General features: G+C 32.6%; 4 protein-coding genes across 7 annotated transcripts in view; 3 read left to right on the top strand and 1 right to left on the bottom strand.

Annotated features, from left to right (window-relative positions):
* Positions 1-3,460, top strand: part of LOC139512120 (uncharacterized) — a 5,677-nt gene extending 2,217 nt beyond the window's left edge. For both annotated transcript variants that reach the window (XM_071299512.1, XM_071299511.1), the window contains 3 exons: positions 611-730; positions 1,877-2,065; positions 2,668-3,460. In XM_071299512.1, coding sequence (XP_071155613.1) covers positions 611-730; positions 1,877-2,065; positions 2,668-3,326 — 968 coding nt within the window. In that variant the 3' untranslated portion in view covers positions 3,327-3,460. The remainder of the gene's footprint in view (positions 1-610; positions 731-1,876; positions 2,066-2,667) is intronic.
* A 10,736-nt stretch (positions 3,461-14,196) lies between these two features.
* LOC139512134 (uncharacterized) lies at positions 14,197-55,970 on the top strand. Of its 3 annotated transcripts, none has more exons than XM_071299534.1 (5): positions 14,197-14,272; positions 28,759-28,853; positions 51,038-51,919; positions 53,886-54,062; positions 54,876-55,970. In XM_071299534.1, exons 2-5 carry the CDS (start codon positions 28,808-28,810, stop codon positions 55,556-55,558), a joined length of 1,788 nt encoding a protein of 595 aa, XP_071155635.1. In that variant the 5' UTR covers positions 14,197-14,272; positions 28,759-28,807; the 3' UTR covers positions 55,559-55,970. The 3 variants fall into 3 exon arrangements, with proteins under 3 accessions (XP_071155635.1, XP_071155637.1, XP_071155636.1); XM_071299536.1 differs by having other exon boundaries at positions 51,038-51,319; positions 54,876-55,748; XM_071299535.1 differs by having other exon boundaries at positions 51,080-51,919; positions 54,876-55,748.
* LOC139512121 (uncharacterized) lies at positions 41,107-45,031 on the top strand. The gene is made up of 4 exons (XM_071299514.1): positions 41,107-41,652; positions 41,983-42,056; positions 42,789-42,910; positions 43,451-45,031. The coding sequence occupies exons 1-4, from the start codon at positions 41,291-41,293 to the stop codon at positions 44,549-44,551; spliced, it is 1,659 nt and encodes a 552-aa protein (XP_071155615.1). The 5' UTR covers positions 41,107-41,290; the 3' UTR covers positions 44,552-45,031.
* On the bottom strand, positions 44,965-47,472 carry LOC139512122 (uncharacterized). The gene is made up of 2 exons (XM_071299515.1): positions 46,856-47,472; positions 44,965-46,235 (listed from the first exon to the last, which is right to left on the bottom strand). Exons 1-2 carry the CDS (start codon positions 47,374-47,376, stop codon positions 45,104-45,106), a joined length of 1,653 nt encoding a protein of 550 aa, XP_071155616.1. The 5' UTR covers positions 47,377-47,472; the 3' UTR covers positions 44,965-45,103.
* Positions 55,971-72,089: the final 16,119 nt, after the last annotated feature.

Genomic DNA, 72,089 nt, shown 5'->3' on the forward strand with positions numbered 1-72,089 from the left:
TATTTAAAAAGATTTTATTTATATATATCAAACATATTTGACGACTGTAGAAAAAGAGTAGACCATTTAATTTTTTTTTGTTTGTCATGTATAACATGTTTGTTTGTAAGAGCCATGTCTTTAATGCATTTGCTATTATTAAAATCTAATTCTATTAATAATTTCAAAAAATGCACCAAATCCTTTTATGGTAAAAATGAAAGTTTTAAATTAACAAATAACAAGATAAGAGATGTCTCGAAAACATGATATATTTAGATATTTTTTTCCCCTCTATACACCATATTTATTCACTAACTTTCTGGCAGACGTATATTTCAGCTCTTATTTTTACCATGTTTCATAAAATATATTTTAAATTAGAAGTACTTCCTGATCAAATGTAAAGCCGTGACCTCTAGATATATACGGAATTTAAAAGGAAAAAGTGGGGGCTTAATATTATATTCAAGTCTAGGCAAAAAATTTAAATTCCATTTAAATAAATTGAGTGAAAAGAAATATCCTTGCGTATCTTCTGTGGAAAATTTAAATCACTTAGTTTTTAAATTCTCTTATTCAAGTTAACCATAAAAAAAAACCACTTAATTGTTCATGTCTTTTTTTGTAGGAAGTGCAATATCTATTTCTGCCCAAAACATGATCAAAGGAAAAAGAAACCGAATTGAAAAAGGACCACCTTCTAGCACACATAACGTTTCAGCAGTCAATTCAAAACCAAGATGCAGTCGTAAGTTCATAATTTTTTATAAAAAATAGAATTATGTTTTCAAGTCTACAATACTCAGATCTATGAAATTATTAATACATAGTTTTATCATAACACATTAAAAAATGTTGACTGCTGTACCCCTATTTTTGACATTTTTACCTATTATTCTGTTGGTTTTGTTCACACAACGTTGTATATAATGGAATTTAATGCGACTGTCATACCAGTAAAACGTTTGGCTAGCTATAAAACTAGTTCTATCCACTATTTTCTGCATTAGGAAAATGAAGTACCAAGACAGGAATATGACACTTGTATCCAATCGTTTGATCTATGTGAACCATTTGATTACGGACATTCCGTTTTGAATTTTCCTCGGAGTTCGGTATTTTTGTTATTTTACTTCCGTTATCTATATGCAAACCACGTTGCATGACAGATGACAACTGTTAGCAGGAGATGATTATTCTGTTAATTACACGATTTTTCTTTGTTGGAGTTATGGAAATTGAATAACGGTTATTTATTTTCCTTTTTAAAGTAGTTTATCTTTCAAAAAAGGAATCATCCGCATTTAGTAGTTTCTAGGTAAATGTGAGGCTTCTATCACAGTATGACATCTTATTAATGCTAAATAGTCCTTTAATCTGACACTTTACAGATCATGTCATATTCCCAAGTGTGGCATTTTGACTGAGCTTTATTACCATCGCTAGAGGTGTCTACATAGAAGGAGCTGTTTATCCTGTTGATGCAACCCTGAACTCGCTCTTGTGGTTAAAGTGATTTCCTCCGTTATGGTTTTGATACCTTGATTTGTATCTTTTTCATCGACTTATGAAATTTACACATCGATAGGCTACAATTACAAACTTTTTCGACCTAGCTTGATATCTCTTTTTAGTAATTGATAAAAATACTTTTCGTTCGTCAAAAGACCTTTTCTGTAATTACAGCAACGGTCAACCCCCCAAAAAAACCGCCAAAGCCAAGGACATAAAAGTACCATTTAGTGACACAAGGAACCGAAAAATAAATAGCAAATCCACCCATGATGATTGAGGGAGTTGGAACCCTTTTTTCTATTAATTTCGAAATTCATCAAGGAACGAATTTTAGAAAGTAAACGACTTTTTTTTGTATTAACAATGTTTATCATTACAGCCACTTCTACATCATCGTCTGATTTTTTGAAAACTATTGACGACAAGGATTTCATCAGAAACAGAAGAATTGTCTCAAAAGCGTCACATTCTGTCGGTATGATAAGGGGACCAGGTGGAGGTGGAACTGGATTTAGAGTTGGAGAGAATTATGTCATGACCGCTCGACACGTTGTTATTGATAACATAAGTAAGTTATAGATCATAAAAAATCTTTAGTTTATGAAAATTAACATCAATCTCATATGTTCATACATCAATTTCAAAGATCAAATTTATTCGTTCAGTGTATACAATAAAATTGAGAATGGAAATGGGGGATATGTCCAAGAGACAACAACCCGACCAAAAGAGCAGACAACGTACAGCCGAAGGCTACCAATAAGTCTTCAGTGCAGCGGTAAAATTCCGCAGCCGTAGGTGGGCCTCAGCTGGCCTCAATAAAAGTGGTACTATTTCAGTAAAAATGGACGCCATACTAACCTCCAAAACATATAAATGAACAAAAATTAAAAGAGGCTCATGACTTGGAACAGTTGCAAAGTTGCTTAACTTGTTTTTGTATATAAGTCTTATTGATTGATATTTTATAGTGTGTTACACTACTATTTCAGTATGGGGTAAACGTGTAGATCCGCTGCATATATTTTTTGCACCTGTAAGATAATCTAGGTCCAATCTTAATTCCAGTAATAAAATTAATTCCAGTAATCTGTTCACATCAACATGTGTTTAAAACAAATATATCTTCTTATATCTGAATAGTTACATTTTCTTGCATTGCTTTTTTAGAAGTGTGCAATGAAATCAAATACTTGCGGTTAAAGAACAAAAATTTCTTCATTGAATTTGAGTACTTAAAGCACCACCAAAAACAGAACGATGAGCAAATATTCTACTTCAAAGACATGGTGTATCAAAATGAAGAACAAGATACAGCAATACTAGAACTTGAAGCTGACAGTAATAGACCTTTTCCACCACCCATTAACATTTTTGAAAGTGTAGATGTTGATAGGCCAATATATTTGATAGGACACCCGAATGGAGATCCCCTTACAGACGATCCAAAGATAGAATTATATCAGTACTGTAAAGAAGAGGTTGATAGATCCATTCAATGGGCGTGTAGAATTTCCCAAGACTATAGAAGTCATTATGATGGTATCGATGATAAAAGAAAATGTCTGTTTCACTGTTCATCACAACACGGAGCATCAGGGGCATTAGGGGTCATGGTTATTCCCCATTTTGATGAACCAGTTGGGGTTTTAATGTTATTACGCGGATTTCCGGGTTTTTATTATTCCAAAAAACTATCATTTACAGACGACGAGAAAACGAACTTTTTAGTTGTCGAACAGGGTGTACTTTTAAAGTCCATTGAAAACGACATGATATTGAATGGAAGGCCTAATTTAAAAAACGAAATATTTAGTAATGTAATATGACTTCTTATGTACTAAGTATATAGTAAAAAAAATTTACATTTAATTATTGTCTTTTAATTTTATGTGTTATATGTTGTTTTGAATTATCGTTCTTCATAAACGAATGAACGCAAGAATAAAGTTGACTATATTCACTTTGTTGACTATATTCACTTTTGTTTTTGTTTGATGTTTTATTTGTATCTATTTGATAAGTTTAAGCCTTTTTTTAAATTATTTTTATAGTCTGTTCTTATATTGATCTGTAACTGTTACACCAAAAAGGTTTACAAAAACATGTACCAAATTAAGTCAGCATATAAAACTGGCTTTGAACTAGGTCTCGGTAACTGTGAGTGCTCACAGATCTGTACTTTTTTGTTATAAGAATGAAAACCATGCGGATGGTGCTCCATGTAAGGTTGTTTGATTTTGACGAAACTTTGCTTAAATGATCAGGTTGACTTCATATAAAAGTCCCACAAGTTTGATGCTGTTACATCAATGGTAATCATGGTAACAGTAGGAATTTGTTATTTTCTCTTGTTCATATGTAGATGCTCCTAATGAAATACAGAGACTTCATAGATTTCTCTAATAGTAAAAAAGACTATAATACTTCTGAGTGTTTAAATACTTTTATAGCATATATAGCATGTGTAAGAAGTATAAATCACATAATTTCATTAAACATAATGATAAATATAGAAATATATTTTTTATATCATAAAATGATTGAAAATATGACCTTTTCACTGAGTTGCACTAAAACAGACACTACAGCCCAAAAGACGCTTTAATTAGTCCTAATTTTTTTAAGAGCATTACATTCTCTTTGGTTAAATATATCTTAAAGGGAATTCGGTTGCAAATTAATTTTATGGATTAAATTGGTCGTTCAGAGAGCCCCCCCCCCCCCCCCTTTTTTTTGTATTTTAGCAATAAGATATGGAAAATCTCATATTTTCATGAAATAAAGCATTATAAAATAAGGAGTTGAATTATATAGATTATTACATGCCATTTAGTAAAAGTAACAAGAACAAAAGTTTAGGTTACAACAGCAAGCGATAGACTGAAATTGATACAAACTAAATCCGAATTGATAATATTTTATGAACCGCTGTTATGTTGGTATGCTCATGTAAAAATGAACGAGCATATATACGGATTACTTGCGGGTTTGCCTCATTTATCTTTAAAGAATATTACAAATTATGCCGGTGACTTCCAGCACCATAGGTTGATGTCCTGAAACTGTACTATAAGGAATTTTCCGTTCTGTATTTTCCTCGGAGTTCAGTATTTTTGTGGTTTTACTTTTTTTCCTTCAAATACGTTGGGTTCATACTAGTAGTAAAATTCGATCATACTATGAAACATTTTTTTATTAGTTCAAGTTTTTCCCATCATTTTATGTAGACTTTTATAATTATTTTAGAAGATAAAAATGTTCAGTGGTTTAGAATCATTGTTTGATAATATATTTAAACTATGTGGTGCTGCTATACCTCAAACAGATCTTAAAGAGTGAAAAGGTTTACGTTGATTTTAAACGGTTTTTTATGGATACCTATCTTTTGTTAAGGAGTGTATTTTGAGGTATCACGTTGATGTTTCAATGGATTGCAATATGTCTCTCATAGACGTATCGTACTTTACGGTATACCTTGTGAGATGCGACATGAAAGAAGGATGGCAAGCATATACCCAAATAATATTTATATATTTATTTATCATCGTTTTGAGGTTGTTATATGTATTCTACATCTTCAAATTTTACCGGAAATACCTAATTTAATCTCAATTTCCACATATTGAATAGAAAAAGTTAATTATTGATCAAGCCTTCCCAATAAAATTGTCTCAATTTCTCCGATAGTTTTGGTGTACATGTATTAATTAAGCAACCTGATTTGAAATAGTGTCACCGCATTGCATGCTGTTCTTGTAACAGTACTAAGCTATTTGTTTAAGGTAAAACCAGAAATATCTTCGCACCCAATTTATAGTGTTTTTCTTTAACTGAGAGAAATACGAACGTATTTTATATTAGGAACAGTAGAAAATAAACAATAAAAAAAACCCTTGTACAATGCCTTGGACATACATTTAAAGAATGTCAAGGCTAAAAACAACAGCGAAACATCGAGGTATTGCTTCGAATTTTAAATCATCAAATTCATATCAATCCCAATGTATAACAGATGAAAATACTAGACAACAACCGCATACTTATAAAGATTTGTTAGTCTTGCACACTCCTTACTATGAAAATATTGTGGTAAATGTACAGCACATGGTACATGTATCTAACTTCCAGAATAAATCATACTATAATCATTGATACGCCAAAAAAGCTGTTTGTTTTACTTTGTTCTGTATGCGTACTTGTGCTTATTTTTAAATTCTTTACTTTTGATATAAAGACCCAAAAATTTCAAATTCTTAATCATAACTAATCAAATAATATAAACATGTGTTAAAATCCAAAACGTTATGGGTATGTCGTCGATTCCTGGTTTTTATAGTCTCCACTTCTGTAGATGTATTTAAAAGTGTATTCGGTTTAAAGTGGTAATCATTGGTATGAAGTGAACTCGAATATTAAGCGTACACATCAACATATTTAAGAAAATAAATATAACCCCACCTTCTTGATTAAATTATATTGAAATGATACAGCACACCATGAAGATGTCCATGACAAATATTATTCTTACTTAAAGATTAAGAGCCGTTAGATACCGTTTAGGAAAACACATGCTATATAAGTTAAACTTATTTGAGAGATTTGATGTGTATGTTTTATAGAACACATGTTGAAGTTGGAGTTGAAGCAGTTTCTTCTTCGGAAGAAGATAATTCAAAAGGGATGAATAAAAAGAAGAAAAATGATTGTTTCTAAATAAAGGCAACTGTATCATACCGGTGTTCGATAGTTTTAAATCGATTAAGCAAAACCAAATCCGTGTTACGAACTAAAACCTAGGGAAAAGCTTCAATTATAAGAGGAAAACAACAGAACCACAGAAACACGGAACTCCTACAAAAACAAACGCCACTATACATAGAAACAGACTACTTGATAACAAGTATCATATTACTGCCTCGATTAGGTACAAGACATGATAAGAAAACATTGGGATGGGTGTGTGTGTGTGTGGAGGGGTAGGGGCTGTTGTACCTGGTTTTAGGGTTAGCCAAACACTCAGAACAGAGAAAGACATAAGTTAGAAATTAAATAAACATTTATTAACATTTCAACGATTGATCATCGTGTTAAAAAGTTGATTGCTTTGATATGTTTATGCTATACCATAAAGATAATTATGAATAACTAATCAGGTAAATTCCAGATTGATCTTCCTAACAAATTTACAATTAAGTATCGGAAAACAAATTAAAACCAGTTTTGTATGATGAGCCTTTAGCCGGAAGTGAGCTTGATAACAGAGACAAAACCTCTAAACTATTTCATGCACATTTTGTTTTTTAACCTTTTTTAATTTTTTTGTGCGGGACAGTTGGTGCAGATAAATTATTCGATATTGTCTTATGTCGAAAAGAAATGGTGTTATGTTTTTATTGACTGCACCACTCCTAAAGATTTTGAAGACATATGAAAGTCAAATGAGTCTAAACGCTGTCAAAGAAATAAGATCGTACATCAAAAGACTTATTCAATAAACGTGTAAAAGCATTGTTCAGGTATAGAGCAACCAAAAGGGAATATAGAGAACTTGATTTACAATATACACGGTACTCTTATCTTCTTCAGAAAGTATTATCAATCTCATTACTAGAATCTCAACACGGTTAAGGCAGTTCAAATTATGAGAGGTCGATCCTAGCATTATATTGTATAAACCTCCATACATTACATTATTCAAACCAGGCAAAATCGTAAAAAAAAACAATCTTCTGGCTGCTGCCAAATTTAATAGTACTGATTCTGAAGCTGACTTAAAAAACTCTTTATAGATACAAGGATTACAATCACATACGTCAAACGCGTTTTTGTCGATAAAAGACTTATTATTGATGCTCGAATCAAAAACGTTAACCAGGCAAAATATCATCGTTAATCTTTAGATGCATGTAAACTACCTAGCTGCGACACGTCTTCGATATCTGTTGAAAAAAGTGCGTTTAACTTCAAACATAAATACATATAATCTGCAACACTAAGCGAGCAAAATAAGATATGAATTTGAAATCAAACTGAATGTAATGAATGAAATTAAATATCCATTCGCATCTCTCATTAGACCTCTTCTGTCTTTTAAATAAATCATCATTTGTAAATGGTGCATTTCGCATTAAAAGTGGTTGACGATTGAAATCTTTTTATAAATTAGATTAACATATAATTTCCATTTTAAACGATATCCTTTTGAGAGCTTCTCATTTTAAGACAAGATGAAGAGTTTTGATTAGTCAGCTATATATGGAGATTCCATAATCAATTTTTAGACAGAAAGAGGATCAATACTATTTGTAATCAATAAGTTATTTTCGATCTCTTCGATTTTATATGATCATCGTACTTTTAGTGAATGCAATCTACAGGACGTAAATGTTTCCAGGTAATTGTTGCATTTTTTTAGTTGTTATTGTATTTCAAACATCAACGTAAATTCATGATGCTGTATGATGGAGAATCGATATTCAGATTCCGCCATTTTTAATTATTTATGTAAACAGATATGCGTCTTCTATGTATTTTCTCGAATATACAACAGTTTCGTCGACAATTAACAGTTCAGTAGAAACAATAAGTAAATAATTTAGTTGAGGTTTAACTATTGTATGGAAGGAATAGCTGCAGTTTGTTTTAGCCAATTGCATTACTCCATGATGTAACCATGGTAACGTCTTCATTCAAGTGTATCATCCTTCTGTTTTAGGAGCACGACAAACACAGAGATTGGTTTGAGTCGTAACCGATATTTCTTCGGAATTTCATTTGTGTACTAGTTTTTGACTTGACAATGACGCCTAATGCATTAATTAATGGGTCAAGTTATGTTTCACGACTTAAATAAGCTTTTAATGATGAATTGAGATGTGATTTTAATCTAATGCAGTGTTTAGTATTTTGTTTTGGTAAACGAGGTGGCATTTTGAATGACATGGCCAATAAAGCAGATTTAAAGACGTGAGTTAATTAACAATTTTCGCCCAAGTACTATGATGATACAACTAGGTGGGAACGTTATTTGCACCCCAGAGCTACAGCCAGAGTCTTTCACATGTAGTGTTGTTGACTGGATGAATGACCTTTGTCAAGAATTTAATTTTGTTCAAGTGGGATTCTTTTGTGATTTTTTTGCAAGAACAAAGCCAAGATTTACAACACCAGAAGTTTATGCTGAACGAAGATGTTGTTGCATATCATCTTTCCGTGTGGCACATGCGACGCCATTCTAGGCCATGAGTTTATGTTACATAATGGTATGTGACAATTTTATTGTTATTGTTAATTAAGAACATTTGTAACTTATCTTTTATATGTTGTAAATAGTTAAAGTTATGTAATACTTTACGTCATACGTTATGTTTGACAATTTTACTTTGAAAAGTAAAAATTCACAATATCATATTATGTGTTTGTTATACTTTACTTATATTACTTAAATCCTTATAACCTAAGAGAGTTTAGGTTAACATTTGTTGTGGATTGAAGGAGGAGGACATAAAGACATTTAGCTTTTATCGATGTTTGAGTGGATGTATTGTCCACTTCAAAGTTTAAAAATGTGGTGTCCTATATCTTATATAATGAATGTATAAATCAAAATATGGGGGAAACGCAGAAAAACAATTAAGGATTTCATTCAAGTTTATTATGTCTCTCAGTAAAAGTATATGTGTAATGTTTAACATGACATTATAATCCCAGCAACCTTTCAATTAACGTCCGATTTAGTGAAAATTAATCATAAATGAAAGGAACGATTTTATCGGGAACAAAAAAAATAGCAGCATAAGCTTTACATTCTGTTGCCATCGGTCAGAGTTGAAAACAATTATATCACGACTACGTTGTTGTTAAAATATATTTGCCTTCAGAGAAAAATATAACCTTTAACGGTTGACAATGCTGGACCTTAACCTTTCCTTAAGGGTATACGATAAAGTTACAGGGAAGGTAATGACGTTGCTAACGTAAATTGTTATTTTCGCGACGTCAAACTATGACTTATCGGGAAACGATTCAGTTTTCCACCTTTTTGTATCATTCAAACTTATTTGATTTGAAAACGAGTTCATGGACCCCTATGTTTTAAAATGCCATTTGGTTTGATTACGTAAGAAGAACATGTGTGCCAATTATCATGAAAACGTAAATAGTGCAATTTTATTAATTTTAATAAATATGGAGCAAAAAATTATGTTATTTTCTACATTCATGAACATTTGATAAATATGAGTTATTTCTGAATAAAAATGTTTTTATGATACTTATAAAATATAGAAATTACAAATTATTTATCAAAAAATAATTTGTGTTTATCTTTTAAAACAAAAAAGTTATGTCTTTCTTTCGAAAAGGAAAATACGGCCACAAATCCGAATTTTGAGCAACTATACAAAATTTCGACCTCATTTTACTCAAAAAGTACCACATGAAGGTATATTTTGTATTACATATTTGATTTAATCAGATAAAAATAGTCTATGTGGTATTTTTTTTTTTTTTATTAAAATGTAAATATTGGATCAAAACTGTATCGTATGCATACCCATATAGAGAAAACTATTAATTTTTTTTTTGAAAATTTCGACTCATGTGTACTTCCAACTTCTAAAACATTTTAATGCAATTCATGCAATTTCTGGTAATTAAAATCCTGACCAATTAAAGTCTAGTTTTAACAGGTTTTACTGTACAAGGCGAGTCCTCAGATACATGGCATCGTATGAAATATACAACTAGTCATTGGTTAACTTATATATAGTTATGAAATAACAGACTATAGGCAAGTGACTTTAACCATAAAATTAAATTTTTAATGCACCTACCTAACACACGGCTAAATTATATATCATTTGAAAGCTACACATCTGTACTATCTGTTTTGCCCGGTCGTAAAAAAATCGTACGGTGCAATTTCCGTCAAATCAAGATCAAAGGCCAAGGACGAATAAGTGCTTATTTTCTAAGATTTCAGCCTGATTGCATAATATGACTTTTATATACTAAATTCACATATGCAAACAATTTAAACTTTTCGCAGAGAGATTAACAGTCATTATTCAAATGCATTTTTTAATATTTAAAGCGTGTTTTTCACAGAGAGCACATGTTTCCTGAAATTCGAGTAAAAGTTAACAAAATGTGTGAAAACCCAAATTTTTCTTTCTGCTAACTGTTAATCAATTAAAACTGAGTAAAACCCTGTAATGACTATCAAAGGAGTTTTTGACATCATAAAATTTCCTAAAATTATGCTTACTTCTAATCAAACAGCAAATCATAACAACTCATACAGTTGCCCAAAATACCGCCATCTGCGAAAAAACAGCTTTTAAGCATTTCTTCCTATCTAAACATTGTATGTGGTCAATATAAGATTTAATAAACAAATTCTTAAGAATCTGAAAAATTTAGAGTACAAAATATGTGCGCGAATTATCTTATTGCTTGAAATACAGGGGGTGAAACTAAGAGATTGCAATCTGCATTGTAACTACCAGACTGAAATAAACATATTTCGACTTTTCTAATTGTTTGATTTGTAGCTTCATTATAAATATTGATGTAGTGAAAAGACCTTTTATTTATTTAATGTGAATTGAAAATTTAGACCAAAATAAATAGAAAATAAATTGATGAAAATTGAAATTTCAAAGAATTTCAAAAACTAGTAAACACATTTTAAAACTTGACTCCTTGATTGCTTAAATTGCGTTGTTTATTGTTTACATGCATTAATTTATCAAATAAGAAGACTTTTGAAGAAAAAATATCCATTAATACGCAACGATTCTAGTTACAACTACACTTCCTGAATAGCTTGAATGACTAGTTCACTTTTCATACGAGGATGACTTCATGCAAGAGTTTCTGATGACGACTGACAAGAAGCTATCATTATCGTGAAACTTCACATCCCATTATATATATGATGTCATCTCACTGAATAGTGCAAAATTTGTGAAAATGTTGGACTCGTATTTTCAATTGGAATTGAAGATAAAAGACTCAAGAGATATAGTTTACTCTATCACGTATCTTGGAATTGATGATGAGGGTTGGTTGAGAACAAGTTTTACGACAAAAGAGATGAGCATAAAACAACCTATAAAAACACCCTTTCTACCTTACTACTATAAACTTTTCATTTCTATGTAACAACATTATAGCAACGCCTGCATATCTATACTACTAAAGGAGGAGACCGATTTCATTGAGCCTCAACTCCTATGAAATAAAGGCAATTATAGTATACCGCTATTACTAGTAACTGAAATAAATCCGGGTCACAAAGCAAAAACTAGGAAAACTATAAGAGGAACACAACAATATAACAGAAACACAGAACTGCTACAAAAACAAACGCCAACATACAAAGAAACAGATCATTCGATACCAACTGCCATATGCCTGACTTGGTACAAGACATTTGAAGAAAAATGGTGGTTTAAACATGAGTTCAAATGCAAAGTTGAAATCATCCCTTTGAAAATTTCATGGCGCCACTACAAGTTGGTTGACAATTATGAGATATCTGTTTCGCCAGATGACGACGTAACCAAATTGCCGTCATTTCTGCCGTGAATGTAATCAATCGAATAAGGCTTGCCACCGAGTTAGGAAATACATGAGCCACAAGACGGGTAAAAGAGAGCCGTGGTGTAGTGGTTAGTTCATCGGACTACTTACACAAAGGTTCCTGGTTCGATTCCCGTTCCGTGATGAAAATTTCAGGGACTGAATTTTCGGCTCTTTCTTGACACTATTTGTGAGTATGGTCTTGAGGAAACGATGAAAGTCCGTCGGAAGGGGACGATAAATGGCTGACCCGTGTTAAGAGAGAGCCATATCTCTTGCACGTTAAACACACCTTTGTAGATTTCGAAAAAGAGCAGGCTAATGCCGCTACAAGGCAGCACTCGCACCCGCAAAGTGGAAAGCGATTAATTTAAGTTGAAAAGCTTGTTTCCCAATCCACTATAAATAAATATGTCTAAACTAAGACGGGTGTCACATGTGGAACATGATCTGCCTACCCTTTGGGAGCCCCTGAGTTTACTCAAAAAAGTTTTGGGGGGTTTGTGTTACTCAATCTGTAGTTGTATATGTTATGTTTTGTATACTGTTGCTTGTCTTGTTCGTTTTTTGCCCGGCTTTGTCAGTTCGTTTTTTAATTATGAGTTTGATGTCCCTTTGATATATTTCGTCACTATTCAAGTAGTAAAAGGTTTAAAATTATAGATTAGTATAGCTAAATGTATCATGATAACGATTTAGTTCTATATGTATATCACCGTGAGCAAATTAAGTTATTTTCGCGGATATTTGTCTTATTGCGTTAACCTTCTTCACTTTACTTACGATTTTCATTACTGCAAGTTAATGTCTTTAAAGTAAAATAATACCAAAGGGACAATCAACATTTCAAACCATGAATCAAATAAAGTTAATTGAAACCATGAACAAAATAAAATTAAAGTCCAGGAGACGAACGACAGTCCAAAAAACACAGCATACCATGAAAAAGAACACTCCTAAAACAGCGAATGATCTTATGAGGTCAGGAAGTGTATTTAACTTTTTCATTTTGTTATTTCACAACTGCTTATAGTGTTTTACCTACACAATGACATGCATTTGTATTTTTAAAGCTTATGTAGAAAATACTCAAAGCATCTTTATTCAAATAATTAAAGCGATTAAACTTCTAAACACATTTAATATGACTTACTATAACACGATTTTAAACTAAATAAGAAGCAGCCGCATTTTATTTAGTTCGTTTACATCCCGCTTTAGACAACCAAGTGTTTCTAAACAAGGTTACTTATTTCAATGTTGCCTACGATTTAGTCGCAAAGTAATGTTTGCATTTAAACATGATTACAAAAAGTAAAAAAGTTTGACTTCGTAAAAAACATATTTTAAACTCAATTACCTCGCATATATTCTTTTCTTACTTTAAATACCCCTTCTTTTATTATGGAAAATCATTCTCCTCCCTGATATTCACAATTAGCGATGTGCTATTTTAACATAGATTAACAAAATGATCGCTATTTGCAGATGGCAGATTTTTGGGCAACTGCAAACACTTCAATACTCCCCTTCCGACAGACTTTGCATCTTAAAATTACCAAACAAATATTCCTTGACCTAAAACATATACATTTGTCTATTTTTTTAGCATACAAATATCGATTCCCCAAGATATATTTTGCTTTTTGAATACTTTTTCATTTTTTTAGGATTTGTAATAAATTTCAATTTTCGGGAATTTTGCGCATCGAATCTTTTATTTTTTGTTTGGTTTGGAAATAATGTATCATGTTTCATAAAGTTCATATGAACTTTTGGAAAATTTTATGGTACAAGAATAAGAAAATGGCGTTTTTTTTAGTAATCGCAAAAATTGGAATGTTTTGTCATGACCTTTGACCTTGATTTAACAAAAATTGCAACGTACGATTTTTTTACGACCGGGCAAAACAGAAAGTACAGATAAACAGCTTTCGAATGATATATAATACAGCCGTGTGTTAGGTGGGTGCATTAAAGTCGTTAACTAAGCGTCTTTTTGAAATAAGTCACTCGCCTACTAGTTTCGCACAAAGGAATTATTTTAGGATGTTAGGTTTTCCTCTTATATTTCCTGGGGAAATCCCGTTTATAAAAATAGAAACTTATTATTTATAGATTTAGGAAAGACTTGTGAAAATAAAGTCTTCCGTAAATTTGACTAAGAGAAAACATTGACCTGTGGGTAAGTTTTTAACAATTTTAGAATTTTCTATATGTAATATTTTCATTTTAAATTTGTATGATTACATCTCGAAGGGATACAGGTGTTGCTTTGTCATTATAGGTAGTCACATTTTTTTTTAGTAGTATATTTATAGTTTTGAAAAATGCATAGATTTGAGCTGTACACTGCGGCATACATTTCAACGCTAGTTACTGTTTGCTATGTATTGAATTTACATTAAATAATGTTATTTTGATTTTAAATTAATAAGTTTAATTAAGGAGATAGGGATACAAATACCTGAAAAAGACATATCGGAATTTCTCGCAGCATTGAAGACCGGTTAGTGACCTTCTGCTGTTGTCTGTTCTATGGTCGGGTTGTTTTCTCTTTGACACATTCCTCATTTCCGTTCTCAATTTTATACACAGGTCCTTTTATATTGGGGATATTCTTTAAACGATATTTTCCTCGGTCCAAGTATACATAAAGAAATCATGTGTGCAACGAGACGATTAATCTGTATTAATTGAGGGTAAATGAATCATTTATTATTGTTACGAGCTCGCCTTTCGTTACAATTTAGGTTCAGGTGAGGAAAAATTATTTTATTAGCTATTGGATTGTATCGACAGCTATAATAACAGTAAAAGCAACAAATAGTCTACTCTTGATATGGGTGAAATATATGACAATCAAAATTGGTCAGTTTTAACCATAATTCTTGGTATATTTTAACCTCAGTTATTGGTATACTTTAACCATAATTAGTGGGATACTTTAACCGTATTTAGTGGTGATCGAACTTTTGCCATAAATATTGTTAAATTTTAACAACATTTACTATTGGTACACTTTAACCACAAGTATGGGTTGTAACCAATGTCTACTTATTAATTATAAGTTAACTATAATTGCCATGGCTGCCTTCACAAAAGGTTCATAACTTGAACTGAACTTCCAAGTGTAATTTCAGATATCTTTTAAAGTAGAACTGACCATTCACGTATCACAATACACTCATACAAGGTAAATAAGCAACATAAAGTTAATCGTGTGTAACTAATGTAAACCTGTTTACTGTAGGTAAACAGGTAAACGAGAATAATAATTTACAAATATACACAATAGTAAAACAACATTATAAACATGATGCATAAAACATAAGATAACATGAATAATAAAATGAATTGATAGGACGTAACATTGCCCCCCTCTTAGTTGGCGTTTGTCCTGAAACAAGATGAATATGACCAGAATAAAAAAAATAGAAAAATGGATTTCACTGCATGTTTATGTATAAATGAACTTCCTAATTAACTTATTCAGTCCATAATATAAAACAAGCACAAACATGAATTATGAATCAATAAAATTATATACATTATAATAAGTCACACATTGGCCATCTTCTTCCAGGTCAGGATCTCAAAATCTTCCACATCTAGATGAAGGTCAATTATTGAAAGTATTTTTTTATATTGCGGTTTATTCATTTCACGACCAAACATCTCGACATTGCGACATTGTGGTTGCCTCACAGTTGGATAATCTTTATGCTATCAAAAGCAGACGAAAATGTTCACGGTTCTAGTCCTAACGGTTTTCACAACACAAGTGAGCCAACATGTCTTCAATTGTCTGATTCAATCTCTCAACCACACCATCACTTCCTGGGTGCAATATTTTGGTTCTAGTTTTATCTATCTCAAGAATGCACCACATCTCTCTAAAGACATGAGACTATTAATTAGTACCCTAGTCAAAATGTATTATTTTTGAAACAACAAACAAGACTACAAAATTCTTGACTAAAACATCAGCCACTGATATCATCTATTGACCTTTCAACGGAAAGTGTCCATTCGCTTGGTAAAATACTCGCCTTAGACAAGAAGATTTATGTTACTGATCTCGGTTGTTCGTTGAGGTCCATGTTCATTGAGAGGAGTACCAATTACATAAGTTTGCAGACGAGTCCTAGCTCCTCTATTTGTTCGTTTCTTTGAAGAGCATTTGTGACATATTCGAGAATAATGATTCACATCTTGATGCATTACACAGCATAATAAACTGTTGAGTTTACTAACTGTTTGCAACACCAAGATTAACAGATGTTGGGGATTTGATGAAATTATTTGAACACAAACTGTCTGAACAGTTAAGGAAGAACCAGTTGCCATTCAAAACTACCACAATCAGATAATTCCAATCTTCGGTAAAATACAAATGACCTTAAATGGAATACATCTAATCTTCCCCAATAAAATTTAAAATGAGAAGATCCTTTAGGAATATCTGACACCACTGGTCTATTTCCATCTTCTACTAATTAAATGATATTATTACAAGATCAATATTTCTTAGTAGTTCTTTCCGAGAGGTGTTGAGTATTATGCTTCGATTATGTAATAAACTCAGAAGGTGTTGATGGTCATCACGCACCTCTTCATTGTGCACAAGTTACGCATCAGTACTTTCTGAATCGGTGTTTATAACATTATCAGCTCTCTCTATACCAATGATTTCGGTCCGAATGTATTAATTACAGCTCTTTTTGTTCAATCTTTTTACAATACCTACAGTTTCTGTCAGAGCATGGTTGTCGAGGTAAGACACCAACGTGTAAATGGCTTCACCCTCTTCTATGTTCCATGTGAAACTTTTTCTCTGAAAGAATTTCCAACTACCTGGCTAGTTGACCTTCAAGACTAAAGGTTTATCAGATACATTTAATACTCTTAGAGAAATATGCTTGCGGTCAGTTTTCAAAAGTGTTCTTGCCAAAAGCATATGATTATTTTCAGTAAATCTTTCTGATGGTTCAATCATCATGGACTCCGATTTAGATAAAACATTAATAGGAATACCTGTTAGAACTACTTCTTTATAAGAATTAAATGTAGTTGTTTTTGTGATAACGATCCGTCAACAAACTTTTATCCATACATGAAACAAACAACGGTGTCTTAGTTTTATTATCCATTGTCAGATTATAGTCCTTTACAGAAATATCACATCAAAACCAAGTATCCCTTCATTTTTAACGTCAGCAAACCAAACTTCATGTTTAAATGGCTATTCAGACAAATGGAATTCAACTCTACATTTACCAAGAAATGGGACGGATTCCCCAGTTGCCGTGACCAAATTTGTCTGGCGTCGTCGTCCGAAGACAAATGTGGTTTCCGGACAATAACTTTAGTTTAAGCAATAGATCTCTATGAAATTTAATAAGTAGGTTCAATACCACGAAAGGAATGTTGGGATTGATTATAAGGATGATGGTTCCTATTGTGTAGAAGTAAGGGGCCCAAAAGGGACCCAAAACAAGCATTTTTATTCTTTCAGGATAATAACTTGTGTATTAATATTTCAATTGCTCTGATATTGTACTACAATGTTTAATACCACAAGTAGAGGTTTGAATTAATTTTGGGTGTTATGGTGTCAGCAGTTTAGGAATTAAGGACTAAAAAGGGTGCCAAAAACAAGCATTTAGTAGTTTCTGGACAATTACTTGTGTGTAGGTGTATGGATCTCTCTGACATTGAACCACAAGGTTCCGTATCACAAAAGGAAGGGTGTGATTGAGTTTGGGGGTAATTGCCCTATTCATGCAGGAATCACGGGCCAAGAAAGAGCAAAAAACAAGCATTGTTCCCAGAGATTAAACTTGTGTTTAAAAGAGGGACGAAAGATACCAAAGGGACAGTCAAACTCATAAATCTAAAACAAACTGACAACGCCATGGCTAAAAATAAAAAGACAAACAGAAAAACAATAGTACACACGACACAACATAGAAAACTAAAGAATAAACAACACGAACCCCACCAAAAACTAAAAACTGTTTAAGTGTAGGGATCTCTCTGAATTTGTACTACAAGCTTCCATACTACAAAGGAAATTATTTTTAATTTTTAATTTTTCAAATTTCAAATTTTTAAAAAGTTTCAAGAAGAAATCTTTAATGGCACATTATTGCGCAATAGATTTGTAAGATCTTGACATTTGTTTTGTGTCAGAAACCGATATTATGTCAAAAACTTGATCCCAATCAAAATTCAGACAGTATCATGCTTGAATATTGTGTCCAAATTTGTCCCAACTGTGCAGGGTTCATCTTCTGCGGTCGTATCAGGCTGCGCCCAGCGAAGCATTTTATTTTTGATTCTTTTGGTAGTTATTTTTCTTCCCCTGCTTTTTTTATTATTAAAATCTGAACTCTGAGAGAGGGAATCTTTTACGACTTTAATGGAAGAAATTTCGTCTTTAACTGTCTTCATAAAATTTGCAAAGAGAGGAAATAGTTCTGATTTAACATCAAGTTTGTCTGAATTTTCTTCAGTGGTAATGCAAACTGTCCTATGCCTAGCCCTATCTGCGGATTTGCATGTTTCTAAACTAATAGCAAGGGTTTCAGCATAAGTAATATTTTCTGGTTGCGTTTGTCGGAGACGTATTCTCACATCCGGGTCGTCAAGAGCATCTATAAAATAATCAACTGACAGTGTATCTAGTAGACCTGTATTTGAATATGCTTGTCTAGGTAGTTTCATTATAGAAATGGCAAGTTCTGAGATTGATTCATCTCTTTTTCGGAAACGACATTGGAGCTGTGACCTGTACATTTCCGACTTGTATTCACTTCCAAACTTTCTATTACCAGCCCAGTAGCAAAATACGAATTTTTTGTGTTATTAAAATTTGCTGTTACAAAATGATATAAATTATTATAAATTAAGGAATGTATCACCCTCATGTAAAGCTCTGATTCCTTTCACGGATTTGGCTGTACTTTTTGGACCTTTTGGATTATAGATCTTCAACTTTTATATAAGCTTTGGATTTCAAATATTTTGGCCACGAGCATCACTGAAGAGACATGTATTGTCGAAATGCGCATCGGGTGCAAGAAAATTGGTACCGTTAATTTTATTACTACCACTGGGTCGATGCCTCTGCTGGTGGACACTTAATAGAGGTTTCCAGATTTGCGACCGTACCAACCGTATTACGAAGTGGGAGCCGTCATTTAACTTTTGAAAATTATTGATGCATACACTTTATATCAACACATGTTTTAGGAATCATATGCAGAACTGTTTTGAGAATTTTTAGCTGTAATTTGGGACTAATTTCATGTGGTTTCTTCTTGTATTCGTAGGAAACAATAGTGTGTGCACTCGATTATGCTTTCAAGCAACCGTTGCAAGTAACCGTTGATACGAAAGGTTTATAGTTAAGAGTTATTTCCCCGTGAAACTACATAGATACAAAGAAGCTAAATTACAAAACAAATTTAAAACTTTATAAATTTTGTTTGTAATAACTTTATGTATCATTGTAAAATGTTAAAGTTTTGTATTCATTTTGGTTAGTTTTTAGAAAACATGATCAAATAAAATGAATTTGAACAAAATAAATTGACCTTAATAACAAAAGAAAAATGACAAAACTAATATAAAACCAAATCGTTGTTCAGTCCGTACGCGTGAGGTCTAAAACCTATGTCAATGAAAAAATAATATTCTGGTACAAGAAACCGAAGGTGTCATAACATTTAATTTCTAATTATTGTGCTGATTATATATATGTGATTATACTTAAAACATTGCTTTGTGATAATTTTGTGTAATATGTAATATATCTGTTGTATATATATGTTGAAGAATTGAATAAAGATAAAAAAAATGTCAATGGATATTGAATCAACATAATAAAAAAGTCCAGGAAGACATACTTTATAAAAATTAATACTCTGTTACAAAAAACCGAATGTGTCAAAACGTTTGATTTTCTAATTATTGTACTGATTATCTTTGTCATTATACTTTTAAATAACATTGCCTTTATATGATAATTTTGTGTTATATGTAATATATCTGTTGTATATATATATGTTGAAGAATTAAATAAAGATAAAAAAAATCAGACGTCCGGAAAGAAATTATAAAAAATACAAGGTCGTTTACATCTTCAATTTGAACAATTATGCATAAAGATATGGCTGATATCGTATTTACTTGACATCCTTCCTGTTTGGACAATTATCTTTACCGTCGGGCTTAAAGTTTTTCTTTATAAAAAAAACCCTCATAAAATCAATATGCTATATAAATTTTAGAAACAACACAACTGTTCATATATCTTTTTCGCAGTTAGCCGAGAGAGAAAACTCAGAAAAACTGAAGCTATCTATTTTAAGTAGTATCGTATTCATGATACGAGTACATATAAACCTGAACAAATTACATAGAAACCTTTACCAACCGATGAAAATAATCCTTAATTTTGAGTCCATAAATCAGTTTTCAATGGTGGAAAAGACATTATATAGCAACATAGTATTTTCCGTACAACATTACGAAGAGTTAGAAAGACATATTCATATTGCATTAGACTAAGTGTAAATATAGCGTCAAGTTATTGCCGTTATCAGTGAACAAAATGCGCTGTGTTGTATGAAGTTTTTTTTTGGCAATGCTGTACGACAAAAGGATTAATGGATGGATATTGGTTTAACATTACTCCTCGTAGATTATATTATACTACTCCCAGGCATGTGCAATACTACGGTGGCAGAATGCGGCCATGAAAGAAAAAAAAATTAGGTTGTTCCCTCAAGATACTATGTCGTTCCCTCAAGATGCTATGTCGTTCCCACAAGATAGTTATCTCGTTCCCTCAAGATTAATAATACTATGTCGTTCCCTCAAGATCCTATGTCGTTCCCTCAAGATAGTTATCTCGTTCCCTCAAGATAGTTATCTCGTTCCCTCAAGATACTATATCGTTCCCTCAAGATGTTATGTTGTTCCCTCAAGATAGTTATCTCGTTCCCTCAAGATGCTATGTCGTTCCCTCGAGATACTATGTCGTTCCCTCAAGATGTTATGTTGTTCCCTCAAGATAGTTATCTCGTTCCCTCAAGATACTATGTCGTTCCCTCAAGATAGTTATCTCGTTCCCTCAAGATTTTAAAATTGTATTATATATGATTCATTTCGCCCTTCGAAGCGGAACTGTAGACGTGGCCAGATCCCAAAAGTAGAATATTTGCATAATAATAATGATATAATAATTCTGTATTTAAAGAGAATAACTGAGAGGGGATAGGAGGGGTCCTGATCCAGAAATCCCGGGCTTAAAAACACGAAATCTCGAAATCCCGAATTTAAATAAAGTAAATCCCGACGTCCCGTAATCCGAAAAAAAGAATTCCCGGACCCGAAAGGGTCAATCCCGAAATCCCGAGCTTAAAAACACCCGATCCCGGAGTCCCAGTAAAGGTAAATAAATGCAGAATGTTGCCATGGATACACAGAAAAGGAATTATTTTTCACCCTTTTAACATTTGAAAATTATATCTAAGGAAGATACTGATTACATACATATGCACATGTACAACACAAACAGTTAGGTTAATGTATTAGAAATCCAGGAATAGGAGATGATAAAACATGCTGTGGCTCATTTTTAATTTTATTTTCTAAGAGGGTGGTAAAGGGTTTTTTCGTGCAACGTTTTCGGCCTTTTCAATTTACGTGTTTTCGTGATTTGGTGTTTTATTTCTCGTTTTCTCGTGTTTGGTTCGATGTGCGTGCTTCGTATTTCCCCTTATTTATTTTCCGTGTTTCGTGTCGGTGGTCTTAATTTCTCGTTCTTGCATTGTTCCGCATTTGATTAAAAAGTGAATTGGAAGTAACTCCACGTCTTTACTCCACCGTTTCGAAGTTGGAAATAAAGAATAAATCAATATAATTGTATTGCTATGTTGAGGGAACGAGATAACTATCTTGAGGGAACGACATAGTATCTTGAGGGAACGAGATAACTATCTTGTGGGAACGACATATCATCTTGAGGGAACGACATAGTATCTTGAGGGAACAACATAACATCTTGAGGGAACGACATAGTATCTTGAGGGAACGAGATAATTATCTTGAGGGAACGAGATAATTATCTTGAGGGAACGAGATAACTATCTTGAGGGAACGACATAGTATCTTGAGGGAACGAGATAACTATCTTGAGGGAACGAGATAACTATCTTGTGGGAACGACATAGCATCTTGAGGGAACGACATAGTATCTTGAGGGAACAACATAATTTTTTTTTCTTTCATGGCCGCATTCTGCCACCGTACAATACACAATTTTACTCGCGACAATATTTACAAATATTAATGTAATAACAATATCTAGTGACATAATGATAATAATAAGCGAACACGATGAAGTAACATCGTGATGATAAATATTTCGACTCAAAAAATGGTTTTCGTTAGTGTCATGAAATTTATATTTATTCTTTAAGTAATTAATATAATCAACAATTTTATTAAAAAGTTCAGTGACAAAATATAAGGAAAAAGATAGATCGATGGTTTTACAATGTGTGTTGCGTTTTATGAAAAAATTTTGCTCCAATGATCGAAAAGATAGTTTAATTAATAAAAAAATATTTTAATGAGAAATCAACACAATTTTGAACTCATTTTTGCCATAAGCACGTGTACTAGTTTAGTGACGCATCTAGAACTTTTCATAAAAGGGGGGCGCTCCATGCATGCATTCAGTGATTCCCTATATAATCAACCAAATTTTTGCCACGAAAAGGGGGGGGGGGGCAAGCCCCCTCCTCCTGGATCCGTCTATCTAGTCATTAACGACACCAGTAAGGTACAAGTAAGATATTATTAATAAGTAATTTTTAATTATTCCAATTTATATTTGAGTATTAGAAAACATTCTTTATTCTAATCCTTTTCTCAATATATACAGAAAACAAAAACATAGCCATACAAAAACGCAAATCTATTTTTAGAATATAAAGGTCGAGGCAACTCAGTTCCAGTAAGGACTGTTTGATTCATTCTCTTGTGCACAAAATAAATTTTATCGTATAAAATCACGTGCAAGGTTTTCTATAAGCAGAGAAATCGTTATAAAATAAAAGATTAAGGTTTTTATCACTGATATGCAATTTTGTTTCTTTATTTTCATCATGATACATACAATAATCTCATGCATTAAATGAAACCTCCCAAACAACACCAACGGTTGTGTTACGTACCAACCGTACCTGATACGTAGCAAATCTGGAAACCTCTAGTCCCCGAGGGTATCACCAGCCCAGTAGCCAGTACTTCGGTACTGGCATGAAAATACGGATTTTTTGTGTTATTAAAATTTGCTGTTACAAAATGATATAAATTATTATAAATTAAGGAATGTATCTCCCTCATGCAAAGTTCTGATTCCTTTCACGGATTTGGCTGTACTTTTTGGACCTTTTGGATTATAGCTCTTCATCTTTTATATAAGCTTTGGATTTCAAATATTTTGGCCACGAGCATCACTGAAGAGACATGTATTGCGCATCTGGTGCAATAAAATTGGTACTGTTAATTTTATTTTAGCTATAGCCATCTTCAGTTTATTATAATCTCGTCGCTCAACATGGTCCAAATAACTCAAAACCGCACTTGCCGAACCCTTTAAACTACGTTATAGATAATGCATATTTTAAGGTTTTTCTTGTCGTAGAACACCCCGAGGGGTGTCATGATTGATCAAATGAATGACCGGCCGTAGAACGTGTCTTGTATGTTTCATACACCGTTATCGGATGGTAACAATTGATGTGTGTCTTACTTCATGCAGTTACAGTAACATTTGGCACGTGTCTGGAATCATGCTTATGGAACCTCATGACATCTTAACTTAGACAATTCACCGTCAGGCAAAGTTGTGGGCTTGTTATTACCAATATCATTAAGAATTTGTCTTTGGTGTATTTTAATTGATTCAGTTTTATCTGCAACCTCTATTGACTTGGACACACATTCTACTTTTTGTGTAATATAAGCATGCGACTGACTCAAATATCTCACACTCTGATTCAATATTTTCACAGTATCCGCAAAAGAAATCATGTGACTTGCCTAGGTATCTATATTTCCCATAGTATTTTGCGTATTAGCTAATACTTCTTGTGTGTCTTTAACATAAGTCACAGTATCGCCAATCGTATTGATGGCTGCAACTAAGCCTGAGAAATGACTAGTAATATTGTCATATACAGCATTGAAAGAAATCTTATTTGCGTGAATTTCTTTATACACCATCTCAAAAATGCATTCAACCATTTTATTTTGTCATTTTCTGATCTTCGTCCTGTACGAGACCTAGGTTCAGACTTTTATCCAAATTCACTTCGGTATGAAGCTCAGACTGCCTAAAAAATCCTTCTTTAAATTCATTTAACTCAGCCATATTTACGACAAAATATATTTATGTATAAATATTTAATTTGAAAACACTTTTTTAAAGTGTCCCGTCGGAGATACCAATGTAAAGCGCTCGCCTTTCGTTACAATTTTGGTTCAGTGCATTAAGTGTCTCAGTTGCATGAACCGATATCGTTATTATGGCTGAACAACTCATGATTTTCATAGGATAAATGATTTTATTAACTATCGGATAGTATCGACAGCTATAATAATAGTAATAGCAACAAATAGTCTTGATATGGGTGATGACAATCACAACTGGTCAGTTTTAACCATAATTCTTGAGGCCCCTCATGGGGGGGTCCTAGTAATCACATAATCACCATTTTTTTGCCAATATAATCACATAATCATTAAATATTTGCTTATCTTTAGTAATCAAATAATCATAAACTAAAAATACAGTCCTAGGTAATCAAATAATCATGAAATATTTGGCTTAATAATCAAATAATCATTAAAAAAACGGCCAAGTAATCACATAATCAAAAACCCCATGAGGGCCCTCATTCTTGATATAGTTTAACCTCAGTTATTGGTTAACTTTAACCATAATTAGTGGGATACTTTAACCATTTTAAGTGGTAAACTTTAACCATAATTATTGGTATATTTTAACAACAGTTATTGGTATTCTTTCACCACAATTATGGGTTGTAACCAATGTCTTCTTACATGTATTAACTATAACTTAATTATAATTGCCATGGCTGCCTTCACCTTGGGTTCATAACTTTCTGTAGCTTGTGACAGACTGAACACCCAAGTGTAATTTAAGACGCCTTTTAATAGACCTTTTCAACAATTTTCAATTTTTACTTTTGAGTCGACCCTGTACATTTCACCTGTCGTTGTCGTTCTCAACTGTAGGCTTTAAATCATATCTCATCTTTTTATACGTTGAGCGTAATGTCAAAATATCACATCATTAACTAAAACTTCTACAGTGTTAAAGTCGTACAAACTACCTACATATTCAGGCGCACAAAACATACGACAGAGATTTACCAGTCTTATTGGATAAAAAAAAACTTCCATGTGTATTGTCAGAGATAAAATTTAAAAAGAATCATAAGTTCGATAGAAAAATAGATTTTCTTTTCAAAAACAAAGCTATGTCCAGGAACAGGTTTTCCCATCCTAGAATTGAATACGTTCATCAGTTAGGTAAACATATATGCATTGGTTGAAAATACTACTTAGTCGTGTTTACAAGTGTATAGCAGATAATAAAATCAACGGTACCAATTTTGTTGCACCACATGCGCATTTCGACAATACATGTCTCTTCAGTGATGCTCGTGGCCAAAATATTTGAAATCCAAAGCTTATATAAAAGATGAAGAGCTATAATCCAAAAGGTCCAAAAAGTATAGTCAAATTCTCGAAAGGAATCAGAGCTTTGCATGAGGGAGATACATTCCTTAATTTATGATAATTTCTAATATTTTGTAACAGCAAATTTTCGTATTTTCATGCCAGTACCAAAGTACTGGCTACTGGGCTGGTGATACCCTCGGGTACTAATAGTCCACCAGCAAAGGTTTCTCAGTCAGATTTTTTCTCTCACTAAATTTGTTTAGTTTATCAACTCAATTTATCAAATTATTTTTTTCAAAATTCAAGACTATAAGGTATTGGAGAAATCTGCATTCTGAAATAATTTTTTTTGTTCACCTGCCGGACCAAAATTTTTCTTCATCAAATCAGTGGGGATTATAATTTTTATTTTTTGAAAAAAAAACGTGACCCTCCTACCCCCGAAGTTAAATTTTAGACCCTAAAAATTTTACAGATAAAAAATTATCGTTATTGTAATGCGGCTCAATCATTGGAAGACTCGCATACTCATAAACTGAAAGGAAAGCTGATCGAATGCGGAATGATTGCAGAGATTTTTTAATCAATTAAACGTGAAATGTCGTGTAAATACATGTAATAAGCATATTATTTCGGCCCTCTTTTATATGATAGTGAAATATATTTATGTAATGTGTAGTATATCTTCTGTAGCTATATAGTCAGTACAGTATAAAACCGCCAAATCGAATATCCATACGTTATGATAATCATGATGGATTTTTTTTTATATTTTGAGACGACCCTTCCATTTTACCTGTAAACTGTAGGTGTCATTAGTCGGTGTCGAGAGATGTTGAAAAGGTCTAATAGTTATCACACAAGGACGCGGTGTGTCAGTGTAAGATCACCGATACACCAAGTCCGAGTGGGATGACCATTTTACATCCCAGCTGTTTTAGATTAGACGAAAAACTATTTACAATTCATAAAATCTAGTTTAGAACGCCACACAACCATTATAATATACTTTATATATTACTATATATATGATGTATACCCTTTATGACCCCCGAACACGATGAGTTGATATCAAACAATGTCAACTCGCCCCACATTATATCGCCACTTTATAAAAAATGTCCCACTCTTGTTTACCGACTCGCCCCACTTTTGAAAAAGTGTAAAATCAAAATAAACAATCAGTCTGACAACTCACTTAAAACAACGAATAAGGTTTAAACCCCACTGAATTAAGGTCTGCCAACTCGCCCCACTTATAAAAAGATCTTGTTCCCTTTAAGTATGTTAAATTACAGATATTTCGTATCCAGTCTTCCTGGTGTATAGTGGTAGGTGTCGTGGCTAGATATGCTAAAGGTCTTCAGCTCGAGTCCCAGCATTTACACTGGATTTTTTTCTACGTCAATTTTGAAAGATAGTCTTTTCCGTATAATTAAGTTTTATGGTGGATTTGACATTCCCGCCAAAATGTTACAGAACAAAGGAAAGCATGCATAACAAAGAAACTCAAACTGGGGTGATCTGGTAGAGTGATCCGGCTCAGATCACCCCTGTTAGAACAAAGGAGCTGGGATGTAATTATAGTAGAACTGAGTGGTCACTTGATATCATAATACACTCATACAAGGTAAATCAGCAACATAAAGTCGATCGTGTGTAACAAATGTAAACCTGTAGGTAAACAGGTAAACTACAGTAAACAGGTAAACGAGAATAATTATTTACATATATATACAATAGTAAAACAACATTATAAACATGATGCATAAATAGAAAACAAAGATAACATGATAAGTTAATTGATAGGACGTACATTATGTTATAATTACACCTTATGTAAGAATCCTGGGTTTTGATTGGTTGATAGCCAGTGTATTTTTCACCAATTTACCGTTATCAAATGAATATTGTTCATTTTTAGCTCACCTGACCCAAAGGGCCAAGTGAGCTTTTCTCAACACTTGGCGTCCGTCGTCGTCGTCGTCGTCGTCCGTCGACGTCGTTAACTTTACAAAAATCTTCTCCTCTGAAACTACTTAGCCAAATTTAACCAAGCTTGGCCACAATCATCATTAGGGTATCTAGTTTAAAAAATGTGTCCGGGGACCCGGCCAACCAACCAAGATGGCCGCTATGGCTAAAAATAGACAATAGGGTTAAAATGTAGTTTTTGGCTTATAACTCTGAAACCAAAGCATTTAGAGCAAATCTGACATCATTGTTTATCAGGTCAAGATCTATCTGCCCTGAAATTTTCAGAAGAATCGGACAACCCGTTGTTGGGTTGCTGCCCCTGAATTGGTAATTTTAAGCAAATTTTACCGTTTTTGGTTTATCATCTTGAATATTATTATAGATAGAGATAAACTGTAAACAGCAATATTGTTCAGCAAAGTAAGATCTACAAATAAGTCAACATGACAAAAATGTTCAGTTGACCCCTTAAGGAGTTATTGCCCTTTATAGTAATTTTTTACCACTTTTTCGTACATTTTTGTAATCTTTTACTAAAATCTTCTCTTCTGACACTACTGGGTCAAATTTAACTAAATTTATCCATAATCATTATTATGGTATTTACTTTAAAAATGTGTGCGGTGACCAAGCCAACGAATCAAGATGGCCACCATGGCTAAAAATAGAACATAGAGGTAAAATGTAGATTTTGGCTTATAACTTTGAAACCAAAGCATTTAGAGAAAATCTGACAGGGTTAATTTGTTTATCAAGTCAATATCTATCTGCCCCGAAATTTTAAGATGAATTGGCTTCCTCTCCAAAACGTAGGCATATAGTAGAACTTTGTCATGGAAGATTTACTGTATAAAAAGAGTTATTTCAAAAAGCAAATAAGTCAATACCTATACTCCTTTTCAGATATAAAGATTCATGAATGTAATGACTGCCAAAGATACAGGCTTAAAGTATGTCTGAGGACACCGACATTGAGCAAGATGCTGTGCCGTATGAAGGTAGCATTTTTTCCATGATATAAGTATACGATTTTATTGTCATAATACGGTTTTACATAAGAGGTATATTTAGAATAATATAGAAAGGACTGCTTGGGTATTTTACTGATTATCGTTGGTTGTCAGACATTGCTATTTTCGTTTAACTCCAACACATATATTTCTCGGACAAACGTATTTGGGCGTTTTTCAATAAAAGCGTACCTTTCAGACCTAAAAAAAATGGAAAATCAACTAGTCTAAAATTTATTTTCAAGAGTTATTTTGAATACCTCTATTATAGACCTGTTTGTAAACAAAAAGTGCAATCTTAAATACTCTTTAAAATGATATTATTTTCATAATTTGTGTACTGTTTCGTAGTGGACTTTTGTCCCCTACGAAACTGCTTCTTAACACACATATTTTTGCAATTTTAAATGTTTCCTATAGACATTCCAGTTTGTTTACTTGATATACTAGAAAAATCTAATTTTTTTCTGAATTGGAGAACCATTTTTTATCGATAAAGATTAGACAGTACTTCACATATGAAGGTACAACTCATGTTACGTAGTGGACATTTTGATGCGTTTCGTAGTTGACAAAACCGTTTCGTAGTTGACAAAACCGTTTCGTAGTGAACAAAAAGTTTCGTAGTTGACATCAACCCTATTCTATGTTAATAAAAACATAATAAAAATTACATGAAACTAACCTTTGTTATTTGCTTTGCACGAATATAATTGAAAAAAGAGTAAAAAGACTGCATGGTAGTGGTAGTGTCCACTACGAAACGTTTTTCTCCCAAACTTGTTTCGTAGGGGACCGTTTCGTAGGGGACGTATTCACATGTTTTATTTTTTTTTCTCACAACACCAATATTGCAATAGTAACAAGACTGACTGTATTCATCTAAGCGTTATTAAGCTGTTCACTGATATTTTTTTCATAATTTTAAAACCAGTTACTGAAGGAGATTTGACCCGTTTCGTAGTGGACATTTACAAAAATACTGTATCACTCTGGTCCATTTGATGTGCTCAATTTTTCTTACCAACAATTTAATTGCCGTTATAAAAGCATCACTTCTTTTGTAAGACCCTAATGTTTATATCTCTTGCAAACAAAAAATTACATTGATTTTATAAAACTGTTTATAAGCAAGTTTTAATGACTTCGTTTCGTAGTGGATATTGTGTTAGGGACACACCTTCTAAAATAAAAAATCCTATGTTAAAAGCTGTTTATTAAAATATGTTGGCTCTAAACATACTTTTGAATTATTAAAGAACTTATATTAAGTAAAATTAATATTTATTTCTACATTTTTTTACGATATTTGAGAGTATGAATGTTGAACAGGCGGTCTAGGGACATGCCATTTTGGTTGTTTTGGACCATTCAGGAATCAATATCTTATCAATTCCTCTAAAAAATAAACTGTTTCTTTGCTTAAAAATGTTATATCTAATTCAATGTACTGACTGTACAAAAAATTACTTGCAAAGATCAAAAACATTATTTTTAAAGTGGCTGGGACAAGAAAGTACGTTTTTATTGAAAAACGCCCATTTACGTGTGTACCAAGCAAACAATTATATGTAAAATTAAATATAATTCACACAATATTCAAAAAAGCCATACACCTGAAAAAAGGTGTCTTATACAAAAAAATTTACACCAATTCTACTAGCATAAAAAGAAAGATCTTAATATGAATATCAAATATTTACAAAAAATCCTTAAAATATGTGTTTCTAAAACCTACCTTCCTTTCTTTTTAAAGTAAAAGAAGACTTTAAAATGATTATGCTGAACTATATTCAATAAGTGGGTGGCAATCAGATGTGAATTCTCAAATTACAAAACTATTAAAGATCTACAACAAAACACAATCTTTAATAGTATAAAAACTTCATCATGCTCTATTTTAACTTTATTTTGCCTTTTTTACTTTTTTTTTATTCGAGCGTCACTGATGAGTCTTTTGTAGGCGAAACGTGCGTCTGGCACAAATTAAAAATTAAATCCTTGCATCTATGATGAGTTTATCAAGATCGCTTTCATATTTTAATGAAACAGTGATTTACCTGCAAAGTAGAAATCGCAGATATCGTGTGTAAGGTCACAAACAATCTTAATCTTCTGACAATTCCTCTGTCCCATATATAGTAAGGCGCGTTTTTCTTGGTTAATTTGAAACCTTAAGCACGCATGTCTTAAAATTATGAGCAATTCAAAGAGTGGGAAGTGTTTCATCAGGGTAAACTACTAAAATGGACACTACACAAATTTTACGGTCATGCTCGCGAATTGATTGACTGATACGTGTAACTACGTGTCTCCGTCAAACTTAATATTGTCGCGGTCATAGGTATGAAAATAAAAGAACAGTGTATGAGTTGTTAATTAATCGATTGTGTCGTTTTCCCTAACTGAGTCTAGATGCGCGTGTCGAGTGATTCATTCATAGAAGGAGACACTTGCTATGTTGTGTTTTGTAGACAGTTTAGAATCGTTTGCCATGTCGTTGTAAGTTGTAAGTCTGTCTTCAACCTGTAAAGTACAGTTGCCGAAAGTAATTCGTAGTTCGATTTAAAAGTATTTCTGTTAGAAGCCAAGAATGTATACCATGATCTATTTTAAATTCTAGCCAACAATTGTAAACAATGAAAATGACTGCATAAATTTAATGCGTTCGAAGCGCTTTTCTGGATGGACATTCATCAGAGAAGCTCAAAGTTGAATATTTGAACGCCAAGTATTTTTAAGAACCGAAAAAGTTTAATTACCGAAAAGGACACATAAAAAAACCAGAGCCAACTTAATCTAAAGTACAGTGGATAAGTTATAAGGTGTCACAATACTAAGTACAACTTGATGGGTATCAATAAAGTAACACGCATTCGAAGTTCGTATGATAAATATACTAATAAAAACTTTAAAAAGTGGCGTAATAAAACAACGTCGTTAATATTTAATGCAAAAAAGGAATATTACCAAAACGCCATAACTAGTTCCAAAAATAGTAAAGAACTTTGGAATCATATTAAAGAGTTAAATCCAAAAGAAGATAATATTTTCCCACCTAAAATGCAGTATGAAAATCAAACGGTTTATAACAACCAAGATATTGTAAATACTCTTAATGTTCATTTTTCATCCGTAGCTGAAAAACTTATTGGAAATAATACTTCAGATATGGATTTTTCTATGCTACAAAATTTTACTAGTGAAAAATTAAAGAAAACTGAAAATTTTCATTTAAAACTCATTTCCGTTGGAGAGGTGTGTTCTCAACTAAAACATCTTAATATTAATAAATCCGCAGGTTTAGAATGAATTGGTCCCAAATTTTTAAAGCTAAGTGCAGAAATAATATCCCCATCATTAACTTTTTTAATAAACAAAAGTATAACTTCAAATCGTTTTCCGCAAAAATTAAAACTTGCAAGAGTAACTGCTATACATAAAGGAGGACCAAGAGATATTCCCTCTAACTATCGTCCAATTTCTATTTTGAATACCATATCTAAAATTTTCGAAAGACATGTATGTACACAGTTATATGAATTCCTAAACAATAATAAATTGTTACATATCGCCCAGTCAGGTTTCAGACAAGGTCATTCCTGCCAAACAGCGCTAACTAAACTAATTGACGAATGGTTAAAATATTTAGATAATGGAGAAATAGTTGGTACAGTGTTTTTAGATTTCAGTAAGGCTTTTGACCTTATTAACCATGCCATACTTTTAGAAAAGTTAAAATTTTATCATATTGGAAAACATATAATAGATTGGATAAAATCATATTTGTCTGACAGACAACAAGAAGTCCAATACGCTAACATTAAATCTGATAAATCGTTTGTAAAGTATGGAGTGCCTCAAGGTTCTATTTTAGGTCCGCTGTTATTTTTAATATATATAAATGATTTACCACTTCATGTTAAACAATCCAATATGGATTTATATGCTGATGATTCAACATTGCATTTTCATGATAAAAACATTGAAAAAATAAACAGCATATTGCAAAATGATTTAAATGCTATACAATCTTGGTGTAACAATAACAGTATGAAAATCAATGCACAAAAAACTAAGTGTATGAAATTGGGTTCAAAACCAAAACTTAAACAACTATCAGAATTATGCATTACCGTCAACGAAACATGTATTGAGAATGTCCATTCTTTCAAATTACTTGGAATTGACATTGATGAAAATTTAAGCTGGGAAGATCATGTTGATCGTGTATGTAAAATAATCTCTTCTAAAGTATCACTTTTATATAAAATTAAAGTATATTTGCCAATACACACAAGGCAACTATTTTATAATGCATATATTCTACCATATATAGACTATTGTAGTTCAGTTTGGGGAAATTTATTACAAAAAGATTCAGATAGAATCATAAAACTTCAAAAAAGAGTAGCAAGAATTATACTGGAATGCGATATTTCTATTCCATCTAATTTCATGTTTTCTTCTTTAAAATGGCTATCTTTTACCAAAAGAATAAAATACCAACAATCAATTTTAATGTATAAAATTGTAAATGGGCTAACACCTGATTACTTAGCAATTCTAAATATTGATGATGTGCAACGCCACAACCTACGATCTGTCTCTAATAATGATCTTTTTGTTCCAAGGCCAAATACAAATTTTTATAAAAAATCTTTTCATTACTCTGCAACCAAAGTATGGAATAATTTACCACTCGAAATAAAAAAATGTCCTAATGTGGAATTATTCAAGAAACATAGTTATAATCATTTTCTTGAAAATTATATGCAAGTCAAATAATTTGTTTTTCTCTAACAAAACTATATCAAATATTGTCATTTATTACCCTTTGTATATTTTAGTGATTGAATTGTTGTATATACTAGTAATATATATTGTAATTTAATGTATCAATGTTAACTGTATGCATGTATTTTGTTTGAGGGCCTCAATGAAAATTAGAATTTTTCTAATTGAGTTACCCTCTTTAAATAAAGAATTTATTATTATTATTATTATTATTATTATAATACTGCAGGAAGGTTAAGGGACATTTTAAAACTAGAATGAATACACTGGCTGTTCAAACAACGAATTGTTGTGAAGAAACCTAGACTGAACTCGTTTATTCAATATTGAAACCACTAGTTTTTGACTTTCCACTATTGGTGTAGTTATTTAACATAACATAATCTATTGCTTGATTCGCTGGTAGGTGTTTTTGCGAGATCACTTTGGGGATAAGCAATCGTTAATCAATGAATCATTTGTTCATTTGCAATAAAAAGAGGTTTTGTTTAAAAACTTTCAGTAACCGTTAGCGTCTTTCTCCTAAAATCTTACAAAATGGTATTGTAGGCATCTACCTTGTATGTCACTTAACGCCCAATAGTATATGACTTAGTTGGGATAATGTTTCCTTTTCAAGTTTTATTTCATTGTATGAAGTTGATTAAAAATTATTGTTACTATTTCAATTTTCTTTTTAAAAGTCCGCAGACAGAAACTTCACAATTCAGCCAATGCCATGTGTTTTATAATTCCCCTTATGCATTACATAAACTTACAAAATGTCAACATTAGCCATCACAAATAAAAAAGTCAAGGTCCGATGCACATCTAAGTTTGAAATAAACCAGGTCCAATAGAAAATTTGATATAAAAAAGTGCATTTCCTATGTTAAATTACACCGGTCCTATGCCACAAAAAAGGTTTGAACGGTCTCTAAGGATAAATCATCATCAGCCATCATTTAGAATCAGTTGTGCCAGGTTAGCTGAAAACAGGCAAAATTCACCTTTAATGGACAATAATTTCTATTAGATATCAATTGACAATTTCGGTCTTAGTGACTAATGTGTAGACGTTTTCTTGCTGAACAGTTTTTTGTTAACAGTTTTGTTGTTTTAACAGTCGCTTTATTTATTATTTTTTTTTGGCCAAAACCGAAATCGTTAAAAATTATCTTTCAATTGAAATAGCTCCTGTAACGAGTCAGTTGACACTTCTAACTGCATCAACTTTGTTGACAAGAAGAAGATTTTTTATAACTTGGAAACCTGAGCATCATTTTCTCTAAATTTGTTGGAATTTCCTAAGTAGTTTCAGAGAGGTCCAAGATTATTTATGAATGTATACGACGGACACAAAACGTAGTAGTTTAAGGCTTTTAGAATCCTGGCGGGAAATTGTTAAACTTGGACCTTTAAAGGAACAAACTAAAATAAATGTGTTTCTAAAGGTGAAAGATCGAATTATTATCCTTGGAAGATGAAAAAATAGTATGCAAAACTTTATTTAGGTTAGTGGCGCATTTCAAAATCTATTCTTCTAAGTCTTTAAAAGTAACGACCCGTGTTGCATACAGGCTATCACAGATCGTTCTTGTCTTGACAAAATATTTTCAAGTATGACTCTACCCTGTGATCAGTTTTAATGTTTTCGTAAGCGCGTATTGTGGTATATTTTCTAATGCTGCTGTTAAATGAGTTTTTCCTTAATAAAATGTCCTTAATACAAGGTAGAATATGAGTCACTGACCGTCGATTTGAGTAAGGGTTGCTATACAAGCCTAGTGGATTACATAAGTTCGTATGATAAATATACTAATACTGCAGGAAGGTTATGGGACATTTTCAAACTAAAATGATTTTACTGACTGTTCAAACAACAAATATGTTGTGAAGAAACCTAGACTGAAATTGGTTATTTAATATTGAAACCACTAGTGTTCAGCTTTCCACTTTTGGGGAAGTGATTTAACATAACATAATTTTTTGATTGATACGCTGATTAGGGGGAGGGGGGTTAAGCAATCGTCAATCAATGAATCATTGGTTCATTTGCTATACGAATATGTTTTGTTTTAGATATTTCAGTAACTATTAACTTGACAGAAATCGTATCGTGTGCACCTGTCTTATATATCCCTTAATACCCCAGTCCCACTAGGCCGCGATCGCACTACGATCTGTGAAAAAAATGCAAATTTTGATGATCGTAGTACGATCGTGTAGATCGCAGTAAGGTCGTATCACGGTCGTGGTGAGGTCTTCAAGATCGTGATGAGCGTGGCCAACTTTTAACATGTTCAAAACAATCGTGGTGCGGTCGTGGCCAAATCAGGTCGTATTAGAAGCGTAGTGAGAGCGCACTAAGATCGTAGTAAGATCGCAAAGGTCCCTGTACCATCGTAGTGAGAGCGTAGCGAAAGTGTGATTCTATTCGGAGAAACTGCGCTACGATCTCATTGCGACGTTATTCCGACCTCACTACGATCATCACGTTCTCACCGCGACCCAACTACGCTTCCACTACGACTATACCACGCTGTTCACGACCATAGTACAATTCTAGCACGGCCTTGCCGTCCTCATCACGCTCTTCTCACGACCTGACTACGTTCATACTACGACCATTATTCTCATTGTCATTTTCCAATAAAATATATTAATTCTCTCCAGGTTTTGTCTGTCTGTATGTAATTGGGACTTCTTGACCATTTTCTCTAAAGGCTCAACCATGCTTCTTGTTTTCATATAGATTAGACCGTTGGTTTTCCCGTTTGAATGGTTTTACACTAGTAATTTTTGGGGCCTTTTATATCTTGCTGTTCGGTGTAAGCCAAGGCTCCGTGTTGAAGGCCGTATCTTGGCCTATAATTGTTACTTTCAAAAATTGTTACTTGGATTGAGATTTGTCTCATTGGCACTTATACCACATCTTCCTATATCTATTGACATATCTGTTTCATATCTGCTTTCGTTCACTAAAATATCGTCATTTCAGCTTTATGGACCAGCAATAGGTTGTAATTTAGGTCGGATTGGTCGGTCCGACATCTCTACTTGATCAAGATTCGTTACTATCAGAGCTCCATCTACATCTACACCAACCCTAACACCACGCCCACCTGTTCTAGTAAATTTTGGTGGCTTGATTGTATTTTTTTTCTCGGGAAATCTACGTATTAATTTGAAATAGAACTGAAGGAATGATACTGTATTGATATGGAACACGATGTTGACGTTATTGCTGAGAGCGTAGTAAGATCGCGGTTTGAACGTAGTGTAATCGTGGTAAGAACGTGCTATAATCGCAGTAGAAGCGTGGTAAGATCGTGTTGCAATCGGATAACTCGTGGTATGGTCGTAGTGAGAACGTGATGAGCGTAAAAAGATCTTGATAAGCGTAGTAAGGTCGCAGAATAAACGCGGTGAGAACGTGTTATAATCGTAGCGGGATCGTTGTAGAAGCGTAATGAGGACGTAGTAGCATCGTGAAAGCAACGAAAATTTACATTTTCATGCCGCTCATACCGCGACCTCACCACGATCTGAATTTAATTTAGATCGCGGTGAGCGTGGTGCGATCGTGGTCTAGTGGGACTAGGGCTTAACACTTAACACCAATAGTTTATGACTTAAGCCCCAGTCCCACTAGACCACGATCGTACCACGCTCACCGCGATCTAAATTTAATTCAGATCGTGGTGAGGTCGCGGTATGAGCGGCATGAAAATGTAAATTTTCGTTGCTTTCACGATGCTACTACGTCCTCATTACGCTTCTACAACGATCCCGCTACGATTATAACACGTTCTCACCGCGCTTATTCTGCGACCTTACTACGCTTGTCAAGATCTTTCTACGCTCATCACGTTCTCACTTCGACCATACCACGAGTTATCCGATTGCAACACGATCTTAACACGTTTCTACTGCGATTATAGCACGTTCTTACCACGATTACAAGTTACGTTCAAACCGCGATCTTACTACGCTCTCAGCAATATCGTCAACATCGTGTTCCATATCAATAAAGTATCATTCCTTCAGTTCTATTTCTGATTAATACGTAGATTTCTCGAGAAAAAAAAATACAGTCATGCCACCAGTATTTACTAGAACACGTGGGCGTGGTGTTAGGGTAGATGTAGAGGCAGATGGAGCTCTGATAGTAACGAATCTTGATCAAGTAGAGATGTCGGACCGACCAATCCGACCTAAATTACAACCTATTGCTAATAATAATAATAATAATAATAATATCTTTATTTAGAGAGAGTAACTCATTTGGATTACACCAATTTTCAATAAGGCTCTCTTAATACAATAATAATTACATAACAAATAAACAATGCATCAATAATAATGGTAAATAAAGATTATGTACAATTTAAAATACAATAAACAATTATGATATGGCATTACAGTAAATATATGATGGTAATGTTAAAAGTACATAGATTTGTATTTATGTTTAAATTCGGATACTGTATTTGATTTTTTTTTATTGAATTAGGAAGAGCATTCCACACTTTTGGTCCATTGTACGAGAAACTAGACTTATACAACTCTGTATTTGGTTTTGGAAAAATAAAATTATCTGAGGATGAAAATCTCGTATTATATTTTTGGTTTGCAGAAGCTGATACAATAAGACTGGACATATATTCTGGAGCTAAGCCATGTTTTGCCTTATACATTAGTAATGATTTGTGATAAAGTATTCTTTGTGTGATTGGCACAATGTTACATTCGTGAAATAATTCTCTTGAAGGTTTGGTGTAATCATGTTCGTCTAAAATTATTCTTGCTGCCCTTTTTTGCAGTTTTAGTAAACTATCTAATAGAAAGTTATTACAGTTTCCCAATATTGAACAACAATAATCTAATGCTGGTCAATAAAGCTGAAATGACGATATTTTAGTGAACGATAGCAGATATGAAACAGATGTGTCAATAGATATAAGAATATGGTATGAGTGCCAATGAGACAACTCTCAATCCAAGTAACAATTTTTAAAAGTAACAATTATAGGCCAAGATAGGGCCTTCAACACGGAGCCTTGGCTTACACCGAACAGCAAGATATAAAAGGCCCCAAAAATTACTACAGTAAAACCATTCAAACGGGAAAACCAACGGTCTATTCTATATGAAAACAAGAATCATGGTTGAGCCGTTAGAGAAAATGGGTAAGAAGTCCCAATTACATACAGACAAACAAAACCTGGAGAGAATTAATATATTTTATGGGAAAATGACAATGAGAATGATGGTCGTAGTATGAGCGTAGTCAGGTCGTAAGAAGAGTGTGATGAGGACGACAAGGGCGTGCTAGAATCGTACTATGGTCGTGAACAGCGTGGTATAGTCGTAGTGGAAGCGTAGTTGGGTCGCAGTGAGAACGTGATGGTCGTAATGAGGTCTTAATAACATCGCAATGAGATCGTAGCGCAGTTTCTCCGAATAGAATCATGCTTTCGCTACGCTCTCACTACGATGGTACAGCGACCTTTGCGATCTTACTACGATCTTAGTGCGCTCTCACTACGCTTCTACTACGACCTGATTTCACCACGACCGCACCACGATTGTTTTGAAAATGTTCAAAGTTTGCCACGCTCGTCACGATCACGACAACCTCACCACGACCGTGATACGACCTTACTGCGATCTACACGATCGTACTACGATCATCAAAATTTGCATTTTTTTCACAGATCGTAGTGCGATCGTGGCCTAGTGGGACTGGGGTATAATGATTAAAATGATTTTTCCCTAACTAAAGTTTTATTTTAATGTATAAAGTTGATTGAATATTATTGGTACCATTTCAATTTTCTTTTCAAATGTCCAAAGACAGATACTTCATAATTCAGACAATGACATTTTGAATTCCCCTTGTGTATAATATAAACTTACAAAATGTCAACACGCATCAGTATCTAGTATCAGAATGAAGAAATTGTACATATCATATTCGTTACTGATAATAGACTGACATAATTAATGTAGAGGTGTAGAGTTAAAAACTAAGTATATATGTATTCTTACAAGTAACCTAAACATATCATAAAGATTTTTTTACACTTTCAGTCTAAAATTCTTAACAATAAAATTTAAAACAATCGCCCCTTTTTCAAATTTTCGTAACTAAGAATATTTTACTTTTAAGTGATTCTTGTAAATTTATTAGACTTCATTTGCTCTCTTAAATCAAACTTCTCTCGCAGTTGTCCTCATTACAAATTAATGTCAAACAGATCGACTTCCTCGATGGCGGTATGTGGCACCGTTAAAGTCCACAATTCCTCTAAAGTCCACAACACCGCTAAAGTCCACAACAATTTTACGCTAAAGTCCACAACGCCGTTAAAGTCCACAAACTTTCCGCTAAAGTCCACAAAATGACCTCCGCTAAAGTCCACAAGAAAACACCGTTAAAGTCCACAATAACAAGTTCCGCTAAAGTCCACAAAAAAGCACCGTTAAAGTCCACACCATTTTTTTTATTGTAAAAAAATGTATTATTCGTTATTTTTACCCCATTCGTACAATACAAAGCATGGGCCTTTCTTCTCGGTAGTATTTTTTTTTTATCAGTTTGATACATGAAAAAAGGACAGTATCTGTATATGATTTTTTTTCCATTAACTTTGATCTCTGTATTATGATGATGATAGCCAATTTGGACATCATTTTAAAAAGTTTGTAAATTCGTACGTTAAATTAGAAACGCGGATTATCTAAATATATCAAATTCTTCCTGCTGTCTTTTTTGGGTAAATGCAAATTATAACACACAAGTATAAATGCCGTGAGATTCCAATCGAATATGATTTTATAATTAACATAGGATATTAAATGTTACTGCTAGTAATTATGTGCTTTTGGAGGAATATTGTGGCATTATATATTCAACCCGAGTTTGAATTCATTCAAGCAATGATATACTAGTAAAATAGCTTATAGTTATGATACTGAAGTTTTCTTACTTTTTGGTCGTCTTATGTATGTGTATTTTTGTAATATGTGCATCATTTCGTTTTGTTGAAAGCAGGACATTTATATTTAGTGGGGGAAGGAACACGCGAATGCAGTTCATGCCGTCCCTAGCATATTACGCTTGTGGCGACGTCAAATATGGATAACGGACAAACTTGCAAGACATTTTCATTAATCCGTATTTTTTTAAGATAATCCTGTAATCTTAATACAATTTAGTGTACTAACTTCAACTTTAAAAGTACTTTTTATTGGTATAGTTATCAAAGCCGAAAAATAATCTTCACGAAATCAAATCTCTGTTTTTTGGCCGTAAAAGTTTTCCGAAGACATGAAAGTTTAACTCGGACATTTCCGCAAGACACTACAAATCTATTGTTTTGAATTGAATATGTAGGTCTATTTATTTTTTAATTCGTATTTTTGGAGCTTACACTTAGTACAACACGATCGTGCTTACAATACGTAAGATTCAGATTATCCGTTCCGTATTTGAGGTTACCGTTAGTCTCGCCCTAGTGATAACGTTTACTGCGAGATTTTGCGTTATTATGGGCATGTTTTGTGTCAAAACACATGTATAAAATGTACGTCATGTAAAATTATTATGATAGTTTTTGAGCGGTAAAGCTTCGAAAAGAAGCATGGTGAATTTTCACTGCATAGCGGAGGGTTGCTCCAACGATTCACGAAAGAAACATAATGCTGTAAAGTATCCTGATATGATTTTAAATGGATGTATCGTCGACTTTCATGTACTTCCTTCAGTCATAAAGAATCCTAAACTAAGGAAGCTCTGGTTGTCTCAGATAAGAAGGGAAGGGTTTAATCCCGACCCAAATTGTCACTGGCATGCACTTTGCTCCCGTCATTTTATTGAAGGAAGACCTACGAAGGAAAATGCAGTCCCAACCCTATTTGCCTACAACAACTACAAAACTGGAACACCAAGAGACACCAAGAACAGTACCTTACGTCCCATTGAACAATTGATATTGACAACACAGTAAGTGTAACAAATAGTTGAAATTAGTGTCCTCTTCCTTTTTCATTCTTCAATATATTTTTGTCTTGTTTGCCTATTATGATGAAACAGTAAAAGAAAATTGTGTGTGTGTGTGTGTGTTGGGGGGGGGGGGGGGGGTAGAAAACAGATGTTTGTCCCTTTTATCTGTTTATAAGAGGCGGAAATTACCCGTCTTATGTCTACGAGGCTCCAAGATAATAAGCTTTGACAACTTAAAAAAAAGTTTTCATGTTTACGAACAGTGTTTTTTAAATATTGGACTGTATGCACATGAAGATATATATTTATTTTTTTTAATATATTTTACAGACCAGCAAACATTGTTACAGTTTCACAACTGCCAAAAGTACCAAGACAAAAGAAATACATACCAGATATTCCAGGTAATTTTAAGTAAAACTAATAAAAAATGATGTCATGACTAAACAGTCAGTGTGCCACCATGGTACTGTTAAATCAGAGGGAGCTACATGTACATGTAACTGAACCAAGGAACATAGGGGTCAGTCTATTGTATGACTGCATGTTCTGATAGGCATATATATATATATTTATAGTTAAAATGCATGGATGGTTTTCATAATTTAATTTAACAATAACAATTGTGATTAATCAGTCAATGACCACATAAAATCAATTAGTAAACAATGCTTAATAACAATTATAATATAATTCTAATTAAAATACAAATATAAAAGTCATATATTAAATTTTAAACAATTTATCTTCACAATTTCAAGATAAAATTATTGCCAATATTATTTTATCACAAAATAAACTAAACTTCAAAAACAAAATTTAAAAAGTATTTTGCAAAGATAAATATGAGTCTCAGATTAATTTTGTCTGCACACTACATGTACACCATCAACTGGTATACTGGTGGACAGTCTTAAAGGTCCAGTAGAAAAGATATGTGTTCTGAGAGTTATGGCTCTTAAACATATGGTTCTAGTTCCCATTTATAAAATGATTACCTACATTTTTGTACTTCAACTTTCTAAATTACATGCACATTTCGTACGTTTAATTCTTTTAAATCAAACAGTCTATGATCCTGACTGATTGTAGTCAAATAATTCTAATTTAAATAGTACATATTTACTTACTTTCAGTAATTTCCTACATTGAAAAGCCAAGTTTGGACCACACTTATTGCACTAGCACTGAAGTTAGTGAAGATGTCTCCATTGAGGAAAAATGTGTAATGTTAATTGAAAATAGCAACACCTTAGAGGTACGAAATTAATTGGGATTTTATCTGATATTGAAAATTCCTCCATTGGATATAAGAGTCAAAAGCCATGTAAAAGATATTTTTTAATCTTATGAACTATAGAAATAATATGTATTTCAATCAAAAATTGATTCGTTTTAATTTATTAGATGGCAGTTCATACATCAAAAATTATATAATGTAAGAAGCAAGGTGCTTTTATATTCAAATTAATACATCAATATTAAATATGATCTATTCAAACATTTTACTAAATATATATTTACTTTTAAAATTTGTAATCCAACTTGAACATGTTGAAATATAGTATTACATGTAAATGTTTTTTTTTAGTCATTATACCATATAACTGTATAAATTTCATTCTGAACATGCATGAAATATTTGCCACTGAATGTTAAGCAACCAAAAATCAATCAATCATACAACTGTATTGTTTTATTGTTACCAACTTGACTTAAGTAAACAAAAAATACAAAAACAATTTCATAAATTGTTTGCATTGATTTATGTATTTATAATTATTACTTTTTTTCACAGCAAAAATGTCAAAGATATGAGACAGATAATAACCAGCTACGGAAGCAAGTTAAATTGCTACAAGTTGAACTACATGCTACCAAAGAGGAAAATAAAGTTTTAAATGAGAAGTTTAATAATACAGATGAACTGCTAAAGGACAAACTCGTTGAAAAGTTGACTAAATCAAATAGTAATGTTAAATGTTTTCTTGGACTGCCAAGTATTTCAATGCTTTTTGGAATTTTTAAATTATTAGAAGGACATGCTTCAAAAATGAAATACTGGATGGGTCCCGACTCAAGTGACGGTAAAAGATGGCAAGTAAATAATAAGAAAAAACCTGGTGCTTCAAGGAAGTTGACTTTTTTTGAAGAATTTGTTATAACTCTTTTGAGGTTGAGGCTAGGACTAAACACATATGTGTTGTCTCTTTTGTTTGGTGTTTCACAGTCAACAATTAGCAGGGTTTTCACGACTTGGATATCTTTAATGGCACAATGTTTAGGACCACTTATTAAATGGCCATCTAAGGAAAAGATTAAAAAACATATGCCTCTATCATTTCGTAGAAAATATCCTAACACTCGTGTAATCATCGATGCTACTGAATTTTATGTGCAGAGACCAAGAAACCCAACAGCACAGTCAAAAACGTGGTCAAATTACAAGTCAAAGAACACTTTTAAAACGCTTGTAGGTATAACACCAAATGGAGCTTTTTCGTTTATATCTGACTTATGGACTGGTAACATTTCTGATAGGAGCATTACTGAAAGAAGTGGATTCATTGATCTGATTGAAAAGGGGGATCATGTAATGGCTGACAGAGGTTTTTTAATCAAAGACTTATTATTATCAAAAGGTGCCACCTTAAATATGCCACCATTTACCAGACCATGTAAACATGGAAAAGGACGATGTCTTACGGCAAAGGAGATTAAGGAATCAAAATCCATAGCCTCTTTGAGAATACATGTAGAAAGATCAATCCAGAGACTGAAATCTTATAAATTCTTAAGTGGTGTTATGCCAATAAATTCACTTTCTGTTGCTAATCAGGCTCTTAAGGTTGCAGGATTTTTTTGTAACCTGATGAAACCATTAGTTCAAAAGTTATAAAACTTGTTTTGTTTAATAAATCATTTGAAATTTATTTGACATATATATTAATTAAAGGAGCAATGATTGGCAATTTTTTATCTAGTGTTTCTTTTTTTCTTTTATGATTCATGTTAATACTAAAAATTATATTCCTTGATTAAAAAAAATCAACAGCTTAAATAAGAGAATTATTCTGTTCTAAAATTTTCTTTCAAAAACCGATAAGTAGTGGACATATGGCTTTATCATGTATTCAAAATTACAAAACTAACAGATGTACACGTCTATGCACAATAGTAGGTTATCTCCCATTTGAAAGAGTTGTCTTTTCTAAATTTAGAAGAATAGAGACTATTTACATTATCAGCTGATAATGTTTTAAATAATGAAAGCGACATATATCATAAGTTGTCTTAACATAAAAGATGATATTTATTATGTTTAATATTGTTTATTTTAGTTATGTTTAATCAAATTAAATTATATAACCAAACTTTATCACTGTTTTATATTGTGAATTGTAATGAACTTCAAACAAAGTATTCAACTGGTACATGTGTAATTCTGACTCTATACTAGCAGAATTTTTGGTAGAACATATGAACTGTAGAATGATGCAAGTTTTGGAAAAACATTAGACCAAAATTGTTCATCAAATGGTATTCTCTCATGATGTACACCTTTAAAAGTAAATAATACAAAATCACACCATTTTCGTTTAGTAACTGCAAGCTGACATTGAATTTGACAGTAATACGGAGATGTGTCATTTCTCTTCATAAGTGGAGTATCATTTTCTATGTGAAAGTTTGTTCTGTCTAAACAAGCAGCATTGATTGGTGTTTCTTCTGAAAATTTATATGGACATTTTATTTCCAAACAACCTTGTCCACAGCATTTACACTCTAATAACCCATCAGGAGAGCAACCTAAGTAAGGACTGTTGTTGTCAATTACAAACCCAGATAATTTACATTCTAAATTATCATGCAAATTTTTTTTGTCATGAAGATAAGACTCTCTAGCAACATGTTCAAATTTTTTTCCATGTCTTAAAGCAGGCAAGTCTGAATTAACACTGTTTGTAAGACCTAAAATGAGTTTGACTAGATGGCCATCAGGGTTTCTTCCTGAAAAATGAAGACAACTATATAAAATGGAAGCTGTTATTCTGCCATGTCTCTGATAAAACCACAAATCACTATCACTCTGACTGACAGTCTTTTCGAATATATCAGTGAAATAATTATCAGGGATATTTCTATGTATGTGCTCAATAAAAGATTCAAGTGAATCATCTGGCGAATCATCATTATTAAATTGTGTTGCTAGATCTAGTATGTTGACAGGCAAACACTCAAAATCATACTCCGAACCAGAGCTATCTGACAGAACATATGCTGCGCATGCTGGTAAGTTTTCTGATTTTATTAACCGAAGCATTTCTTTTTCTACAGCATGTGGTGTCATGTTATGACAAGAAGGCCTATAATGGTCACTTGTTGGTTTGATTGGTGGTTGTCCTGTAGGCTCACTCCTCAGGTCTAAAGAGGTTATTTTTACTGGAGCTGATGTTCTGACTGGGTTAACCCATTTAGCAGCCTTGTCAGTAACAGAAATAACCGATCTATCGGACAAATCCTGACAAAATCTTTGCATCCCGAACAGGAGTGCTGCCACGTGCTTACATGTTCCATCACCACTGTAAAATAATTATATACACTGAAGTATTCATTTTTTAGAAGTGCTCGAGGGATTAAACATTTTCAAAAAATAATGTTTCCCTATATTTAAAAAATAAAAACAAAAAGTTGCTTGAAAAAAAACATCTTTTGTCTCTGAAAAATCAACATTGACTATCCCCGCTTGTTTGCATCTCTTTTTTGAAGGTGATAATTCTGAGAGAGAAAAAAATGGAAATTAATTTTATGTGCCCTTTACAGTAATTTGGAGTGAACTGATAATATGGTATTCCATGTAGGTTAAAAATCAAAAACAGATGACATAATAAAAATACACATTTTTTTGGCAATTCTTGATGGGATTATTCATCTTTTTTAATCTTTATTTTATTTTTCTCGCTCATTATACTTTCATTTTTGTCTTAAACAGATATGGCTAATCAGAATTCTACAATTACATGTACTTGATAACTGTATTCTTGATATTATTATTCTTTTCTGTTTTCAACATACTTTTTAACCAATCTATTCATTATTTTCTTGCGTTATTCTTTATATTTTAACACCCCATTATTCTCTATTCTGTAAACCCCATCGGCACCCACACCCTCGGACTCGGATTATTCATGTAAGAACTTACGCCACACATGTACATTCTGCTGAATGTATTGACCCATCAAATAGGACCACTATCCAAACTTCGTACGGGTCAGCAGACTGTCTCTCTTCTGGTACACATGCTGCTTTTACATAGTGTATATCGCTGTGAAATTTTGACTGCCTAACATCACGGATATGTCCATTAGAATGAAGACGGTAACTGTTGTCATTTTTATAGCCTTTCAAACGTTCATTTGTCCAGTTACAAATGTTTTTTAAATAATGATTAACATCAAACGCTTCAATTATTGGAATTGTATTTAAATCATCAGACCAATCAATAACAGTCTTGGGATGCGGCAACTCGACACCATCTACAGTTCGCCGTATTTTATTTGCGAATATGTAATTATCGGGTTCAAAGGCGGGAATCTTTTGTAATTCCGCTTCTTCAGCTAGTTCAACTAATTTACTCTTTTTATAACCCGTTGTTTTAACACCTCTGTTTTTCAAGAACTGTTTGATTTCCGGGACGTTTTTATTCTTAAAATCAGAGTCCATTGTCGTCAATGTAAACAAATAGTTGCCCCGACGTCACACGACTTACGTACCTTCATGTACAAAAGAGTTCTTGACGTTCGGTAATCTGAATCTTACGTATTTAATGAATTATCTGTCAAAAAAATAGTTTTTTAACTGAAATGTTTTAAGTTTCCAAATTAAATTTCCGATGGGACATTTCCGTACATTATATTCTTTTGAAAAAAATTATTAAAATTTTAAATGGAGACAGCAATGTAAACCAATACTGAAATATATCACGTCATAGAATGTTCAAGCAAAATTTCGAAGAGTTGCGCGCGATATATTGCGTGAACATTTCGCGAATTGTTCGAGTTTTATGTTTCCAGTTTGTTACATGAGACAACGCTAAGTAAACGTTTTTCGGATAATCTGTGTCTTCCTAAACCTATGAATATTATATTTCTATTCTTTCTCTGTCATAATGTGAAAATTTAATAATCAATCTTTATTTTCATGTATAATTTGAAATACTTTTATTTCATCATTTCTATGAAAATGTCCCCGTCAAATATTTACTTGACGCTATATTTCGTGGTAGTAGCAATATCTAACGTTGCGTATTAGTTATTATTACTGCATTCTACAAGTACTTTTTTTCCCTATTCTTTTCATATAATCACTTTTTGACATAATTAATGTACAAAGCTAAGGTGCCTTCTAATCTTTAACATTTGAACGGCATTCATTCAGGCAACAATCCTGTATATCATAAACAAAAAAATACTAAGTTTATGAATTCCCAAAGGTCTCCTGTCGGAAAAAGTTTAACCAACGTTTGACGTTTTTAATTTCGGTGTTCGTTATAGAAAACAACAAAAAATAATATGTTATGATTTTCAGAACGGAAAAATGAGCCAATATGATAAATTCTAAATAAAAAAGAAAATATTTTAAGCTTTAAATATATTTTTATCGATTAGTATCGGATATCGATGCGTTGAATTGGTGTCTACCAAAATGTCACAATAAAACTAATTTGATCGATATAGGAAGATGTGGTACAAATGTATGAGTGCCAACGAGACAACTCTCCATCCCAGTTAAAATTTATAAATGTAAACCATTATAGGTCAAGGTACAGCCTTCAACACGGACCCTTGGCTCACCATGACTTAACAGCAAGCTATAAAGGTCCCCAAAATTTACAAGTGTAAAACCATTCAAACGGGAAAACCGATGCCCATAAATGGGCCTTAAAAATATACATACACTAGTTGTTTATCTTGGTAAAGTGTTTTAATCACATGTAAAATTACTCACAAAATTAATATAAGTATAAACTCACAAAACGCTAAATCTGTTCTTCAGTAACCAATAAAATTGTATTGAAAAGAACAGAAACGTTCTTTGATATTCTATAATTCGAAAAAGTTTCAGCTTAAAACTTCATACTAGTCTTCCATGAAGCCTTTTCAAAATACTAAAAAAGTATCTTTAAAAGAAAATAAAGAAAAGAAATTAACTCTGAAAGCGATCCCGTGAACTTTGATGTGACGTACATTTTATCAATCTATATGGCTATATGATAGTTCAACAATTGTTGGTGTTAGGGCTCAATGCGAGATGGACGTTCCTACCGCCTTTATTCTATATTCACACCCTGCCTTTATTCTATATCCACACGCTCCAATGCTCATAGACGCATATTTTTTATTAGTTCTGGATTTCTCAACAAACAAATACATCGGCAAGTGAATGCAAAATGTTTACATTTGACGGCATTTACGGTTGGATTTTCACAAACCAATGTTGAAAGGCGCAGAATTTTCTGAATATATATTTGTTTATTAAAACTTGGTCATATTTTTCTTCGGTTAGTTTTGTTTTTCTCATGTTTCAAATCAAATTTTCGGATAAAATAAAAAGTTTGTGTTAAATCATCAGAAATTGATAATTAACGCTTCAAAATAGATATATTACCAAATAAACAAATAAACCTATGAGAGTTCTGCTTCTATTGGTACTAATTTTGATTAAAATCTTACATGATTTAGTCCCTAAATATTTGTTATAAAAAAAACCGTAGATTTTCATGATATATATTACAACAAATTGTAGGTGACAAATACTTCTGACCATTATATTTTACCGACGGTTTTTGAAGTAAGTTAAACGTTCCTAAATGTTCTAAAAACTTATCTTCCAAAATATACATGTATGTACTTCCAGTAACTTCAATTGCAATTTTAGCATTTGAACTCAATTTCATACTAAAAAATGTAGCGTCACTTTTGTATTTGGTTAAAGTGTTTATTTCATGTTCTGACTCTTGATAAATTCGACAAATGCACATGTATGGTCGAGCTCGTACTAAACCGTACGAGTATACTTATACGGTAGAAGCATACGTTCAGGTATACTTATATGGTCCAGACCGTACCCGTACGGTTCAAATACTCATATTGTCTGGAACATATATACATGTAGCATTGTTGAAAAAAATGTACTCATCATGGATAATACACAATACAGAACCACATCCGCGTATAATTTATTCAATACATCTTTCATTCTGAAACAAATTTCTTTTTCTTTTTGAAAACAAAACAAACATGCAAACCAATGAGTGATGTAAATCTGCTGAGCACCACAAAATACACGAATGTGTGGTATTCTTTATCATTATGTTGCTTTCAAACAAGAACATGATGGTTCAAAGTATATTTTTGAGATTTATACGGACCGTTTTGGCTGCTGTGGAGCCTAACAGACACCGAATGGACATCTTACTTATGGTTTATAGATATTTGCAAAGGAAATTTAAATGTCAAATATAGGCTCTAAATTATGTCTCCAGCATATACATAAAGAGAATGCTATGTTGGAGTTTCTTGTGGATGAACAAATGTTTACTAAAGAATAAAAAGAGTATAATAGCTAGATAACTTTTCCGAAATGTTGTCTGTTTGATTGATAAAAAATCGCAACACAAAGATCAAATTTTGGCGATAAAGAAAATACTATAATCTTTTCATTCATAAAAAATATTAATTTATGCTGACAAGATATACTTTCTAAGAACAAAAGACCATGCTTTTAATTAAATCTATAATATCAGGTGTAAGAAACAGAAAATTGATCTTTTGATAATAAAAAAAACGTTTGGACTTTAACGGTGCTTTTTTGTGGACTTTAGCGGAACTTGTTATTGTGGACTTTAACGGTGTTTTCTTGTGGACTTTAGCGGAGGTCATTTTGTGGACTTTAGCGGAAAGTTTGTGGACTTTAACGGCGTTGTGGACTTTAGCGTAAAATTGTTGTGGACTTTAGCGGTGTTGTGGACTTTAGAGGAATTGTGGACTTTAACGGTGCCACAGCGGTATAACACAGGGTCCGTATTTAGAAGTGTTCAATTCTCAGTTGACACTCCACTCTTTAAGCAGATTCACTCCATCTAGTATTTTGCATTTGTTTTACAATTTTAGAAAATATACTTATTAGAATGCTATCATTTTTAAATGTTTGGTGACTTAATTTGGTTCACCAGTCAAATATGCTTTGAATACTTCAAAAGTGTCTGTTGTGTGCCGTTATAGTACACATTTCTTCTTATAATTGTCACACATGCTGCAAAGAAATAATAAATGATATTGCATAGATATTGAAATGTTTTATCTCTTTTAAATACTCATTGCAGATGTCGCATATGGAAACGATATTAAACCAGTTGTTCTTTCAGAAAAGGTAAAATATAAAGACCTGTGTTATGATGGACAGAGAGAGTTCGTTTTTGAATATTTTGAACATTTATCACCAGATTTGAAAGTTGGTTGCTTTGATATTTTTATTTTGTACCACGACGATGATTATAAAGAAGTTAATAAATTTCGGACAGACCTGTCTAATATAAAATTAAGCAATGGACGCCAAATTCAAGCAGTGTTGTCTAATGGAGAAGAGCTTATTTCGTTAGCTGGTGGTGAGCTAGATACCTTAGAAGAAACCTTTGAACGATGTACTTTTTGTTTTATTTACCTTTCTTCAGTCTTTGTGAGTGACAGCTGGTGCAAACTAAAAAGTCAATCTTGTTTTATTGAAACAATAGATAACGACGAAAAGAAGTGGTGTGTGATACCTGTAGTGACTGCTCAAAGACCACAGTTAAAATTTAAAATCCCATTTGGGTTGAATACGCTCAAAGAAATAAAATATTATCCATCCAATAAACAATTCGTTTCTTGTGTCCAAGCTTTGCTTAACAACAGAATCAACGAAAGGGAAGACAGAGAGAGAAAATTACACGGCACCCGTTACTCGTATCTTGTCGAGAAATTATCCCCAGTCCTTTTACAAAAATTCAAAAATCGTCAAAGCATTTCACAAATAGAGAAGTCGATTGCAGCATTAGATTGTTCAAAGCAGACAAAAACATGCCAATGCAATGGACTGGCCGCAACAAAACACTTTTATAATCATGATAATACTGACCTAGAAACTGATGGTTCAAATACAGAGTCCTCTACAAATGCATCCTCAAACCAATGCTGCGATTACGCTACAAAATATGTGAAGCCAACAAGTATGTATCAATGGTAAACAATATTCAGTGTTATAAGTTGCTCATTTTATTTTACCTTGCACATACTGTCTAATTGTGATAAAGGACATATCATGTTTCCATGAAATAAAATGTAATCTGTTGGTTGTGTGTATATGTCGTGTACAGGTTGCGTTTTTGTACAGGTTATAACATGTACAAAAATATTGTACATATTATAACTTGTATAATGCAAAAATACAAGTTATAACATGTACAAATGTACCTCATACATGTTATAACCTGTACAAAATATTGCTTAAAAATGGTTCTAACTTGTACAAAATTTAAGATAAATCTTAATGAAGTAAAATACACATTTAAATTCACCAATGCATAAAGAACAACAACAATAAATAGGCTATAACGTGTCTCTTTCTGTAGAGGACAATGATCACATAGTTACAGAAATATATGTTTCATGACTTATGTTGGCAAAATGTGTTTTCATGTGATTGAGTGTTTTATGTAGTCCATCATGGCTTAAATAAGTGTGACACTATTTACTAAAAGCTTGCATTTCCTCAATGACAATTACATTAGATACTAGTACATGTAACTAAATTCTTCCCAAAATTTTAAGAACGATGCCTAATAATATTGGGTAATACTCATCCCTTTCGTTTTATAGCATGCAAAGACTAAAACAATGTCTTATATGCTTACTCTGTAAAATCAAGAGAGAGGTGAACTAGTTTTCATTGCACCACGTTTCATTATAAATATCTTTGGATCTACTCTTCAACTTTTTTGGCCTTCAGCATGACTTATGTAAATTTACAACTCAATTTTTGTTATAAAATATAAGATTATTTCATTAGGCGAATGTCATTTTTATGTTTTAAATATATATCCCCTTCTTTGAAAGCATGTATTTGTGACCTTTGGATGTTGTCTGCTCTTTGGGCGGGTTGTTAACTTTTAGACACATACCCCATTTCCATTCCCAATTTTATTTGTAGACACATCTGTCCTGGCTATCCTCTTATGTCTTTTAGTGTCAACTAGAATGAAAATATTTTACTATTGCCTTCAAAGTGGACACTCACATTTACAATTCATCAAATAAAGATATTCCCATAGATAGTCATAAGAGAATCATAAGACATGTCTTAAGATATACATGTATCTTATGACAAGTCTTAGGAATGCTTCGTAATACCGACCCCTGGACATTAACTGTATCAAAAAAGGACAAAACACACTGACATGAAGGAATAATAAAAATGTTATGAAAATATTATTGATGTCAATAACATCTGTTGCGATAACAGAAACATATCCTTCATTGTCGATCTTGTACAAGTTAAAACCATTTTTAAGCAATATTTTGTATAGGTTATAACATGTATGAGGTACTTTTGTACATGTTATAACTTGTATTTTTGCATCATACAAGTTATAACATGTACAATATTGTTGTACATGTTATAACCTGTACAAAATCGCAACTTGTACACGACATATATATTATTAGTTACATAGTATGTAAGTGACCTAATACGATATATATGGGGTCAGTAAATTCCATATGAAGTTCGAATCCCCATATGGAATATACTGACCCCATATATATCGTATTTGGTCACTAGCACACCGTGTAACGAATTTATCTTACCGACTATCTTCACATGTGGTATTTTGACTCGTGGCCTATCAAAGTGACCAAGTCTTCAATACTTAGTATTAAGATCCTACTTCCATTTGTCTATGCAGAAAACAAATGCCAACAATAACATTTTTTGCTGTAAATTTGTTTTATGAATTTATTTCAATCCTTCATTACATGTATGAGATATGATGTAGGAGAGAGGTTCGTCTAAAAAATCATACCATTAATGTTCTATGATACGTAAGTATTGTGTAAGATACATAGACGACAAGATAGATAATATGTTTAACACTGTTTATTTAGAATAAGTTAACATATGAAAATATGTATTTGCAGATTCGTCGAATTTCCTGAAGACATGTGACGACAAAGACCTCATAAGAAACTGGAGAATCATTGCTGAAGCGTCTCGTTCTGTGGGATTTATTCGGGACCCAACCAGCACAGGGACTGGGTTTCGGGTGGGAAGCAAATATTTTGCTACAGCTCGTCATGTAGTTTACAGTATGGCTGGTAGGTATATTGTTCAGTTTAATTCTTAAGTTAAGTGATCAAAGGCGACAAACATCTAGACACTTCTATTATATTTATGGTTTTGTCAATTTTCCTTAAAAATTCTAAACAAAACAAAAAACAAAAGTAGAAAGTGAAACAAATTTAACATTTCTGAATAAACTGTTTACATTTAATTGATTGTATGATTAATAAAGTGCATGGGATTTTATCATTGTTGAAGGCCATACGGGAACCTATAGTTATAGACTTCTATGTCATTTGGTCTCTGGTGGAGAGTTGTCTCATTTTGAATCATATCATACCACATCTATTATTTTTGTTTTTATATTAATGAGGGGCCTGTTATCGTACTGATACCATTTGCTTTAGAGAATGTCATTGGTCTAATGAAGCAAAACTTTTTTTCGAAAGCGTAATGCAAAGCTGACTATCTTTTTTCTTATAGCAATGTACTTTCTTTCTTCGATATATTCGTGAGAGAGAGGCAGAAGGTATACCAAAAGGATATTCAAACTCATAAAACGAACACAAACTTAAATGATATGACAAAAAACGAAAAGACAAACAACAGTATGCAAAACACAACATAAAAAAACTAAAAACTGAGCAACACAAACCCAACAAAATATTAGAGCTGATCCCATGAGCTCCGGAAGGGTAAACATGCTCAACATGTAGCACTCGTGTTGCTCATTAGAGTACAAACCCGTAGTACCTTTTGAATTTAAAAGGAATTCATGACATTTACAACTGATAAATAATCATACAGCTATTACGTTTCTATTATCTGTTAAATCATTTTTTCTACAGCAACAAATGACATCATCGACATCAGGAAATTAAGGTCCAGAAAATGTTATGTCGAGTTTGAGTACCTGTCACACAACCAGAAACAGAATCCCGAAAATTTGTTTCATTTCACAGATATTGTCTATGAAAATGTTGATTTAGATGTGATTATTCTTCAACTGAGGGAGGAGAACAATAAATCATTTCCACCTCCCATTTCATTGATCTCTGAAATTCACAAAGGCAGTTTATTGTATATTATCAGTCATCCAAACGGACTTCCACAAATGTCAGATCCGAAAATTGAATTGTATCAATTGAAAAAAGACGATGTTAAAAATTCAAAAGAATGGGCAGCTTCGAAAGGTATCGAAATACAAAACGAGTATTCCGATATTGAGAATAAAGATAAAATATTGTTTCACTGTGCATCAAAACACGGTGCTTCTGGAGCGTTGGGGATTATGGTTGATAAGCGTTCAAATGAACCACATGGTGTTCTAATGTTATTAAGGGGATATCCAAATTTCTTGTATGAAAACATATCATTTACAGACGCGGACAAGACGAACTTTTTAATAGTTGAACAAGGTGTTCTTCTTTCTTCTGTATATGATGACATGAAGAGTCAAGAAAAGTACAACGACCTTGTAGAAGATATAAATGATAGCCTGCATGATCTAGATAATATTGATTGCAAATAAGAATAATGCGGCATTAAAATAAAATGACACGGTTTTAACTCGGATATACCAAAATACAAATTACAATTTGGTGGACAGAATATTGTCACGATCGTGTTATAGAGAATCTATAGAGATAACACTACTTGTGTATACATATTATAATTAATGGTTCGCCAAAAGAATTTTTAATAAAAACACAAAGTAAAAATGAAACAAGCTATAAACCAGTTCTACATAAGGATGACATTCAGTTGTTACGTTTTTTTTCTATATCTCGCCTGTCCATATGAGGATTTGGTGTTAATGGTATAGAGCTGAGGGAGAGATAAATAAATCGTGATTACTCCGGGCTATCATCAGTTCAACACACAGTACGTCGGTACCAGCATGAACAATTGGATTTTTCGTAATTAAAATTTGCTTTCACAAACTTTTTGAAATTATTTTAGATCAAGGAATATATCTCCCTCATCAAAAGTTTTGATTCCTTGACGGTTTTTGGCTATAAATTTTTGTTCATTTTGGTTTATCTGCTCTTCTGTATTATTATTAAGAAAGCTCGCTTGTCATGTTTTGAAATTTTTATCAGATTTTCGGAATCCTCTGGATTTACATGTATACATTTGAATGCCTTAACCGAAATTTTGCCCAGTGACCCCCATTTTTCTTTTTATGATTCTTTAACATGTATAATGATAATCTGTCTGTTAATTTTAATAGTTTTTGAGGACTTAAACTTGTCAATGATAAAGCTATGAAAAGTCAAGAGAGAACATTTCCCGCCAAAATTTCAATGGCTATTACCTCGAAAACTAGGACGGTGACCTACATAATTTTTTTGCTCTTTTGATTCCTTTATTTATCCCCTATCAATATATGCTCGTTTTTTTAAAAAGTTAATTATTTTGAAACTGAGAAGCCAACTCCCTTAATCTAAATGTGCACCTGGTGCAGACCAATGGGTTGTATTGACTCTTGTATTTCAATATATCATGACTACGGTATGGGTCATATGTAGCGACATCAAGGAGTTTGTTTTTGGAATTCTTCATTATTCACTGGAGTATAGTATACACAAAAACAAATTCATAAACACATTAACTCATTTCTGTTTCATATAACCACGCGATGGAATAGCTATAAATGTAAAAATAATGAATAGGTAAAAAAAAACAACCTTTAATTTCGCTCATTATTTATTATTCTAATCAGTCATCTTTATACATGTATATAATATAAATGCATTTTCTCTAGGTACAGTAAAAGTACAGTGTATCCGAAATTTTCTTATGATACTTTTTGTGTTTTTTAACGTCTGTATGTACAAACCCAATAGCTGGAATAACCGTAAATGAATAAATATACGAATATACGTACAAAAAGGTATACATAAAATTGAAAAGGGAAATGGGGAATGTGTCAAAGCGACAATAACCCGACCATAGAGCAGACAACAACCAAAGGCCACCAATGGGTCTTCAATGTAGCGAGAGAAACTCCCGCACCCAGAGGCGTCCTTCAGCTGGCCCCTAAACAAATATGTATACTAGTTCAGTGATAATGGACATCATACTAAATCCCGAATTATACACAAGAAACTAAAATTGAAAATCATACAAGACAAAGGCCAGAGGCTCCTGACTTGGGACAGGCGCAAAATTGTGGCGGGGTTAAACATGTACATAGATATAGCCTGGGAGTAAGAGCTAAACCGGTAGTTCTAAGGACATAAAGCATTAGTTTTTCTTTTACCAAAAAATGCAAAATTGATCAGATATAAAGTTCTGTATAAAACCTTTCAGTTGTCATAGCCGATATGTTCCAAATACCTTTATGCAATGCATTATTAAATGATTTAAAGTAATCTATGCTAGTCTTTCTCTCTATTGGCTTATTGGTTGGCCATAATTCAATGAACGCGCCAATACTGGGCAGTTGATCTATTACAATTCAATGAAAACACACTGTCAACATAAAGGTTTGTTTGTTCAGCCTAACAGAAGTTCCACTGGAAACTTTGTTATCAACAATGGCATAATGGTATTTCTGTTGGACACATATAGTATATACCGTTCATTCCGTTAAGAACTTAAACTGTAATATATAATCCAGTGGAATAATATTCCAGAATATGTTTCCAATTGGAACTTAAATTATGAAGGAACTTCTATTTTCAATGGAAAAGCTAAAATATCCCTGACAAAATGAACTTTGATGTGGTACATCGACTACGTCCACGACAAGATGGTAAACAACGCACCTTCAAAATTACAAATGTCCTTGGTGTTTCCAACAGGAAGTAAGTGTACCAATTTAAAACTTTAAGGTCTAACCCTATTATGTTTCTTGATAAACTTTTAACGTATATCAGTATAATTTGTACATTGTAAAATAAGATTCTCTTCCTCATTTTTATCCCACATAATACACATTCTCAATCTACTATCTTTACCAATTTCCATAAAAACGACCAGTTTCAATACATAGATTTTGTGAGGACAGACGAATTTGCGTTATCCATCTACGATACATTAGAGGAATTCTCGTAAATAAAATTGTAATTCTACATTTGATAATTTTCATAAGGTGAGCTATTCAATAAAGTTTACTAAAAAAATTCACCGGAATCATCTATATTTAGGTGCATGGCCATGGACGCTGTTTTAAATCTTATATTAACTCGTGATTTTTGCCGCGGTAACTAAATATAATGATTTATCGAAGAGGATTTCCTATGCTTTTAGCCAATGAGAAAACAGAAAAGTATAGCCATATAATATACTTATGACGTCGCGTACGGTGTTGGTGTTAGTTTTGGTAACGTTAGTTTGACGTTATTTTTCATGAATTGTATAAATAACGTCGTACTTTTTTCATTTCGTGCAGCTCAATCATACAGCATAATTTATATGAGCGGTTTGCTTGACTTGCTACGTATAGAACCGAAATGCAAAAGCGGCACATATATTTTTATTAGTACAGTTAAATTAAAACAGAAAAATAATATTCATTTACATTAGTATCCCCTTGGAGCAAAGATATCTTCTCTTTCTTTTCTTTTAATTGAAAGAGGATATTTAAAAAAAGTTTAAACCACTGTCTTTTCTGCTGCTTTTTCTTTTAGTTTAAACATATTTATTTATAGTGGATTGGGAAACAAGTTATTACAACTTATATTAATCCGTTTCCACTTTGAGGGTGCGAGTGCTTCCTTGTAGCCTTAGCCTGTTATTTTCGAAATCTAAATCTTTTACGTGCAAGAGATATTGCTCTTTCTTAACCCGGGTCAATCATTTATCGCCCCCTTCCGACGGACTATCATTGTTTAACAAGAACATCATACTCGCAAATGGTGTCAAGGGCTTATTCTTTTATCTGCTTTTGAAAATTTCCGAATAAAAAATTTATCAGTTGAACCGTCTGTTTCATCGCCTATGTTTAATATTAAAAGAATCAAACGTTCAAAGCAAATTCAAAATTAACCACAATAAAATTAATTTAATCAAATTTGCCAATTAAATAAACAAAAGAAAATTTAATCGCAACTATGAACAAGAAAATAGATGGGCGCTGCCGCGCAGATAATTTTAGCGAACAATGTTAACTACTAGGAGACTTTTTAGCGCAGACATTAGAGCCCATTTTAGCGCAGGATTAATCCGTTCAGCTGTATTTTCGATAGCCCATTTTAGCGATAACTTTCCTAGTTGAATAATACTAAAATCATGAGCATTAATTTAGGCTGGCTTTACATTAAAGTTGTATGTATATATAAAAATATATATATATATAACAAGTCAAAAAGGGTACAACATCACCATTAAATAACTATAAAATATACAAATATTAGATATTTCGGGTAACAGATATCCTTCTTCGGTAATTGCACAATGACAAATGAATCATGTCAATTCAAATTGAGACTCTATCAAAATCTTGATTTATACAATTTAAGCGAACGCTGGAACAATTTTAAAATTTCCAAACACACCGCAAAGACTACAGAAATATGCCAAAAATAAAAATAGTTATTTACGATGTGAAATGGCACAACTCTAGATTTCCAAAGGTTGTGACAGTTGAGATGTTATAACTGCATTGAGGGCAGTCCTCAAACAAAAAAATCAAAAATGTCCTAACCGATCCAGGATGGTATAAATTAGACAACGGTAGGGCAATTACAGCAGAAACTACATATTTAAGCCTCCCAAACGAATATCAGTCTAATAATGATTGAAAAAATAAGTTTTGTATAATGAGGTAAAATAATTGAACGTGGCAACGTACTTATACATCATCCCGAATCAATGAAAACCTGTAATTTAAACTGTTATTTTAAAAATAATTTCGAACTGTAAAGCCAGTACTAAATCCGGCGTTGTTTGAAACAGGTAGTCACAGGAAAATGAGGGACTCGTTCAGGGTATAAATGAAAAAACATAGAACGAGTCCCTCACTGTTGTTTTAAAAATAATTTCGAACTGTCAGTTCGAAATTATTTTTAAAATAACATTTTAAATTACAGGTTCAAATGAGGTAAAATAATTGAACGTGGCAACGTACTTATACATCATCCCGAATCAATGAAAACCTGTAATTTAAACTGTTATTTTAAAAATAATTTCGAACTGTAAAGCCAGTACTAAATCCGGCGTTGTTTGAAACAGGTAGTCACAGGAAAATGAGGGACTCGTTCAGGGTATAAATGAAAAAACATAGAACGAGTCCCTCACTGTTGTTTTAAAAATAATTTCGAACTGTCAGTTCGAAATTATTTTTAAAATAACATTTTAAATTACAGGTTTTCATTGATTCGGGATGATGTATAAGTACGTTGCCACGTTCAATTATTTTACCTCATTATACAAAACTTATTTTTTCAATCATTATTAGACTGATATTCCTTTGGGAGGCTTAAATATGTAGTTTCTGCTGTAATTGCCCTACCGTTGTCTAATTTATACCATCCTGGATCGGTTAGGACATTTTTGATTTTTTTGTTTGAGGACTGCCCTCAATGCAGTTATAACATCTCAACTGTCACAACCTTTGGAAATCTAGAGTTGTGCCATTTCACATCGTAAATAACTATTTTTATTTTTGGCATATTTCTGTAGTCTTTGCGGTGTGTTTGGAAATTTTAAAATTGTTCCAGCGTTCGCTTAAATTGTATAAATCAAGATTTTGATAGTCTCAATTTGAATTGACATGATTCATTTGTCATTGTGCAATTACCGAAGAAGGATATCTGTTATCCGAAATATCTAATATTTGTATATTTTATAGTTATTTAATGGTGATGTTGTACCCTTTTTGACTTGTTATATATTATATTTTGTAGTGTACAGAATCATATTATATGATCCATCGCCCTGTAAGATTTGATCGTTGACTATTTATTCAGTCATTTAATATATATATATATATACAACTCGTCTAAACATCAACCCAACAATGTTAGATCTGTAAATTTGCTTTAGCAAATTTTTGGTTCTTCCCTCCCCGGGATTCGAACTCATGCTACTGTGATATCGTGACACCAAATCGCCTGCACTGCAGCCGTCCCGCTAGACCACACGACCACCTGGGCTCTCAAAAAAGAGCTTTCGCTCTATATATATGTTCACTTTGATTCATCATGGAAATAAAAGTAATTCTTTAGTTGTCACTCAGCTATTTACGTTTTTCTTGATACTATCATCAAATTGCAAACAACAACATAAATAAAAATACAATGTATAGACGAATGTGCACCACAATCTAGACACGATAAAGAGAAAAATCAGTTCCTACTGCAACTTTATGAACAGTATTGTACAGGGGGTATACCCAGAGTCCATTACGTACGTTCTCTGGAATATTAATTCCAGGCTAGAACGGACTTTTAAAATTTGATTTGAAAATTTTAGTGTTATATTTTAATGGACATGATATTTTTTAAATTGTGCTGTCTTGCTTCTATTTAATAAAAATATTGATCAATCATTAATCATAAAAAGGATTAAAGCATTGCTCTAAAATGGTCATTGATAATTTCCATTTTCGCTTGAATTGGTTGAAAATCTTGGGCTAAAATGGGCTTTACTTGCCGCTAAAACGTTAGATTTTTTTCTCTGAAATGTCCTACCAATTCGCTAAAATGTCCTCCGCAGAAACAGATACAGATATTTATTTTAATTAGATTCGATAAAAATCTGTTAAGATATTGTATCAAAAATAAAAAATATATAAAAAAAAGTTATGGTTTTGCGTGATAAGATATTTGCTACAGAAGTCTTTGAGGGTCATGCACATTTACTTTTTTCAATTTGATATAACAAATAAATTGTAATATAACAGATTATCAATTTGATATAACAAATTATGATAATTTGAAATAGAAATTTATAAATTTGATATATCAGATCCCTTTTGCACTGATTGTGCATGGGTTTTCTCTTCTAGATCTCGCGCATGAGTCTTTGTTTTTAAAAAAAAGTTTGCAAACAAAATAAATATTGAAACAAATCTATAAAGAAAATTTCATTAACCCTTGTATGTGCTCAGTGAAATTGATAAAGAAGCATGCCAGGATTTTGAGGAAGGGGAAGCATTTTTATCCTTGCATGTTCCCAAGTCCCTAGAAACACACTATTCATTCTTTTGGATTTGAAAATGTGCAATATAAATTGATCCTTTTTCTATTATAATCGTTCGTTCTAAGACACCAGGTCCCATGTACTGAATAGAGAACGTTCAAACTAGTCCTCCAAACTGCCTCAAATAAAAGATAAAAGGAGAGGGAGAGGGTTTCAGAAACATTAAACCTGTTAAGAATGTTTTGAATAAGCATTTAATGACATATTTGTCGCTGGACGTCAGATAAACAATGAATTAATACACAAAGAAATGCGCCAATTTAGGTTACGCAGTTTCAATCATTCTCATTATTATAATTAAATCATACTATTGGTAGAGTAATTCACAATTTGTTATATCAAATTGACAATTTGTTATTTCTAATTGATAATTTGTTATATCAAATTGATAATTTGTTATATCAAATTCACAATTCGTTATACCAAATTGGAAAAAGTTTCATTAGCATGGCACGTAAAGGCTTCCGTAATTTGCGACGTTAGGCACTACATGTCAAGTTTTACAGAATGTAACGTCAAAACAAGTAAAAAAGCATGGTGTGACATTATGACTAGACAAAAGTAGTCGCTGACTGTGTCGTTAATATTTCCAACATGTGATCGAAAATGGGTTCAAAAAAATCCCAGAACAGTAGATTTTAATGTTATATAATATTTTTTTGTGCTATTATAATTTCAAATTTTCCCCCTCCAAAACTGTATAATATGACTTATCATACTTGTAACAAAAATGTAAAAAACGGCGTTTTGTGACATTTTGACTAGACAAAAACAAAAAGATCGCGTTTATTTTTTTTTCAATAGTTTCTCTTAAAACTTCGACACAATTTGTTTTCATACACTAAAAAAAAAAAAGTTTTCACGTTTGAATAAAATTTCATATCGTAAAAAAGACTGCAACTGCCTATTACTTTTCATAAGACACTTAACAAATGCGCCAAAACGTCAGAAAACGGAGAGTGTGACATTTCATCGGATTTAATAAAATGAACAATTTAGGACATAATTCAAACAATACTTACTAATTGAAGACATAGAAAGTTGTATATTTATTGTATAATTTTGACACAGGAAGGGTGGATATGTAAATTGTGGTTTGGATCTGCAGCATTCGTTCGAATTTTGAAGAGCTCCAAAATATATGCGAGATTTGGGTTTTGTGACAGAAATACAAATTTCAAAAAATCGTTAATTCTGCCACGATCTTTTGAAATAATGTAACAAAACTTTTTATTTTTTTCCCTTATTATATACGGAAGAAAAAGATATATCATTTTCGGAATAATCTATTTGAATTACCTTTTAAAATCACTCTTTACTTCACCCCTATCCATATTTTTTTTTCTATTTTCGGCTTGGCCACAAAACAAAGTGAACTTTTCGTCCTGGTCAGACGCGTCCTAAATAAAACATACACCATTAATACTTGCTAGAAGTACAACTTTTTTTTAATAAGTTTAAAAAATAACAAAAATAACTTCAAAGCAACGCTGATCTTATGTTGTGGTGTTACTTGTCTACACGCTCAAAATCAGTGTTATAAGGGATCATTCGAGTAACAAAATGAATAAAAGTATTGATTTTAAAGCATATTCCATTTCTACTTTTAATTACACACATTTTGATATATACATTTATATATACTGAACGGCTTTAGAAACGCAACACTCATTTTGTTGATTTTTTTTAACTAAATCTTGTTTGATTTTCTTACAACTACTTTGCATGCTTATCATACTTCTTTCTCCGCACAAAAAATCAAAATCTGACTAACCTGTGGTTATTGAACATACCAAATTTTTTAAGTCGCACGAATTTCTTAAAGCGAAATTTTGGACCCATGAAAGATTGTTTCGGTTGTTTTGCTTTGTGAAACAGTTCTTTCAATCCTTTGCCTCACTTAAACCAGTTTAAAAAATGTTGCATCTCCATTTGACCAAGACTGAGAAACAAAAAACTGAATTACCCCTTAAAAATACTGCAAACATTAAAACATAAACGTGCTGCAACCATACTGTATGACTTCAGAAACTCGTCTTACTGTCCTTCCGACAACGATACAAGTAGACAAGATTTGTTGCTGGCCATCAATGAACAGATAAACGTTTAGAGACAATGAAACGTCAACAGAATTTGATTACGCAACGTCATTTGCCAGACAGATTTACAGCCGAAACGTCAACTTCTAATCAAATTGACGAGTGCCATTGAGTAGAGATTCATGCCATAAATGTTTCCCATCAACTGAATTACCAACGAATCGACTGAAGGAAAACCTTAAAAGCCCTCAAGTTCCGACCGCATAATTGCCAAAACCAATTAATGGGTTGAACAAATGCAAAACCAGAAGGTGCAAAAAAGAACCCAAAACATATCAGACAGACTTTGTTGACCTTTGTGACAATTATTTTAGCGTTTGTAACATGCAGTCATCGCTTTTGACGGGGATACATTCATTCAAAAATAACACAAAAATAATCTAGTGTTGCGTTTCTAAAGCCGGTCAGTATAGTTATCAATTCCGAAACTTCTAACAAATGCAATAAAGGCGAACAGGAAAGCAAAAACCCGTATTATCACCAACACCGTACGCGACGTCTTATATATTCTACACTTTGTTTTTAAAATAATACACGGTTGTCATTCGGTATCTCGAGAAAAAGATCTTGAACGAATACCTAACGGTGGTCAAGTATTGCAATTGGATCGTGAAAGCTCTGGTATAGGATCGTGATCGAAATCTTAGTCAATTACTAATCTAAATGAATGCATTATACGGACAATACTACACAAAAATGCTATCTCTCAAAATGGTTCAACATTGATACTAGTATATATCTGAGAAAGTCCAAGATTTAAAAGTAAACAGTTACTGTTTTCACAAAACTACAAAAAGGCAGATTTCATTTTTATTTTAACGAGACCAAATGACACAGAATTTTACAGCAATAGACCACCGTATGGCAAAGCCCAAAACCGATATAGTCAGCTATAAAAAGCCCCGCAATCACAAATGTAAAATAATTCAAACGGAAAAACTAACGGCGTAATTAATGTACAAAAAAAAAAATGAACGAAAAACACAGCAACAAACGACAGACGACAACAACAATTACTGATGTCTTTTTGTGATTCTTTGTTACAATGTATATATTTGTTTGTTTTTATGTTTATTAAGATTATAACACGAAATGTGACTACTGTATCCCTATTTTTGCCATTTGTTCCTGTTATGTTTTTTTGTTTTGTACTCAAATCGTTGTCAATATAATGGAGTTTCATGCGACTGTCATACCAGTGAGAGGTTTAGCTAGCTATAAAACTATGTTTAATCCACCATTTCCTACATAAGAAAATATCTGTAACAATTCAGGAATTTGACATATTTTATACTTTCGTTTGATGTGTTTGGGCTTTTCGTTTTGCCATTTGATTACGGACTTTCCGTTTGAATTACCCTCAGAGTTCGGTAATTTTTTTTTTTTTAGTTGTACTTAAAAACTCCATATATTTTTAATTATACATCTAAAAGCATCAACCTTTCCTTATTATGTCAGATTAAAACGACAACCATTCAAGGGGGTAGTTAATTCTTTATTATCAAGGAGTCTTTTTAAAGTTAACAAGTACAGAGTACAACAGGTTCCGCGTTTTGATCCGATCGTAATACTTGACCACCGTTAGGTATTCTTTCACGGTATGTTTTCTCGATGAAACGAATGCCAATGACAAGTACCTTTGTTCGTACGAGTTTATCGGTTTTTGGTTTGTTTGTATAATTGTCAGATGAAACATAAGCAATGATGAAGACATTTAATCTTAATCTTTTAAAATACGATAAAATTAGCAGCGACCTTTTAAAAATCATTCACGAGGTTTCTATTGCTGTTATTCGGTTTATCGGAAAATGATCGTGAAAGAATATATCCCTTACGGTGGTCAAGCATTACGATCGGATCGTGAATGTTATTAATTGTAAATCTTCTCCAAAATCTGTAATATGATAAAGAAAATAGACATTACTTTATATGAAAAAACAAAAAATGCAAAACACAAGTCTATGCTTTTTTTTATAAAAAAAAACCCCGGCCGTTTTGTACCTTTGATGGTCAAATTCCAATATCGTGCTATAATTGAAACTGATTTTTTGGTGCATCAGATAGAACAGTAAAATAAAATTTTTTTTAATTTTTTTTACCTCGAAGTTGTTCATTTTGTTTTACTCATAATTGGACAAATTTAGTGAGAAAAAACCTTTTTTCAACAAAGATAGCAACTTTAAAGCCTTCTCACTAAATTTGCCCAATTATGAGTGAATTTAAATAACCTGTATTATCTAGAGCTTTGAAATTGTCAGTGTCATCGTTCTGTATGATAAAAAAATGTAGTTCTCATTTACAATCCGGTCTGCATATTAAACGGAAAGGAGCGAATATGCATTATTTGGGAGCATCTACTTACTTACTTATAGTTACTTATAGTTGATTTCGAGGACAGGATCCCAGAAGGTTCCTCTGCACCAGACTCGTAATTTAAGTTTTTCAAGTCTTGTACTATTTTGTCCGTGACTTTCAAATAGTTTTGCTCTATAATCATTAAAGTATAGCTCTTCGTCAGACCAATAGTTATCTAGTCGGTTTTTTTGAAAGGCATAAATGCCTTAAAAAACCGACTAGATAAATATAATATATAGATGGGACCTTTGTTATTTTATCTGGTAGTTTGTTCCAGGTTTTAGCAATTCTATCAGAGAATGGGTTTTTACGGGTATTAGATTGGAATCTTTGGTGAATGACTTTTTTACTGTTTGTCCTGCTACTAGTCTATATCTTTGTTGAGAATCATCTGTCATTTTTAAAAATGAGCTTACTTCTTTGTCATAGTATTCATTGATTGTTTTACAGGTTTCAGTCATATCCCCTCTTATTCTCCTATAAGATAATGTTAGTAAGCCTAACTTTTTAAAAAGTCTCTCTGGATAGCTCATGTCCTTGGGAGGCTGGTAGTTGGGTTTTTTACCCTTCTTTGGACTCCTTCTATTTTGTCATTATATATTTTCTTGTATGGAGACCAAACTGAACTAGTATAGTCCAAATGAGTTTAACCATGGTTTTATACAATGGCATGAATGTCTCAGTACCCAAGTATTAAAATGTTCTTCAGAGAACTGCAAATATGGAGTTGGCCTCATTCACTTTTTCACTTATGTGATTCCTGTACAAAGTGAGTTCTGAGTCGATAAGGACTCCTATATCTTTTTCCTCTTTTGTGCTATTGGATGATTTAGTAGACTTTTATTTGATGAGTGATCAGTGCTGTTAGATTTCTAACATATTGATTAGTGCTGTTAGATTTCTAACATATTTTCATGAATTTTTCAGGATGAAATTTGAGTAGCCATTTGCCACTCTAGGGATTCCATCTTGTATAGATCCTCATAGTTTAAACATATTTATCTTGTTGTTATTTTTTATTTTCCTTTTGTTATTTTGTGTCACATACTATTATAAATATGTAGTTTTATGGCAATAAAGATTTGAATTGAATTGAATGTATAGTGGATTGTGAAACAAGTTATTAGAACTTATATTAATCCCTATCCACTTTGCGGTTGCGAGTGCTGCATGCCTTGTAGCGGCATTAGCCTGCTCTTTTTCGAAATCTACAAGAGTGTCTTTTACATGCAAGAAATATGGCTCTCTCTTAACACGGGTGATACGGTGCTTTTTGTCCGCAATTTGCTTTTTGTCCGCTTTTGCTTTATGTCCGATAATTTTGCTTTTTGTCCGACACTTTTGCTTTTTGTCCGTTGTTTTTTGTCCGTTTTGCTTTTTGTCCGATAATTTTGCTTTTTGTCCGACACTTTTGCTTTTTGTCCGTTGCTTTTTGTCCGTTTTGCTTTTTGTCCGATAATTTTGCTTTTTGTCCGACAATTTTGCTTTTTGTCCGTTGCTTTTTGTCCGTTTTGCCTTTTTAGCTCACCTGGACCAGAGGGTTAAGTGAGTTTTTTTCATCACTTGGCATCTGTCGTCGTCGATAACTTTCAGAAAATCTGAAACTAATGGCAAAATTAAAGCAAATATGGCCACAATCATCCTTAGGGTATGTAGTTTCAAAAAGGTATCCGATGATCCCGCCCAAAAATCAAGATGAGCGCCATGTCTAAAAAAGGAACATTGTGGTAAAATGTAGATTTCAGCTTATATCTCTGAAACTAAAGCATTTAGTTCTGGGATAAAAATATTCATCAAGTCATAATCTATAGCCCGAGATTTTTCAGTTACATTAGACAACGCGTTTTGGGGTTGCTGCACCTGATATTTTAATTTTAAGGTAAATTAGCATTTTTTAGTTTTAGTTTGATTGAAATTTTATTTTAAAGTCGTTATAACGAGTAAGCTTACTTGTTATAACGACTTAACTAACAACACAGCTTACTTGTTTTAACGACTTAACTAACTCGTTTAAACCACTTGACTAACTTGTTTGCTTAAAAACTACTTATTTTAAATACACAATTTTTATGTGATGTTTGATAATAATATAATGATTAAATTTGTTGCTATTAGATAATAAATAAAATTGAGAATGGAAATGGGGAATGAGTCAAAGCGACAACAACCCGACCATAGAGCAGACAACAGCCGAAGGCCACCAATGGGTCTTCAATGTAGCGAGAAACTCCCGCACCCGGAGGCGTCCTTCAGCTCCCTAGACAAACATGCATACTAGTTTAGTGATAATGGACGTCATACTAAACTCTGAATTATACAAAGAAACTAAAATTAAAAAGGATACTAGACTAACAAAGGGCAGGGGCTCTTGACTTGGGACAGGCGCAAAATTGCAAAGACCCTATAAGTGAATTAATATTAAAGCCAAAATATGCAATCTTTAATGACCTGACAACAGTATCGTAACTATATCCCTTCTTAATAAGTCTGTTTAAAGGTTTTGTTAGCTTTTGAGGTGAATACTGACATTTTTGTGCTTTGTAAAGAATATAACCATAAAAGATTGGCTGTGAAATACCTGAACGTATAAGATATCCGCATGTTGAGTTATATTTACGAATTATTTCCTTGTACCGATGATAAATTAAGTAAATGTTTTGACTAGTTTGTGATATCGAAAACCCTGGTGTAATAATTTTTCAGTAATACATAAATTTATCTCGCTAAAATCTAATACGTTGTTACATACACGAGCGAATCGTACAAGTTGAGATATATAAACACCATAAGATGGTGACAAGGGAACGTCACCATCTAAAAATGGATAATTAACCATAGGAAATGAAAAATCATCTCTTTTATCATAAATTTTTGTATTAAGCTTCCCGTTAATAATATGGATATCAAGATCGAGGAAAGGAAAGGACAGTGGTCATTGTTACATGTAGTTTTAGCTATATTTAAAGTAAGTTCAACAGGATAAATTTCTTTAGTATACATACTGAAGTCGTCATTATTGAGAGCCAATATATCATCCAAAAATTTAAAAGTATTGTTAAATTTTTGTTTCAAATGTTGTTTCGATGGATCTTTGCTGGTTTAAGTCATAGTTTGTAACTCATAACAATACAAAAACAGGTCCGCAATAAGTGGTGCACAGTTAGTCCCCATTGGAATTCCAATAACTTGACGATATACGGAATCTCCAAAGCGAACAAAATTGTTATCAAGTAAAAATTCAAGCGCAAATATAGTATCAAAGCATGTCCAATTGACATACATGTAGTTCATTTGTTTGTTGCTACTAAAAAATGACCGAAAAGAGTTTGAACATATGTATTGGCATTCTGAATTTTTAAATGCCCAATTAATTAGGGATGTGATTTTTTTTCTTAATAAGAATATGAGGCAAAGTGGTATATAGGGTAGAAAAATCATAACTTTGAACAGATTCAAAATCACCAATATATGCATGCAATTTATCAAGTACTTCCAACGAGTTTTTGACACTCCAAAAGTAATTAATTCCACTATTTTCAAAGGCCTTATTTGAACAATTTATTATCAGGTTTTTGATTGTACCATGTGTACCTGTAAGTAGAATAGACAATTTAGTAATGCAACAATGGCTTGAAGATGAAATAAATATATACTTGTAATGTGTTTTGCGTAGCTTCGGAAGCCAGTACATAGTTGGGACTTTCATTGTATTTGGTTCTGCTTGTAAAGATGTAGCTAAAAGTTTGTGTTTGTTACAGATGTCGTTTTCTGAAAATGAAGTCAGTTGGAATGTTGGTGAATTCGTGATTTCCTTTTGCAGAACCTCAATGTAAAATTTACGTCAAACAATAATGATATTAATAGTAGCTATATCAGCAGGGACAAAAACAAATTCCTTGGCTAGTTCATTTAGTTTAAGCATGGATTTCTGGCGAAAACATTTATAACGGCCGAATTTAAAGTTTTGTCTTGGTTAATAGAAGAAATTTTCATCATGAAATTGAAACGCATGTGGAAAAACGCACAAACGCATAAAGATGTTTATTCAGGACAATAACTTCTATCCAAAAATAACAGCAGAAATATATATGAACTACCACCAATGAAGGTTATAAAATACTATAGGTAATACTTAATGCTTTACGTAATGTGCTGTTTATCTTTTTTTTTTGTGTCGTTAAGACTTAGAATTGCACAAAAATAATGGATTTATACTTTAACGAAAACATCTCTTGAAAAGTAATTCGTTGATGGCTAAATGATATTTATTTCTGAAATCTAAATCTTGTTTCGCTGTTCTGAGTGTTCAAGATGTTACATGCAGTTAAGAATGGTGAAACAAATACAAAAAAACACTGGTCTGTATAAAAGTAAACGAAAGAAAGCCGCTGGAATGCACTCCTGGTCTCAGATAAACATATTTAAAAAAATGACAGCTAACATGAAATAAGTGCCAATAAAAGAGTGAGTCCAACACTTGCTTTTTCAAAAACAAAATCTTTATTCAAAATGATAATGTATATATATATATAAAAAAAAAAAAAAAATGAATATGAAAGTTTACAATTCAAACAATAGATCGATATCAAACAAAAGCATTTCATTATCATTTTTCGGCTACAATGGGTATATGAAACCTCCAATGTCGAAATATCAACATTGATTCTTAACAAAGAATGTTTCTGTCATGTTGTGCAACGAAATCTCTACAGCACATGGTACATGTTGTGACACCACTAGATGTTTAATAGGATCCAGTGAAAAGTCTGACTTTGGTCCACGAAGGTGGCAAATTGTCTGTGTGACCATCGCTGGCGGCTTTTGGTACATACACATAAGATTTTTTTTTTTTGTTGGTAATCAGATATTTTTTTAATATGCCGGACAGCCATTAAAACATCACCAAGGAAAGGTTGCCATGCTCTTTGTTAATTTCCATGAAACTGATATAGCCCCAAAGGTTTTACATGAACACCAATGGATACTCATGTCAATTTGAAAGCCACGCGGAATCAATATCGGAGATGTTTAAGACAAATGCATCGATCCTGCTGGGCGTTTGTTCCTTTATATCTCCCTTGACATGGCCTATCATTAAAAGGTCCCTTTTGAGGACTTGTGGATTATTTGGTATACTGTAGAGGGTAATTATACAGTCTACAAGCAATTGCATCCTTGGAAAAGCCTCCTTAAATTACGCCCCAAATTGTTTGTCATTAGTTGTTAGAAAGACCTGGCATATAGTCTGCTGTTTATTGAAGTGTTTTTACAATAAGGGCGTGACATTCATGACATAAGCTAAACTTTACATGTCGAAAGTAAAAGCAAGAAAAAAGTCATACTTGAGTTAGAAAACGTTCGAACTCGAATTACGTCCGTTCAAATAACCCTTGTCCTTCACATATGTTCCAAAAATCTATTAAGCGAAAAGTATTCGACATTAGTCTTAACAGTCAT

The sequence above is a fragment of the Mytilus edulis genome, chromosome 2, assembly GCF_963676685.1.
Source record: "Mytilus edulis chromosome 2, xbMytEdul2.2, whole genome shotgun sequence".
NCBI lineage: Eukaryota > Metazoa > Mollusca > Bivalvia > Mytilida > Mytilidae > Mytilus > Mytilus edulis.

Coding starts and splice junctions, on each gene's coding strand:
- LOC139512134 (XM_071299534.1), top strand. CDS start 28,808: ATGTCTGAGGACACCGACATTGAGCAAGATGCTGTGCCGTATGAAG. Junction 28,854..51,037: donor AGATGCTGTGCCGTATGAAG/GTAGCATTTTTT, acceptor TACTCATTGCAG/ATGTCGCATATGGAAACGAT. Junction 51,920..53,885: donor AAAATATGTGAAGCCAACAA/GTATGTATCAAT, acceptor ATGTATTTGCAG/ATTCGTCGAATTTCCTGAAG.
- LOC139512121 (XM_071299514.1), top strand. CDS start 41,291: ATGGTGAATTTTCACTGCATAGCGGAGGGTTGCTCCAACGATTCACGA. Junction 41,653..41,982: donor CAATTGATATTGACAACACA/GTAAGTGTAACA, acceptor TATATTTTACAG/ACCAGCAAACATTGTTACAG. Junction 42,911..43,450: donor AAAATAGCAACACCTTAGAG/GTACGAAATTAA, acceptor TTTTTTTCACAG/CAAAAATGTCAAAGATATGA.
- LOC139512122 (XM_071299515.1), bottom strand. CDS start 47,376: ATGGACTCTGATTTTAAGAATAAAAACGTCCCGGAAATCAAACAGTTC. Junction 46,236..46,855: donor GCAGAATGTACATGTGTGGC/GTAAGTTCTTAC, acceptor ATTATTTTACAG/TGGTGATGGAACATGTAAGC.